Here is a 60,211-nt window from a genome sequence, read left to right as displayed (position 1 = left end):
ATCAACTGAATCTGTAACACAATATTTGATAGTCTCAAAACAATGCTACTAACTATCAACATAAAACTAGTCTAATAGAGTTCGACCATGATAGCAACAATGTAACTAGAAAAAAAATGTAAACGAGGGTAGGCACTACACCTATCCAGGTTTACTTAAACTCAACCAAACACACATGATAACAATGAGAGGGGAAAATGGCATCCTAAATTCACTCTACAATACTAGAAGACAACAATTGTGTTCATTTTATGTTCCAAACAAATGTTGCTATGACATTTATCAAGTTATGACTTGAGCTCATTATGAAAAAATGTATAACAAGTGTGCCTAGTAGCAAAACTAGTGCACATAAACTACTAGTAATATATCTCATGATTATAAAGATTATATTAATTTCCAAATGTATAGGATCAAGACTATGGCTAAGAAAAATCAATTAATGAAATGCAAGTGTAAAAGTTGTAGAAGGAGCTCTCCATGCCAATCATGTACCATCTTCATCAGTCCCTAATGGTCGTTTGAAATTCCACCCAAACATGTAAGCCTACCCTGCCATGCCCTTGGAGATTGTCACATGGCCCATGCAATTATATAGAATACACAAGAGGGCTAGATGACTAACACTCATGCAAGACACAAAGCATACGCCTCAAGAATGATCACATCACAAACAAGGGGAGCAATTGCAAACCAAATCATATTGAATCATTACTCAAATCTAGAAAATACATTAGACCTTAGAGAGCGATGTAGGTAGTGTGTTTGTATGCACTCAATAAAATGCACCATACAAAACTGCGCATTCTCTCATATAAACAAGATTTACAATCTTGCAAGAACCAACACCACATGAGTGGACATGCCTCTCTAGAAAAGTATATTGCTCTATGTGTGAGCATGCCTGCCCAAATCACCCATTGCCTCATGATAGTGTTCATGGCGTGCTTGAGGAATCTATTTATCTTATTATGTGTGTAACCCAAATTTCATATTATCACTTGATCGATATTTTCCAACATAATTGCCCTTGTGTCACTTAAGGGTTGAACACCCATTAAATGCTAGTCCTTAGATTCGCTCTAGGACCTAACCTTAGGCTTATTCAAAAATTGAATGCTAAACATCTCAATAACATCAATGATCTTATTTATATATTGTCATTTTCATCCACATACAAGATATATTCAATTGGTCTTAGTACTAAGAAAATGCATTCTATTTGATCCCATAATAAAAATTCTATATATAAAGTCCTTATTTCATACAAGAATATCATATTAGAATAATCAAAATCTACTTTTCTCAAATTGTCAATTTGGACTCAAAATCAATTTGAGGCCATCCACCATTGATAGACCTCTAAAATTTGAAAAAAAAAAATTTAAAAATCAAAATTTGATTAAACCATTTGATCCCTTACTACACAATATTGCAAAAATACATTGAGAATGTCTATCCAATCAATAAAAGATTGATATCATTTTCCCATATGATTCCAAATTTTCAAAATTTTGAAACTTATAAAATCTTTTGGAATAGAGAAATTTGAATTCAAGGAATATCATTCACATTACAAATCAAATCATTTGGACTTTCAAAAATCAAATGAACAAAGAAAAATGAGAGAGATTAAATATCCTACCTCAAAACTTGATGAAGGCTTGAAATATGGAATGGAATACACACCAAAAGAGAGACAATTTCAAAAAACAGAATCAAAATCTTCCAAACCAATACCCATGAAACTCTGCTTAAGAAATCTTTGAAACTCTCCAATTCAATTAACATATAGGATCTTGATATTAGAATGAAGAAAATTAACCTAGTAATAAGCCCTATTTCAAATTATTAATCACTTTTTGAATGAGAAATATTATAGCAATAAATTCAACTTCTAAAAATCCCCCAAGCTAAAACTACTTAGTTCTCATTAAAGCAAAGAAGTGATTGATAAGGTTTGTTGCCTTTGCACACACAGATTAGTTGAAATAGAACACAATATATTAATGGTGTATGACATGCAAGAACAAGGGAATCAATTATACTAGTAGTCTAAAATTAAAATCTTTAACAGTTTAATTTGAAGATAAATTATAACGAAAACAATAGCTCTAGGAGAGCTTAAGTCCTTGCCTTATGTTATAGGTGAAACATATTACAAATGTTTAATAGTGTAAAGTATTAAATGTATGTGCAAGAAGGAGATTTTTTTACATAAATGATGGGATATTAAGTAATTTTGACGAAATTAACGTAACAATAACAAATTAATCTAATCCATTAATGTTAAAAATGTAATGTGAATTAATTAATAAGTGTATTGATTATTTGATTTTGATAATGTAATGATGAAAAATTCAAGAGATTAATAATAAATATAAATAATTTATGAAGAAAATAAATTAATATTTGCATTTACATGTTATATTGAATTTTGAATTAAAAATAAAATTATAAAAGCAATTAAGTTGTAAGTTTTAAAAACTTTCTCTAATTTTGACTCCATTTTTACAATTAATTTAATCACTAAATTTTGAAAGTTAATATAGAACTATTTCTGTAATTATATTTATTTTTAACTTTCTTAAATCTGAAATTTAAATTTAATTTTAATAGAAAATTAAATTTCTTGATAATTACAATTAATTAATTCAAATTTAAGTCTAGAAAATGTTAAAAATTAAAAAGCAACACCCAAAATGTTAAAAATTATACGTTAACAATTACATTTAAAACTAAGCATAAACGAAGACATAAAAAATATTAATTTAATACCGTTGGAAACAAGCTTAGAGAATGCACTTGCTGATGAGTTTTAGGAGATATTTATTTTAATGTATTCATCAAAATCAGAAACAAACTAATTTAATGTGTTTACGGCTGGCACTGAAAATAATGTGGCATCGCTGTCAAATCAGGTATGACCTAAGCATCTCACTATCAGTTCTTAATATTTTTCTGATTATTCAAATTATTAATATACCTATAAACCTCAGCAAATTGGATGTTGACCAATTTAAAATTAGGAAATAGTAGAAAATAATTGATTTATAAAATTTGACATTTTAAACTTTAGACTAACTTTGGACTATTGGACTTGTCTGGAAAAAAAAATTAATAGAAAGTTAAAAAAAACAATAGTTCCCTGCCTTTCAGACAAACAAACAACAGATTCCTTAAACAAAACTCTTGACAAATCCATAATCAGAAATAAAAATTATTGAGAAATATTTAAAACTTCCATTTCCTTGAAAACAATGGACTGAAATTTCGTGAACCTCATACCTGTTCTTTACATACTGTATTTTTCTTATTACTTTCGCGAGCCTCTTATTACATTTTCTTTCTGTACAATTTTATCTTGCTGTGTTTACTCATTGTAACTATTCACTCTAAATCTGATTTCCTCCCAAAAGTAAACACAATACATAAAAACGTTTTAAGCTTATTGCCCATTTTTAAAAGACGATTTTGTACCTTTCTCCATTCACTCAAAAGATGGGGGTGAACTCAAAAGACAACGAATTCATTACTCTCTTTATCTGTAGCATATAGTCCTCTCAGGGAAGACAAAGACGTTAGCAATGTCATGATCAGCTATCTCATTGCTTATAATTCTAAAGATGAAAATTCAGTTAAATTTTCAACCCCTGGTTACCGCCGTTACTTATTAATGAGAATAGGCTCTCTCTTGAAGAAAGAGCATCTGCAGTGTCTATATATTGCGCCATCACAATATTGATCTTGTTGAATGAAACCCTTGAGTCGGAGATGATTTTCTGCAGCATCCCAAAAAGGGCTCTCCAGCCCAATTTTTAATGGGGAAATGATGTTTAGATCTTCTTCCTGTTCGATGGATCATCCCGGCTTTCTTTCAGAGCCTTGTAATTTTAGCAGACTTAACTACAAACTATCTAGGTGTGCAAGTCTTAAGAGGTGCTCTGGCCAGAAAGGTAGGAGTCCCTCTAAAGTTGAGATATCTGGTAAACTTAGAAGGGCTCTTTCAGAAGGTAATCTGATGCACCCTCTCATCAGGAATGAAGAAAACAATCAGAGAACTCCAGCATGTCATTGTTGCAGAGTATTTCGGTCAAGGAAGAATGGGCTATTAGTTGCTGCAAATAGCAGAGCTGAACTCAATAGGATGGGTATGATGGATTCTCTCTATCAGGAAAACCATCACAAGAATTCGTCCCCATGTAGAGAAGTTCAATCCGGGAGGGATATGATCTCATATCCTCAGTGTCCTCTACAAGAACATAGAAACCAAATGACCCACAATTTTTTTGTCTCTGTAAATGGTGAAAGTATGTCTGAGAATTCTGTGATGGCAGAGAAATTGTTGGGTTTAAAGGCTGGACTGAATGGAATGGATTTGCTGTGCACTGAAAGAGGATGTGCTCCTGCCCATGTAGATGAAAGAGAGCATATACAGGAAGGCTCTGGCATTCAAGATGGTGTAACAGGGGAAGAGAAAAGCTCTGGAAGAGAAACCAGCAGCACAGATTTGTACTATCAGAAGATGTTGGAAGCAAACCCTCACAATCCTCTTCTGCTCAGGAACTATGCCAAGTTTTTGCATGAGGTGGATGTTGAATCTGTTTCATTTTAGGTTAAACAACGTGGTAGATTATGTCAAGTAGGGATTTGTATGTTACTGATATCAATCAAATGGCTTTCCAATGACAATCAGAGGACTAAAGTGTAATACATGTTCCAGAAACTGGTTATCTACCAGATGACCAGATAAAAGAGTTATTGGTGGGGTTTTCTTTTTTGTTCCTTTCAATTTCCTTTTGAGTGGCCCATGGTAGGGATCCTGATCTTACCAGGACGCCGATTTTCATTGCTAAGCTTTCCAATGCCTAAAAGTACCTTTAAGCTTTCCAGAATAAAAAATCACGCAATGGTGGTTTCAGATTTACCCTCTTTATGACATGATTTACAAAAGTTTAAAACAATCATCCCACTCTACTAAACCCAGCACTGAACAGCAAGTCCTTCCTTCTAACTGCAAGGGGCTTAGAACATAAAGGCTGTCTATCATTCTTTACTCATCTGGGTAGTCATGGATTACTGTGTCTATTGGTTTTGGTATTGCTGAATTTATTTTCTTAGATGTTAGAGAATATAATTGAAAGATGGATTAAGGAGTTTGATATATATTCTTGAGAAAGTAAATCTATATGCTTATACTAAAAGATAAGCACAGTAAGCTTATGAATTGTAGAAATCATATGACTAGAAGCGTACAGTTGCTGATCACTAGTGAATTTCGATAAGCTATGTATTTGTCCAACTGTGAGCCACTGTTATTAGCCATGTAGTAACCTTGAGTTTCTGACACTTGTATCAATATTTAGTCATCTGGGTAGTAATTTATCACTGTTATTAGAACTTGTTGATCTCGAAAGACTTTTAATATGATATACCATTGATATGAAGTTGTTTTATGTCTTGTTTGGATTGATGTCCTCAGGAAAAGCATGATACGAAGAGAGCAGAGGTATACTATTCCAGGGCCATATTGGCAAGCCCAAAGGATGGAGAGATTCTGTCACTGTATGCCAAATTCATATGGGAAACACACAAGGATTTGTCTCGTGCCCAAAATTACTTTGAAAGAGCAGTCGAAGCTGCCCCTCAAGACTGGTAAGCATCTGTTACCATGTACTTGTCACTCTCTTCTCAGGTCCTGCTGTGTCTCTTATTTATTTTTAGCATCAAACCCTAAAAATCTATCTAATAAAAACCCACCATGTTGGGCTTGATGTTGCAGCTATGTTAATGCATCTTATGCTCATTTCCTCTGGACCTGCGAAGATGATGAAGAGGAGAATGACCTTAATATACAGTAAAATGCAAATGGGATCGGCCTATTTGGGCTTTGCAATTACTGCTGTTGCTGCTTAATATTTCATCTCGGCTTTTAAGTAGTTCTGTCCCGAACATAGTGTGTTCTTGACAAGATTGGTTTCCAAATTTTTCCTGGCATTTATCTTTGTCTATTTTATAATTTCTTCTCAAGTCAATTCCAAGACACTAGTGTGGAGATAACTAAAAGTTAAGTTAGTGGAATGGAGTTTGATGAGCTACTAAAGGACAGCCTTCGCCTATGATGAGACTGGATATATGTTATCCTCAGGGGTAAGATTTGTCTTCACTTCCGATCTCAGCAATAAGATCAGTAGTAAACCATTGATGAACTGACACAGAATATGTGCATTTGTAGCTAAAGTTGTGATAAATATTAATCAAAGATTGGTTATACATAATCTTGTCTGCAACCAAACTTCTAAAAGAAAAATAATCAGTTGGCTGTGAACCATGAGAGAAATTGTTGGAATAAAGATTCCTCTTCCTTCAAACATTAAACGTCATTGATAAGAAAACAAAGAGGAAAAATGGATCTTATCAGTTAAAGGTTATAAATACGAATTTGAATGTTGGTATGGCTTATATCATAGCAGCATTCCATCTCCATGATAAGTTAGCAGCTTAAATTAAATTGTTTGAGCTTCTAGCAGCATTCCGTAGAACACATTTAATATAACAACTTCTCTCCTTTCTTTTGTTGAGAAAGGGGCATTGGGGTCAGTGTTGGGACATATCATTTAATTACTGGCATACTAATCTTGATTCAAGTAAGAGCACCATTATTCTAGAGAAATAATACAGGTCAGTTGGGCGCAGATTGTGGATAATGCTTCTGGAGTATGATTTGATGTTAATTATTGTTTGTTTAGCTAATTAAGATTAAATGAACATTTACAGTTTTGGATGGATAGTAGTTCTTTTTACATGTTTACACTAAACTTAAAATTTCCATAGTATTAAAATTGATGTTATTTCTCATTTTCTCTAATATTTTAAAAACTTTTTATTTATGAGAAGAATAAATAATATTTATTTTATTAATATAACTAAAAAGATTATTTTTTCTAATTATATAATAAGAGTTGAGAATTTAAAACAATAAAATTATAATCATATTATTAAAAATATTATTACTAAGTAAAATTATACTAAAAATAAAAATATTATTACTAATATAAGTTATTTACACTATTACCACTTTGAAACAAGTACAGTACTACTCTGCCAAGTGTCCACTATCAACTTATTTCAGAGTGATAATAGTGTAAGTAACTTATATTAGTAGTAATATTTTTATTTTTAGTATAACTTTACTTAGTAATAATTTCTTTAATAATATGATTATAATTTATCTTTTTAGTTATATTAATAAAATAAATATTATTTATTCTTTTTATAAATAAAAAGTTTTTAAATAAATTCAAAGTTACAAATATTAGAAAAAATGAGAAATAACATTAATTTTATTGAATTATTTCATTTATATCTATAAATCTAATCAACAATTTTGCACTTTATTTATTAAATTCATAATATAATATAATACATTTTAACACATTTAAGTTTTCTAATTATTATGATAAGAGATTTCAAGATAATACAAATTAAGGAATATATATATATATATATATATATATATATATATATATATATATATATAATTTAGTTTCTTTTATATAATATAATGAAAACTTGTGTGTCATTCCAATTTATTTTCTTATGTTGTGTATTTGAGTGTTGTAGTACCTTTTATCTTGTTGATTTATTCATGTTATATATTCTACATAACATACAACAAATTTCTATAATCAATGAGTTTGTACAATTTGTTTCTCTATTTGATTTATTTGATTGCACGTTTGAATTTTTTTATGAACATTTTAGATCACACCATGGAGAGACCTAAATGATCGAACCATAGAAATTTGCATTTTATCTTTCAATTCCACAAGAGATTTAAAAATAGATAATAATTTTTAAAAACAAAAGATATTAAGATTCGAAGATATATATACATTCTTCTCCTTCATATTATAAATGATTTTATTTGAAAGTTTATGAAATTAACTTTGCTCATTTAAAATTAAAATTTCATTATCATAGATTATTAAATGATATTTTCTTCATAATTATTAACTTTATAAATCAATTGACTTAATTAAACAAAATTTATTTTATTACTATACTAATTTTTTCTATAACAATATGAGTAACATAAATATTTGAAAATACAATATAAACATATTAGGTAATATAGTAAAAAAGTTTGCATGAATGAGATGACAGATGTATTGTGGGGATAGTAAAGTGACTAGCATATTAACTGACATAGCAGAATGTGTTAGAAATGCATGGGGGCATGGGAAACAGATAGAAGGCCCACTGACAGAAAGGCTAAATGGCACGGTGCAAATAAGTTGCACCATAGCCAGTGCCCTAAAGAAAAAGGGAGCAAATTTATAGAAATATGAGAATAGCTATAATTATTTTGAAATAGAAAATGGGGGTACATATTCCTATTCACGGTTTGGTTCAGCGATAATTTGATGGGGAATTCACAAATTCAAAAATTTATTTTTTCTAAAATAAATAAAATAGGAATAGGAATACGTATTCCAGTTCCACCTATTTAGGTGGAATTGCAAAAGCTCATTTTTGGGCCAAAATTAGAATACATATTCCTATTTCATTTCCTATTCTAATGCTAATTTGGTGCATCCAAATGAAGAATTCAAAATTTTAAGAATTTACATATGCCTATTCCACTCGTATTCAACTAAAAGAGGGGTAAATTTTTTATTGAATACCAAAAAGAATAGAACAACAGAAGAAACAAAGAGAATTATAGAGGTTTATCCCGGTCCACAAGTTGATCCAGCTTCTGAGATAAATCAAGGGGAAGCATCCTATGATTAGTAATGTTCCAATCTGGCACATGCTCAGAGGCCCATTTAGCCAAACAATTAGCCCCACCATTCCACTCATGAGGGATGTGCACAAAAGACACAAAATCCAAAGAATTGCATAATTAAGTGATCTGTTGAATAACTAGAGCCAAATGCCAATTCACATCCACAAGGTTCCGTTTATTCAATAAATTCACAACCACTTGCCAGTCTGTCTCACAGATAATTTTTCTTCAACCATTTTGACAACATTGTTCCAGTGCAACCAAGATAGGAAGGGCTTCCATGAGGTTATTTGTATGGTAACCCTTGTATATAGAAAACAAAAACTGAATATCACCAAAGTTGGCACGCCCAACTCCCCCATACTAGCTAGTCCAGGATTTCCCCGAGAAGAACCATTAGTGTTGATTTTAAGAATTCCAACCTCAGGAGGAGTCCAATGCCCCTCACAATTAACACGCTAAGAGCATTGCCTAACTCTATTCCTCTAGGTTAGTGCAAGAAGTTGGGTCTCACTTTTGGCCAAAAAGTGGAACTGTTTTTCCTATTTTTGAAATATTTTGTCAATTGATGCCAAAATTTGAGCCATTTAGAGATTAAATATAAAAAAGCTTCAGAAATAAAATTTGTAGTGCCTGGAATCTTCTTTTTGAATATGTAATTTATTTGTATACCCATATGATATATTATTTTTTTGGTATGGATCTTTAAAAATCACTTTTTCAAAATGCCTATTTCAAGACCATACCACGCTCGTGTACGGACACCATAATTTGACACAAATGAATGAATTTTTGCAAATCCTTTTAAATAGAGTTACCTAACACACCAAAGATTGATGAGAATATTTTTCTTGAATTTTTTAATGAATATTTTTTTATTATTAATTTTTAATTGGATATAAAAGAAAATTTTAAAACCTCTCGTGTATGGACACCATAATTTGATCAAAATTTTACTTTTTTCAATTTTTTTTTTTAACTTCAAAAGAATTGAATGTAGATTGATGACATATAAATTAATTTAAGAAAAAATATATAATAAAAAAGTTATTAAAGTTTTAGTGAACATTGCTATTTTACATTTAGGTACCGCCTTTGATTAAAAAAAAAAAGTAAATAAAATCATAACTCTATAAAATTTATATTTCTGAAATCAGGAAAGTGAGCGCTGTAATGGGTTTTTTTTTCATAAAAAAATTTGATCGGGAAGACCCTCTAAAAATTATGGCAAGGCATGAATTTGTCAGTTTAATGCCTTAGCCAAATCTTGAGAGGCCAAGGCATAGGCTTGGTCTCACCAAGCCTGTCCCAAACCAAAATCCGAGGCAGGAAAAAAAAATCCTGCCTCATGTTGTAAGAAACGGGCACCTGTTATTTGAATTTCAAAAAATGGGTACTCGTTTTGAAAAGCTAAAAGCGGCATGTAAAATCTACTGAAAACTTAAAATTTTGAATTTTTAAGAAACGGTTACCCGTTTTTTACTTTTAAAAAATGGGTACCCGATTTTTAAAAAACGGGTGCCCATTTCTTAAAAATTTAAATTTTTAATTTTTTGAGAAACGGGTACCCAATTTTAAAAAATAACGGGTGCCCATTTTTTAAATTTAGGGTTGGGCACTCAAGCCAAAAACGGGTGACCGTTTTTTAAAATCAGGTGCCCGTTTCTAAGAGGTCTCACTTCGCGGATTTGACTTCTGCGAAATTGCGACCCAACTTTGTGCATTCACCCCAGAGCATTTGTGGGGGAACAAGGGAGTGCCACCATGAAGAGGAAATGAAAGGCGTGAGTAAATACCAGCATCGCTAGGATCCAAACCTCCACTAATGTCACATTTAGCCAGGAGTGTTTCATGAAGAGAATTAGCAATTTCCCCCCATAAGTGTTTGATCTCAAACTACACATCATGAAAGATCCTCCTATTTCTCTCAAGCCAAACATGCCATAAAATAAGGAAAGGGCCAATAGTCCAAGCAACTTGAAGAAAAGAGGTCTTGGAAGGGGGATGGCCTAGACAGTCCCAGAACATAGACAAGGAGGAGACATGCCAGCATGTGCACCCCCACACACTCCACCAGAAGTGCCAAATCTGTTGGACAAAGGGGCACTGAAAAAATAGGTGAGAAACAGTCTCTTCACTATTGCGGCATAAGATACAGATGGAAGGCCCCTGAAAGCCTCTCTTGCAAAGATTCCCCCAATTAAGACAACAATTGTAAACTAGAATCCAAAGGAAAAAATTATACTCAGGCCAAGAAAAGCTGTTCCAAACTTTCTTCTACCAAGAGACCTCCACCTCACCAAAAAGTTGCCTAGTCAGCACAAGGTACCCTGAAGAAATAGAATACTTGCCAGAAGAAGCTCCTCCCCAAGCCAAAACATTGGGTTCCTGCAGAGAGTTGCACTCCCTAGAAGCCAATATTTAAGAAAGTTCTAACCGATCCCCTAGAGAACCACCCAATGACCAATCAGAATAATTCTTCCATCTATAACCAACAACAAGGCCTAGGTTATAAGCCTCCTTATAATGAGCCACCTTATTCCATCTAGCAAAAAGGAAAAAATCACAAAGAGGCTGCAAGTGCAGATGAGAGGACAAGAGAGGAGGATGCCCATTCTAGGAATCGCTCCAAAATAGGGCCTTAGTGCCTTTGTTACATTTCCCAAAAAGACTTCTCTTCACTAGGTGAGCACCAATCTTCAGGGTATTCCACACCATAGAGCCTCTTCCCTCAAGAGAAAACCTAGAAATATTTGAAGGTTCAACACCAGGTAAATACTTGTGTGGTAGGATACGGGCCCAAAACTGAGACTGACTAGAACACTAGCACCAATAGAGCTTGGTAGCAAGAGCTTGACTACACAAGATAGCAAAACAAAGGCCAAGGCCTCCTTCCTTTTTATGCCTACAAACAATATCCCAATTGATGAGGCTCCATTGGTTCTAACAAGCAACCAAAAAGTATCTCAAAGTAATATTGATCGAAGACTCCAAAATGGTTGAGTCAAAACATGTCACAACATGACATCATCAAGATCAGATAAACAATTGAATCCCATCAAGGTGACTGGAAAGTAATCCAAATACAATTGATCGATACTCATAAATGGTTACATATGTCACAACTTACACAAGAAGACCGGAAACAATATCAATCAGTAAACCACACACACACCATAGAGCATGCCATCACTTAACCATGGTTGGGTTTTATAAAGGTCGAGGTCAAAAGACATCATCATGACATCACAATCATAACCCCCAAACCTTTGGTAAACGTCCTATAACTGGTCAACAATCTAGTCAACCCAAAAACACAAAACAAGAAGCATAGAGAAAACACAATGCCAGCACATATTTTGGTTTGCTAAAATTACATAGTTGAATTAAGTGTGGAGGTCTCAGTTTTCGTTTTCAAATTTAGATCTCGAGTGGAGAAATTTGTACATTTTACCTAACCCATGTATTTGTTTGATAGATAAAAGTACTTTCCCTATAACCCATTAAATCAATATTTTAAGATGTTTCAATAGTATATTATACAATATTTAAAAAGGACCCCCATCATGTTCCAATAAAACACATAGAAAATTCAATGTCAACAAATATAATTCATCCTCATTTATCCATCCTTCATTTAAATTTGATTAAATTAGATTTATAACATTAGACTAAAATATTATAAAATGATTAATTCAAAAGAAATATTCTATTACTATAATTTTATTTATAATAAATATATTAATATTATTAATATTTAATAATATACATATTAATTAATATTTAAAAATTAATAATATTTATTAATATCTAAATAACATTATAATTAACAAAATTCTTTAAAAATAATTTAAAATAACACACACATCAATTCGTTCACAAGGCCGATGGCTTTTCTTATATTAATGGTCGTGCGGCCTGCCTCTGTCGTAGAGCCTGCGACAACAGTCGTAGTACCTGTGACAACAGGCACAGACTATCGGCGGTCTCATAAAGAGGGAACGGGGTGGGGTAAAACCCCCCCTTCCACCATATTTATATGATTTTTTTTAATAATATAACATCTTTCAAAATGGTTTTTTTGTCATGTGCAATACGAATTATAATGATTCTCCACTGCGATTTAATGAGCAAATATGTATATGTATATGTATGTGTGTGTGTGTGTGTGTGTGTGTGTGTGTGTCTGTGTCTGTGTCTGTGTCTGTGTGTATATATATATATATATATATATATATATACATACACACAGATTATTACTAAGCATTACAACATTGTTTTTTTAATAATAATAAACATATATATGTGTGTGTGTGTGTGTGTGTGTGTGTCTATATATATATATATATGCAAATTTGTATACTTTAAAAAAAAAAGAGAACATAGACATAGTTTTTAAACAAAAAGGGTTTTTCCAATTCTATAAGTTAAGAAATTCCCTTTAGAATAATTGTTCTCTAAATTTACCCATTAATTTCTTTAAATAGGTTTGTCCATAAGCATCTGAAAACCCTAGCCCCATAGTTTCCTCAGATCTACGCATATGAGAATTTCTTATATAGAATTTAACTACCCATGACAAAAATGCATACAGCCAAGATATTCAACATATGAAAAATCTTCAGAAAGCATTCAGAAGACACGAAGAAGACAGGAAGTGCAAAAAGTGAAAATAACATATGCAAAATCCACAAGTGTCTAACTGGACACTGATGCTAAATCACTTCTCCTTAGAATCTATAGAGCAATCTCCTTCCTTCTACAACGTTCTTGGGTCCTTCGAACACCCTCCCTGAGCTTCTAGGAGTGCCTGAATATAAAGAACTCTCAAGAAGCACCTAGAATGTCTCTAGAAACAACCAGAAGATGAGTTAAGCGTTAACAACTAAGCACGAGCTTTTTCCAACCTTCTAGATGAGTCACAAGGTTGTAGACACAATGTGCTTAATTTGTGCGCTAACTCATGTGTTGTAGACATATGTGCATTCAAGAGGTTCACTTACTCCTAGATAGACTTATAACTTTTATTTTAATTCTTTTATTATTTCTATTATTATTATTTAATTATTATTTTAGTATTATTTTTATTATTATTAATTTTTAAATTCTAATTTCTTTCATTTAATTCTTCTCTCAATTAATTTTCATTTAATTAATTAAAATCAAGATATCTAAAGATCATGACATTATATTAATTTTTCCCAAAATAATTAAATCTTTTAATTTAATGACTTAATTAATAGAAAATTCACCATAGACCTCCAAGATAAAATATGAAAACCCTTCATAGAACAATCAATACAAAATCAGTCCAAAGGGTTAAAATCACAAATTATGTCATCCGACACATTCAGAAGGTAAAATATCTCGGATACGTGTCCTACCTTCTAGGACAATCGGTTTAAGGGTTTAGGATTTGGACTTGAGAATTTATCTCCCCTCTCTTACCATTGAGATAGTGCGATAGGGTATGCTCATCCTGGCAATTCAGGGAAGTCAATACGCAGTACCTACAACCTGCATAAAATCCATGCACGTACATACAATATATATGCTAAGCTAAATAGGCAATGGCAGGAAGTGGTGCATCATGTAGATCTCGACCAGCAGGTGACTACGACTCCCTTCCTTAACCACATCAGAAATGCCATACATAAGAAACAAACATGCACATCATACACATGCAAGTATGGGGTAAGTATCCATAAGAAAACACATGTGATAATAAACCATCTAACTAATCATCATTAATACTAAGAATAATGTAATAATCATCATGCATACATGAAATGTAAAGTCTAAATAATCACGACATATATCAACTGAATCTGTAACACAATATTTGATAGTCTCAAAACAATGCTACTAACTATTAACATAAAACTCGTCTAATAGAGTTCGACCATGATAGCAACAATGTAACTAGAAAAAAAAATGTAAATGAGGGCAGGCACTACACCTACCCAGGTTTACTTAAACTCAACCAAACACACATGATAACAATGAGAGGGGAAGATGGCATCCTAAATACACTCTACAATACTAGAAGACAACAATTGTGTTCATTTTATGTTCCAAACAAATTGTTGCTATGACATTTATCAAGTTATGACTTGAGCTCATTATGAAAGAATGTATAACAAGTGTGCCTAGTAGCAAAACTAGTGCACATAAACTACTACTAATATATCTCATTATTATAAAGATTATATTAATTTCCAAATTTATAGGATCAAGACTATGGCTAAGAAAAATCAATTAAAGAAATGCAAGTGTAGAAGTTGTAGAAGGAGCTCTCCATGCCAATCATGTACCATCTTCATCAGTCCCTAATGGTCGTTTGAAATTCCACCCAAACATGTAAGCCTACCCTGCCATGCCCTTGGAGATTGTCACATGGCCCATGCAATTATATAGAATACACAAGAGGGCTAGATGACTAACACTCATGCAAGACACAAAGCATACACCTCAAGAATGATCACATCAAAAACAAGGGGAGCAATTGTAAACCAAATCATATTGAATCATTACTCAAATCTAGAAAATACATTAGACCTTAGAGAGTGATGTAGGTAGTGTGTTTGTATGCACTCAATAAAATGCACCATACAAAATTGTGCATTCTCTCATATAGACAAGATTGAAAATCTTGCAAGAACCAACACCACATGAGTGGACATGCCTCTCTAGAAAAGTATATTGCTCTATGTGTGAGCATGCCTGCCCAAATCACCCATTGCCTCATGATAGTGTTCATGGCGTGCTTGAGGAATCTATTTATCTTATTATGTGTGTAACCCAAATTTCATATTATCACTTGATCGATACTTTCCAACATAATTGCCCTTGTGTCACTTAAGGGTTGAACACCCATTAAATGCTAGTCCTTAGATTCGCTCTAGGACCTAACCTTAGGCTTATGCAAAAATTGAATGCTAAACATCTCAATAACATCAATGATCTTATTTATATATTGCCATTTTCATCCACATACAAGATATATTCAATTGGTCTTAGTACTAAGAAAATGCATTCTATTTGATCCCATAATAAAAATTCTATATATAAAGTCCTTATTTCATACAAGAATATCATATCAGAATAATCAAAATCTACTTTTCTCAAATTGTCAATTTGGACTCAAAATCAATTTGAGGCCATCCACCATTGATAGACCTCTAAAAAAATTTTAAAAATTTTTAAAAAATCAAAATTTGATTAAACCATTTGATCCCTTACTACACAATATTGCAAAAATACATTGAAAATGTCTATCCAATCAATAAAAGATTGATATCATTTTCCCATATGATTCCAAATTTTCAAAATTTTGAAAGTTATAAAATCTTTTGGAATAGAGAAATTTGAACTCAAGGAATATCATTCACATTACAAATCAAATCATTTGGACTTTCAAAAATCAAATGAACAAAGAAAAATGAGAGAGATTAAATATTCTACCTCAAAACTTGATGAAGGCTTGAAATATGGAATGGAATACACACCAAAAGAGAGACAATTTCAGAAAACAGATAGAAAGTACTGATCAAAATCTTCCAAATCAATACCCATGAAACTTTGCTTAAGAAATCTTCGAAACTCTCCAATTCAATTAACATATAGGATCTTGATATCGGAATGAAGAAAATTAACCTACTAATAAGCCCTATTTCAAATTATTAATCACTTTTTGAATGAGAAATATTATAGCAATAAATTCAACTTCTAAAAATCCCCCAAGCTAAAACTACTCAGTTCAAATTAAAACAAAGAAGTGATTGATAAGGATTGTTGCCTTTGCACACACCGATTAGTTGAAATAGAACACAATATATTAATGGTGTATGACATGCAAGAACAAGGGAATCAATTATACTAGTAGTCTAAAATTAAAATTTTGAATAGTTTAATTTGAAGATAAATTATAACGAAAACAATAGCTCTCGAAGAGCTTAAGTCCGTGCCGTATGTTATAGGTGAAACATATTACAAATGTTTAATAGCGTAACGTATTAAATGTATGTGCAAGAAGGAGATTTTTTTACATAAATGATCGGATATTAAGTAATTTTGAGGAAATTAACGTAACAATGATGACGTAATCTAATCGATCAATGTTAAAAATGTAATATGAATTAATTAATAAGTGTATTGATTATTTGATTTTGATAATATAAGGATGAAAAATTCAAGAGATTATATATATATATATATATATATATATACATATATATATATATATATACATATATATATATACATATACATATATATATATAGATATACATATATATATATACATATACATATATATATATACATATACATATATATATATAGATATATATATATGTATACACATATATATATATATATATATATATATATATATATATATATATATATATATATATGTATATATATATATATATATATATATGTATATATATATATATATATATATATAATTTAGTTTCTTTTATATAATATAATGAAAACTTGTGTGTCATTCCAATTTATTTTCTTATGTTGTGTATTTGAGTGTTGTAGTACCTTTTATCTTGTTGATTTATTCATGTTATATATTCTACATAACATACAATAAATTTCTATAATCTATGAGTTTGTATAATTTGTTTCTCTATTTGATTGCATGTTTGAAAATTTTTATCAACATTTTAGATCACACCATGGAGAGACCTAAATGATTGAACCATAGAAATTTGCATTTTATCTATCAATTCCACAAGAAATTTAAAAATAGATAATAATTTTAAAAAATAAAAGATATTAAGATTTGAAGATATATATACATTCTTCTCCTTCAGATTATAAATGATTTTATTTGAAAGTTTATAAGATTAACTTTTCTCATTTAAAATTAAAATTTCATTATCATAGATTATTAAATGATATTTTCTTCATAATTATTAACTTTATAAATCAATTGACTTAATTAAACAAAATTTATTTTATTACTATACTAAAAATTTGTATAACAATATGAGTAACATAAATATTTGAAAATACAATATAAACATATTAAGTAATACAGTAAAAAAGATTACATGAATGAGATGACAGATGTATTGTGGGGAAAGTAAAGTGACTAACATATTAACTGACATGGTAGAATGTGTCAAAAATGCATGGGGGAATGGGAAACAGACAGAAGGCCCACTGACAAAAAGGCTAAATGGCACGGTGCAAATAAGTTGCACCATAGCCGGTGCCCTAAAGAAACAGGGAGCAAATTTATAAAAATATGGGAATAGGTATAGTTATTCTGAAATAAAAAATGGGGGTACATATTCCTATTCACGGTTTGGTTCAGCCATAATTTGATGGGAAATTCACAAATCCAAAAATTTATTTTTTCTAAAATAAATAAAACTGGAATAGGAATACAAAGGTTTATCCCGATCCACAAGTTGATCTAGCATCTGAGATAAATCAAGGGGAAGCATCCTATGATCAGTAATGTTCCAATCTAACACATGCTTAGAGGCCCATTTAGCCAAACAGTCAGCCACACCATTCCACTCATGAGGGATATGCACAAAAGAGAAGAATCCAAAGAATTTCATAATTGAGTGATTTGTTGAATAACTAGAGCCAAATGCCAATTCACATCCACAAGGTTCTGTCTATTCAATAAATTCACAACCACCTGCCAGTCCATCTCACAGATAATTCTTCTCCAACCATTTTGACAACATTTTTCCAGTGCAACCAAGATAACAAGGGCTTCTATGAGGTTATTTGTATGGTAACCCTTGTATATAGAAAACAAAAACTGAATATCTCCAAAGTTGGCATGCCCAACTCCCTGAATACTAACTAGTCCATGATCTTCTCGAGAAGAACCATTAGTGTTGATTTTAAGAACTCAAACCTCAGGAGGAGTCCAATGCCCCTCACGATTAACACGCTAAGAGCATTGCCTAGCTCTATTCCCAGAGCATTTATGGGGGAACAAGGGAGTGCCTCCATGAAGAGGAAATGAAAGGCATGAGTAAATACCAGCATCACTAGGATCCAAACCTCCACAAATGCCACATTTAGCTAGGAGTGTTTCATGAAGAGAATTAGCAATTTTCCCCCATACGTGTATGATCTCAAACTGCACATCATGAAAGATCCTCCTATTTCTCTCAAGCCAAATATGCCATAAAATAAGGGAAGGGCCAATAGTCCAAGAAACCTAAAGAAAAGAGGTTTATGAAGGGGGATGGCCTAAACGGTCCCAGAACATAGACAAGGAGGAGACATGCCAGTCTGTGCACCCCCACACACTCCACCAGAAGTGTCAAATCTGTTGGACAAAGGGGCACTAGAAAAAAAGGTGAGAAACAGTCTCTTCACTATTGCGGCATAAGATATAGATGGAAGGCCCCTGAAAGCCTCTCTTGTAGAGATTCCCCCAAGTAAGACAACAATTGTAAACTAGAATCTAGAGGAAAAAATTACACTTAGGCCAAGAAAAGCTAGTCCAAACTTTCTTCCACCAAGAGACCTCCACCCCATCAAAAAGTTGCCTAGTCAACACAAGGTACCTTGAAGAAATAGAATACTTGCCAGAAGAGGCACCTCCCCGAGCCAAAACATTAGGTTCCTGCAGAGATTTGCACTCCCTAGAAGCCAATATTTAAGAAAGTTCTAACCAATCCCCTAGAGAACCACCCAACGACCAATTAGAATAATTCTTCCATCTCTAACCAACAACAAGGCCTAGGTTATAAGCCTCCTTATAATGAGCCACCTTATTCCATCTAGCAAAAAGGAAAAAATCACAAAGAGGCTGCAAGTGCAGATGAGAGGATAAGAGAGAAGGATGCCCATTCCAGGAATCACTCCAAAATAGGGCCTCATCACCTCTGTTACATATCCCAAAAAGTCTTCTCTTCACTAGGTGAGCACCAATCTTTAGGGTATTCCACACCATAGAGCCTCTTCCCTCAAGAGAAAACTTGGAAATATTTGAAGGTTCAGCACCAGGTAAATACTTGTGTGGTAGGATACAGGCCCAAAGCTGAGACTGGCTGTAACACTAGCACCAATAGAGCTTGGTAGCAAGAGCTTGACTACACAAGATAGCAAAACAAAGGCCAAGGCCTCCTTCCTTTTTAGGCCTACAAAAAATATCCAAATTGATGTGGCTCCAATTGGTATTTTGCAAATTGTCACTCCAAATAAATTAGTGAGAGAGCATCAAATTCCTTAAGAAAATATGTCGGGGCAGCTTGAATCATGCTTTTGTATATGGGAAGGGCCTGAATCACAGATTGCAGGAGAGTCACCCTGCTAGCAGTAGAGAGCCACCTATGAGTCCAATGATTGAATTTTTGTTGAAGCTTGTTGAGAAAGCTCTACCAAAAGGGCCTAGGCTACCTTCCCACCACAATAGGAGCCCCCAAGTAAGTCAGAGGGAGAGACTCAATATGAAATCTCAAGATATTAGCAATCGTTCGCTAGATAGGTTCAGGAGTGCTGAACAAAAAAATAGAGGACTTGTGGTTGTTATTTTTTTCCTAGAGGCAACCAAATAAGTATCCAAGGTGAGTCGAAAGGCTTTAACTTACTGAATTCGAGCTCTCCTAACAAGGGTCGTATCATCAACAAACTGGAGGTGGGAAAGATTGGGCAAACCATTTCCCCATTGCCATCCTTGAATCAGATTTTGAGGAACACGAGACTTGATAAGTCTACCAAGTCCCTCAACCATAATGATAAACAAATAAGGAGAGAGGGGTTCTCCCTAGAGAAGACCCCTAGATGACCCAAAAAACTTTGATGGTTCACCATTAAGAAGGACCGAGATGGAAGGAGTAGTAACATAGCTCAAAACCCATCTAACCCATTCCTAACTAAAGCCAAAAGCCAAAGGAACTTTTTGTAAGGAACTTGAGTTGACTCTGTCATAAGCCTTAGACATATCAAGCTTGATGAGCATGGTGCATTCCTTGGTAGAACACATAGAGTGAATGGCTTCGAAAGCAATAACCACCCATCCAAAATTTGTTTTCCTGCCACAAAACCCCCTTGTTCCTTAGAGATAACCATGGGAAGCCAAAATTTAAGCCTTTCCACTAGGAGCTTAGTAATTATTTTACAAACCACATTACAAAGAGCAATGGGCCTAAAGAAGTCGAGCTGATTAGTCTCTTCCTTCTTCAGAATCAGGACTAAGAAAGTAGCATTCAAGGCCCAAAGCATATCTTTGTTGGAATAGGACTCCTTAACCACATCTAGAAGGTCATGCTTGATAATATCCCAAAATACTTGAAAGAATTCAACATGGAATCCATCAGGCCACAAAGCTTTTCCTCTATGCAATTTGATGGCCACCCCCTCTAGGTTAGACATACAAATTGGCCTCATAAGAGAGTCATTCATCTCCTTGGTCACAACAATAGGAATACAGGACAAGATTGTATTCTCCTCAATCTCTACTATAGGCAAGTCATCTAAAAATAGAGTAGAGTAAAACTAAATAGGTTCCCCGAACATAGCTTTAGAGGAGGCTAGATGCGTCTCATCAAAAGTAACAAGAGAAGAAATGTAACTCTTGTTACATTGAGCCTACACAGATTTATGCAAAAATGTGGTGTTTTTTTCCCCTTCCTAAAGCCAATCAACTCGAGCTTTTTGTTTCCAAGAAAAATTCTTCTCTAAGATCCCACTCAGCTAAATCACTAGAAGCTTGGGATTCTACAATGCTAAGAGCTTCAGAAAAACCCAAATCTTGAATCTGCCTCATAATAACATCAAGACGATTTTGAGCCCTCTTCTTCATAATGTGGAGATTACCAAAACAATTCCTGTTCCAATGCTTCAACTTACTTTTAACATATTATAGTTTTTAAGAGAAGGAGAACATAGCAGTGCCATAGGCAAGGCCTCCTTGTCTCCACCAATGAGTGATTAAATCATGGAGAGAAGAGTCTCAAAGCCACATCAGTTGGAACTTAAAGTGAGGCTTCTTTGGGACAGCAACATAACTACTCATGAGCTTGATAAGTTAGTGGTCAAAACCTCTTCAATTAGGAATTTCAGAAGAGAGAGAAAGAGCGACATAATTCCAAAAGCAAGAAACCAGGAACTTGTCTAGGCATTCTGAGATGGTATCATTTCCAACCCTTCGATTGTTCCAAGTAAAGAGCCCATTAAGAGGTTTGACATCAAAGAGATGTAAAAGATCTATATTTTCCTAAAGAAGCTCAGAAGAAGGACCCAAGCAAGCCAACCCACCCATTTTCTCTTCCAGATTGAGAACAAAGTTGAAATCTCTAGCCACGATCCAAGGCAAGAAAGGGTGACAACTTCTGACATGCCTAATATGTGTCTATAGCTTGAGCTTGCGACAGAGATCAATAGGGGCATACACATTAGTAACAAGAATCATCTCTCTAGTTTCTAGAGAGGATGCCACCATTGAGAGAGTTAAGAGACAAGAGACCCAGTAAAGTGGCTTATCTTTCCTAGGATCCCAACAAATGGCAAGACCACTAGAGCTCCCCAAAGCACAACCACATTGGAATTTCCCCAGAAACCAAATTTTAGGAGCACATCTAAACATGGAGTCCACCAAAAGCTTGGTCTCCTAGATACAAAGGATATCTGGAGAATGATCATCCACTAGCTTGTGAATAGCTTTTTGTGTAGGGATGCTATTCACCCCCCTCACATTCCAAGAGAGAACATTCATTGAGTAGAGTGGGGAAAATGTTCATCCATGGTCCTTACAATCCCAAACTCTACCAGTAAATCTCCTGTAAGTTTAATTCTTTGCTTATCTTGCTTTCACCCAACTCCTGAGGGAGTAGGAAAAGAGACTTTTTAAAATGGTCTTTGCATCAAGCCCAAAGCAAGAGAAGATCCCTTCCCTTTACCAGAGGCAAACACATCTTTAGCCAAATCTGCTAGAAGAATATCCTTTTTAGGTGTGGAGTAGGAGAAACCACAAGGGAACCAGACTTAGGGCCAATAGAGGTCTCTAGTTTCTGTTGAACTACAACATCCTAATTGCCACTAAGAATAGAACTCCTCCCCTCTAAGCCAGTAGCCCCACACTAAGCCTCTATAGGAATGCCTTCTTCTGTGACCATGTTGTCGATCACCTCAAAACAATTGAACCTTGAGTCCACTTGTTGATCTAGATGAGATCACTTCTGACCCCACCCCTTAGCACAGTTTTGAGCCAAGATAAAACCATCCTTATCAGGACTGGTAGTATTGGATGACCCTTGCCCCTAACTTGAAGTGTTCCTTTGAGATTTCCCTTTACCACTACTATCATTCTAAGCATTCCCTTTTCCAGTACTAACAGTTTGACCTTTCCCTTTACCATCATTGACCATCCTTCGGCTAGTGAGCTCGCCAAGGGTACCATTGCCTTTAGAGGCTTGAGGGCATTGGCGCTATAAATGACCATACGCATGACAAATGAGGCAACAAAAGGGAATAGATTCATAGTCTAGCTATTGAATCCAAGAAGAAGAGCCTAGGAAAATTTCCAAAGAATTTGGCAAAGGATTATTCAAATCAATTTCAACACAAATATGGGCATAAGAAATAACCTTTTTATCCAGTGATTGATGTGCTATAGCAATCGGCTTCTCAAGCACAACACCAATCTGTTGAAGGATATCCATGTACCAGAACTCCAAAGGAAACCATGGTAGGTAGACCCAAATAGGAACCCTTGAAGGTAGATCCTCAGTAGAATTGAACCCTGTATGCCAGGCTTTGACAAAAAGACCCACACAGTCATAAAAATATGGGCCTCCCTCAAAGACCCAGTTCTGATTTGACATGCAAGAGAAAGCTACCAAAATGTAGCTATTACATCTAACATAATATCCATATTACCTTCCACCTATCACGAATGGTGAATCCAAGCTTCTAGAGCTGACAGGGAAATCTAGATACCAAGAAACTTGCATATCAACGCATGTGAGGCCAAATAGTCCACATCTTCCATTGCTACTTTCCGAGTGATAACCAACATAGGTCGATACTGACTACATGGAAGGCATCCATTAACTTTATTTAACTTCAAGCGCTCGCTAACATAAAATAGCTCCTTCTCCTGTGAACTCACCCTAGGAGAAGATCCATCACAAACAAAGGCTCCAACAAGAATGAGATTCTTGGAGACCCTGCTCATAGCCATGAGAGCCTAGCAAACAAATTTTGGACCAGATACCAAGATCAAAGTAATCTATAGGTGCCAAATTCTAAAATAGAAGCCCCAAATCCCCCACCTCATTCAAAACCTAGGTCAAGCGTACGTCACCTTTATTGGTTATTGTGCAAAGAAAATGTCCATGCTACAAAATGGAACTGCCATTCACCTCCTAACAGAATTCAAATCTCCAAGGAATTGATTGCAAGCCACAAGAAGGTTGATCAATGAATTAGGAAAACCCTTAAAATGGTCATTCCACTTGTATTCATGCTACCAAACAGACCCTTAGTTAATGGAGAAAGCAACCTTAGTTAATGGAGAAAGCAATGCACATAAGGGAAGTTTGATAATTTGATTAAAATATGATGAAATAGATCAGAGCTCTAGGAGTGGAGATGATGGGTGATGTGTTTGAAAAAGGAAAACAAATTTTTTATAATGGGATGTTTGAGGCTTGAGGTTTGAGTGAGGGTTGAGAATGGTATTGAAGGATGTGAAATTTTGATATATAAATAAAATTAAGGGTTTAAGTAGGTTGTTGGGATTAGTAGGAGAGGTATATATGTATGGATAATTTAAAATGTTTGAAATATTATGAACATATGAATTATTGAGTAAAAATATTATATAGAATCTAAATTTAGAATTTTGTGGATCTTTTAACTTTTTGAAACTTCAGGGATTCATTTATGATTTTTCTTGTGATTATCAAAAGAAGTAGGATAAGGTATGTGTGTAGAATAAGATATGGATGAGGTGTTCTAACATATAAGAAAAATGATAAGACCAATAGGGGATAAGGGAACATAAAGTAAAATAAGAAAGGGTATGATGGGATGGTAGTAGAAGAGGCTAATGGAACATAAAATGGACTAGTATTTATTACTAAGATGGTTTGAGAGGGGATCACAAGTAATAGAATTGACTATTAATAGTAAATGTATGGGGTTAAGTGGGAATCAATGAATATAGGGTGAATTTTATGAGCTTATAATGGGACAAGCCCAAGATGATATAATAGAACCAAGGATCGATTAATTGAGATTAATGAGACGAGCTAAGATGGGATAGTGGAACATTGGATGTTGTATTAGAGTTTAACAGAATGGGATTAGGAGGGCATAAAGGAATGCAAGGCAAACTAGGAGGCGTGTAGGGTTGACTTTATGAAATGAATGGGATTTTGAGGGATTTGGCAATGGAGAAAAGAGTTGAAAATGAGTGTATAATACCTTACTTGGGAACTCTCAAGGATATGAGAAAAAAATTCATAAGAACTCGTGATTTTTTTTAATTTTAAAATACCTACATTTAATATGTGTTGTAAAGATATTGAGTTCAAACCTCAAGATTAAGTCGAACAACCATTACACAACATTACACAAGCAAAATTCTAAAAGCCATGAAACTCAAACAAACAAATGGAAATATATTATATTTCCTTAGAAAAGATACATGAGGTATCTAGACTCATCCAAGCCCCTTCCCAAAGTTTCAAAACTTGACTATGAAAACTTAAACAAGGTCACATAAATGCTTTGATCTCTTGGAAATTCAAATGGACACAATTGTTGAATTAAGGTGTCTACAAAGGACATTGACACATAGAAAGGACTACAAAACAAAATTTGTACATTAGTCCTATTTCTGTGCACACGTCAAACTTTCGTGCAAGTGTCCTATTTTCACACTACCATCCTCAAGATTAATAGACTCACACAATCATTAAATTTTTGTCCATGTGTCCAAACTTGTGAGATTCTACACTTATCTGTAGTACCTCTAGAACACTCTAAAATTATTTAAAAAAAGGTTAAAATACAAATATAATACTTAGATTGAGATAATTAATTGAAAATGTTGGGGAATAAACTGTGCAAAGTGCTCTCAAGGTCACTAGGTGACTTTTACAACCATGCACAAATTTGGGTTGACCTTGAAAATGCATATTAGGATGATTTTCAATATATGTTAGGATGTCCAAAAAAGACTTAGAAGCACTCTTAAGAGTTGCAAATCCTATGCAGATTTACTTAAACTCAACCAAATTCACATAATAACAATGAGAGGGGAAGATGGCATCCTAAATACACTCTACAATACTAGAAGACAACAATTGTGTTTGTTTTATGTTCCAAACAAATTGTTGCTATGACAATTATCAAGTTATGACATGAGCTCATTATGAAGGAATGTATAACAAGTGTGCCTAGTAGAAAAACTAGTGCACATATAAATTACTACTAATATATCTCATGATTATAAAGATTATATTAATATCCAAATGTATAGGATCAAGACTATGGATAAGAAAAATTAATTAATGAAACATAATTGTAGAAGTTGTAGAAGGAGCTCTCCATGCCAATCATGTAACATCTTCATCAGTCCCCAATGGTGGTTTGAAATTCCACCCAAACATGTAAGTCGACCTTGCTATGCCCTTGGAGATTGTCACATGGTCCATGCAATTATATAGAATACACAAGAGGGGTAGATGACTAACACTCATGCAAGACACAAAGCATACACATCAAGAATGATCAACATCATAAACAAGAGGAGTAATTGCAAACCAAATCATATTGAATCATTACTCAAATCTAGAAAATACATTAGACCCTAGAGCGCGATGTAGGTAGTGTGTTTGTATGCACTCAATAAAATGTACCATACAAAATTGAGGATTCTCTCATATAGACAAGATTGACAATCATGCAAGAACCAACACACATGAGTGGACATGGCTCTCTATAAATGTCTCATTGCTCTACGTGTGGGCATGCCTTCCCAAATCACCCATTGCCTCATGATAGTGTTAATGGTGTGCTTGAGGAATCTATTTATCTTATTATTTGTGTAACCCAAATTTCATATTATCACTTGATTGATACTTTCCAACATAATTTCCCTCATTTCACTTAAAGGGTTGAACACCCATTAAATGTCATTCCTTAGACTCGCTCTAGGACCTAACCTTAGGCTTATGCAAAAATTGAATGCTAAACATCTCAATAACATCAATGATCTTATTTATATATTACCATTTTCATCCACATACAAGATATATTCAATTGGTCTTAGTACTAAGTAAATGCATTCTATTTGATCCCATAATAAAAATTCTATATATAAAGTCCTTATTTCATACAAGAATATCATATCAGAATAATCAAAATCCACTTTTCTCAAATTGTCAATTTGGACTCAATCAATTTGAAGCCATTCACCATTGATAGACCTCTATTTTTTTTTTTGAAAAAACATAATTTGATTAAACCATTTGATCCCGTACTACACAGTATCATAAAAATACATTGAAAATGTCTATCCAATCAATAAAAGATTGATATCATTTTCCAAAAAAATTGTAATTCGAGAAATATCATTCACATTACAAATCAAATCATTTGGACTTTCAAAAATCAAATGAACAAAGAAAAATAAGAGAGATTAAATATCCTACCTCAAAACTTGATGAAGGCTTGAAATATGGAATGGAATACACACCAAAAGAGAGAAAATTTTAGAAAACAGATAGAAAGTCGAAACCTTCCAAACCAATACCCATGAAACTTTGCTTAAGAAATCTCCAAAACTCTCCAATTCAATTAACATATAGGATCTTGATATCAGAATGAAGAAAATTAACCAAGTAATGAGCTCTATTTCAAATTATTAATCACTTTTTGAATGAGAAATATTATAGCAATAAATTCAACTTCTAAAACCCCCCCAGCTAAAACTACTCAGTTCTCATTAAAGCAAAGAAGTGATTGATAACATTTGTTTTCTTTGCACACAAGGATCAGTTGAAATAGAACACAATTTTTATGAGTTTGATGAGTTTGGAAAAGGAAAATGAAATTTTTATAATGGGATGTTTGAGGCTTGAGGTTTGAGTGAGGGTTGAGAATGGTATTGAAGGATGTGAAACTTTGATATATAAATAAAATAAAGTAAGGGTTTAAGTAGGTTGTTGGGATTAGTAGGAGAGGTATATATGTATGGATAATTTAAAAAGTTTGAAATATTATGAACATATGAATTATTGAGTAAAAATATTATATAGAATCTAAATCTAGAATTTTGTGGATCTTTTAGCATTTTGAAACTTTGGGGATTCATTTATGATTTTTCTTGTGATTATCAAAAGAAGTAGGATAAAGTATGTGTGTAGAATGAAATATGGATGAGGTGTTCTAGCATATATAAGAGAAATGATAAGACCAATAGGGGATAAGGGAACATAAAGTAAAATAAGAAAGGCTATAATGGGATGGTAGTAAAAGATGCTAATGGAGCATAAGATGGACTAGTATAAATTACTGAGATGGTTTGAGAAGGGATCACAAGTAATAGGATTGACTATTAATAGTTAATGTATGAGGCTAAGAGGGAATCAATGAATATAGGGTGAAATTTAGGAGGTTATAATGGGACAAGCCCAAGATGATATAATAGAAAAAAGGATTGATTAATTGAGATTAATGAATGGGCTAAGATGGGATAGTGGAACATTGGATGTTGTATTACAGTTTAATGGAATGGAATTAGGAGGACATAATGGAATGCAAGGGAAACTAGGAGGTGTCTAGGGTTGACTTTATGAAATGAATGGGATTTTGAGGGATGTGGTAATGGAGAAAAGAGTTGGCAATGAGTGTATAATACTTGACTTGGGAACTCTCAAGGATATGAGAAAAACATGCATAAGAACTCATGATTTTTTTATAATAAATATCTAGATTTAATATGTGTTGTAAAGATATTGAGCTCAAGCGTCAAGATTAAGTTGAACAACCATTACACAACATTGCACAAGCAAAATTCTAAAAGTCATGAAACTCAAACAAACAAATGGAAATATCTTATATTTCCTTTGAAAAGATACATGAGGTATCTAGACTCACCCAAGACCCTTCCCAAAGTTTCAAAACTTGACTATGAAAACTTAAACAAGGTCAAATAAATGCTTTGATCTCTTGGAAATTCAATTGGACATAATTGTGGAACTAACGCATCAACAAAGGACATTGACACGTAGAAAGGACTACAAAATAAATTTTGTACATTAGTCCTATTTTTGTGCACACGTCAAACTTTCATGCAAGTGTCCTTTTTTCACACTATCATCCTCAAGATTAATAGACTCACACAATCATTACATTTTTGTCCATGTATAAAAATTTGTGAGATTCTACACTTCATTGTTGTACCTCTAGAACACTCTAAAATTATTTTTATATTGAGATAATTAATTGAAAATGTTGGGGAATAAACTATGCAAAGTGCTCTCAAGGTCACTAGGTGACTTTTACAACCATGCACAGATTTGGGTTGACCTTGAAAATGCCAAGTTTTTACTAAAATCCCTTCACACTCAAATACATATCAATTATTTAAGAAGCATATTAGGACAATTTGCAATATATGTTAGGATGTTTGAAAAAGACTTAGAAGCACTCTTAATAGTTGCAAATTCCACCCAAGTTTACTTAAACTCAACCAATCTCACATGATAACAATGAGAGGGCAAGATGGCGTCCTAAATACACTCTACAATACTAGAAGACAACAATTGTGTTCATTTTATGTTCCAAACAAATTATTGCTATGACAATTATCAAGTTATGCTATGAGCTCATTATGAAAGAATGTGTAACAAGTGTGCCTAGTAGCAAAACTAGTGCACATAAATTACTACTAATATATCTCGTGATTATAAAGATTATATTAATTTCCAAATGTATAGGATCAAGACTATGGCTAAGAAAAATCAATGAATGAAACACAAGTGTAGAAGTTGTAGAAGGAGCTCTCCATGCCAGTCATGTACCATCTTCATCGGTCCCCAATGGTCGTTTGAAATTCCACCCAAACATGTAAGTCTACCCTATCATGCCCTTGGAGATTGTCACATGGTCCATGCAATTATATAGAATACACAAGAGGGGTAGATGACTAACACTCATACAAGACACAAAGCATACACATCAAGAATGATCAACATCACAAACAAGAGGAGCAATTGCAATCCAAATCATATTGAATAATTACTTAAATCTAGAAAATACATTAGACCCTAGAGAGTAATGTAGGTAGTGTGTTTGTATGCGCTCAATAAAATGCACCATACAAAATTGAGCATTCTCTCATATAGACAAGATTCACAATCATGCAATTACCAACACCACATGAGTGGACATGCCTCTCTAGAAAAGTATCATTGCTCTATGTGTGGGCATGCCTTCCCAAATCACCCATCACCTCATGATAGTGTTCATGGTGTGCTTGAGGAATCTATTTATCTTATTATGTGTGTAACACAAATTTCATATTATCACTTGATTGATACTTTCCAACATAATTGCCCTCGTGTCACTTAAGGGTTGAACACCCATTAAATGCCAGCCCTTAGACTCACTCTAGGACCTAATCTTAGGCTTATGCATAAATTGAATGCTAAACATCTCAATAACATCAATGATCCTATTTATATATTGCCATTTTCATCCACATACAAGATATACTCAATTGGTCTTAGTACTAAGAAAATGCATTCTATTTGATCCCATAATAAAAATTCTATATATAAAGTCCTTATTTCATACAAGAATATCATATTAGAATAATCAAAATCCACTATTCTCAAATTGTCAATTTGGACTCAAAATCAATTTGAGGCCATCCACCATTGATAGACCTCTAAAAGTTAAAAAAAAAAAACATAAATCAAAATTTGATTAAACCATTTGATCCCTTACTACACAATATCATAAAAATACATTGAAAAAATGTCTATCCAATCAATAAAAGATTGATATCATTTTCCCATATGATTCCAAATTTTCAAAAATTTTAAACATATAAAATCTTTTGGAATAGAGAAATTTGAATTCAAGGAATATCATTCACATTACAAATCAAATCATTTGGACTTTCAAAAATCAAATGAACAAAGGAAAATAAGAGAGATTAAATATCCTACCTCAAAACTTGATGAAGGCTTGAAATATGGAATGGAATACACACCAAAAGAGAGAAAATTTCAGAAACTGGATAGAAAGTACTGATCGAAATCTTCCAAACCAATACCCATGAAACTCTGCTTAAGAAATCTTTAAAACTCTCCAATTCAATTAACATATAGGATCTTGATATCAACACGAAGAAAATTAACCAAGTAATAATTATTAATCACTTTTTAAATGAGAAATATTATAGCAATAAATTCAACTTCTAAAAATCCCCCAAGCTAAAACTATTCAGTTCTCATTAAAGCAAAGAAGTGATTGATAAGGTTTGTTGCCCATGCACACAAGGATCAGTTGAAATAGAACGCAATATATTAATGGTGTATGACGTGCAAGAACAGGGGAATCAATTATACTAGGAGTCTAAAATTAAAATCTTTAACAGTTTAATTTGAAGATAAATTATAACGAAAACAACAGATTCCTTAAACAAAACCCTTGACATATCCATGATCAGAAATAAAAATTATAGAAAAGTGTTTAAAACTTTCATTTCCTCGGAAAAAATGGACTCTGAAATTTCGCGAACCTCATACCTGTTCTTTACATACTGTATTTTTCTTATTACTTTCGCGAGCCTCTTATTACTTTTCCTTTCTGTACAATTTTATCTTGCTGTATTTACTCATTGTAACTATTCACTTTAAATCTGATTTCCTCCCAAAAGTAAACACAATACATAAAAATGTTTTAAGCTCATAGCCCATTTTTAAAAGACGTTTTTGTATCTTTCTCTATTCGCTCAAGCCAAAGCACACATTCCAGAATGACTGATGGGGGTGAACTCAAAAGACAACAAATTCAAATTCAGGGAAGACAAAGACGTTAGCAATGTCATGATCAGCTATCTCATTGCGTATAATTCTAAAGATGAAAATTCAGTTAAATTTTCAACCCATGGTTACTTCCCATTACTTACAAATGAAAATAGGCTCTCTCTTGAAGAAAGAGCACCTGCAGTGTCTATATATTCCGCCGTCACAATATTTATCTTGTTCAATGAAACCCTTGAGTCGGAGATAATTTTCTGTAGTATCCCAAAAAGGGCTCTCCAGCCCAATTTTTAAGGGGGAAATGATGTTTAGATCTTCTTCCTGTTCGATGGATCATCCCGGCTTTCTTTCAGAGCCTTGTAATTTTAGCAGACTTAACTACAAACTATCTAGGTGTGCAAGTCTTAAGAGGTGCTCTGGCCAGAAAGGTAGGAGTCCCTCTAAAGTTGAGATATCTGTTAAACTTAAAAGGGCTCTTTCAGAAGGTATTCTGATGCACCCTCTCATCAGGAATGAAGAAAACAGTCAGAGAACCCCAGCATGTCATTGTTACAGAGTATTTCGGTCAAGGAAGAATGGGCTATTAGTTGCTGCAAATAGCAGAGCTAAACTCAATAGGATGGGTATGATGGATTCTCTCTATCAGGAAAACCATCACAAGAATTCGTCCCCATGTAGAGAAGTTCAATCCGGGAGGGATATGATCTCATATCCTCAGTGTCCGCTACAAGAACATAAAAACCAAATGACCCACAATTTTTTTGTCTCTGTAAATGGTGAAAGTATGTCTGAGAATTCTGCGATGGCAGAGAAATTGTTGGGTTTAAAGGCTGGACTGAATGGAATGGATTTGGTGTGCACTGAAAGAGGATGTGCTCCTGCCCATGTAGATGAAAGAGAGCATATACAGGAAGGCTCTGGCATTCAAGATGGTGTAACAGGGGAAGAGAAAAGCTCTGGAAGAGAAACCAGCAGCACAGATTTGTACTATCAGAAGATGTTGGAAGCAAACCCTCACAATCCTCTTCTGCTCAGGAACTATGCCAAGTTTTTGCATGAGGTGGATGTTGAATCTGTTTCATTTTAGGTTAAACAACGTGGTAGATTATGTCAAGTAGGGATTTGTATGTTACTGATATCAATCAAATGGCTTTCCAATGACAATCAGAGGACTAAAGTGTAATACATGTTCCAGAAACTGGTTATCTACCACATGACCGCATAAAAGAGTTATTGGTGGGGTTTTCTTTTTTGTTCCTTTCAATTTCCTTTTGAGTGGCCCATGGTAGGGATCCTGATCTTACCAGGACGTCGATTTTCATTGCTAAGCTTTCCAATGCCTAAAAGTACCTTTAAGCTTTCCAGAATAAAAAATCACGTAATGGTGGTTTAAGATTTACCCTCTCTATGACATGATTTACAAAAGTTTAAAACAATCATCCCACTCTACCAAACCCAGCACTGAACAGCAAGCCCTTCCTTCTAACTGCAAGGGGCTTAGAACATAAAGGCTGTCTATCTTTCTTTACTCATCTGGGTAGTCATGGATTACTGTGTCTATTGGTTTTGGTATTGCTGAATTTATTTTCTTAGATGTTAGAGAATATAATTGAAAGATGGATTAAGGAGTTTGATAGATATTCTTGAGAAAGTAAATCTATATGCTTATACTAAAAGATAAGCACAGTAAGCTTATGAATTGTAGAAATCATATGACTAGAACCGTACAGTTGCTGATCACTAGTGAATTTCGATAAACTATGTATTTGTCCAACTGTGAGCCACTGTTATTAGCCATGTAGTAACCTTGAGTTTATGACACTTGTATCAATATTTAGTCATCTGGGTAGTAATTTATCACTGTTATTAGAACTAGTTGATCTCGAAAGACTTTTAATAAGATATACCATTGATATGAAGTTGTTTTATGTCTTGTTTGGATTGATGTCCTCAGGAAAAGCATGATACGAAGAGAGCAGAGGTATACTATTGCAGGGCCATATTGGCAAGCCCAAAGGATGGAGAGATTCTGTCACTGTATGCCAAATTCATATGGGAAACACACAAGGATTTGTCTCGTGCCCAAAATTACTTTGAAAGAGCAGTCGAAGCTGCCCCTCAAGACTGGTAAGCATCTGTTACCATGTACTTGTCACTCTCTTCTCAGGTCCTGCTGTGTCTCTTATTTATTTTTAGCATCAAACCCTAAAAATCTATCTATAAAAACCCACCATGTTGGGCTTGATGTTGCAGCTATGTTACTGCATCTTATGCTCATTTCCTCTGGACCTGCGAAGATGATGAAGAGGAGAATGACCTTAATATACAGTAAAATGCAAATGGGATCGGCCTATTTGGGCTTTGTAATTACTGCTGTTGCTGCTTTATATTTCATCTCGGCTTTTAAGTAGTTCTGTCCCGAACATAGTGTGTTCTTGACAAGATTGGTTTACAAAATTTTCCAGGCATTTATCTTTGTCTATTTTATAATTTCTTCTCAAGTCAATTCCAAGACACTAGTGTGTAGATAACTAAAAGTTAAGTTAGTGGAATGGAGTTTGATGAGCTACTAAAGGACAGCCTTCGCCTCTGATGAGACTGGATATATATTATCCTCAGGGGTAAGATTTGTCTTCACTTCCGATTTCAGCAATAAGATCAGTAGTAAACCATTGATGAACTGACACAGAATATGTGCATTTGTAGCTAAAGTTGTGATAAATATTAATCAAAGATTGGTTATACAGAATCTTGTCTGCAACCAAACTTCTAAAGGAAAAATAATCAGTTGGCTGTGAACCATGAGAGAAATTGTTGGAACAAAGATTCCTCTTCCTTCAAACATTAAACGTCATTGATAAGAAAGCAAAGAGCAAAAATGGATCTTATCAGTTAAAGGTTATAAATACGAATTTGAATGTTGGTATGGCTTATATCATAGCAGCATTCCATCTCCATGATAAGTTAGCAGCTTAAATTAAATTGTTTGAGCTCCTAGCAGCATTCCGTAGAACATATTTAATATAACAACTTCTCTCCGTTCTTTTGTTGAGAAAGGGGCTCAAGGTTGACAAAGAAAAATTCTAGGCGAGGTCGGAGATGGGGAAGTACAAGGGAGTGGATTTTAGATTATTGGGATTGGTAGTTGGTATGAGGCACAAGTGCATTTCGAGAGACGAGAATTGCTGAAATTTCACTACTATAGAAATGGCACCGGCTACTGCCATTTAGCCTTTCCGTCAATGGACTTTCCGTCTGTTTCCCATGTCCCCAAGAATTGCTGAAATTTCACTACTATAGAAATGGCACCGGCTACTGCCATTTAGCCTTTCCATCAATGGACCTTCCGTTTGTTTCCCATGTCCCCATGCATTTCTGACACATTCTGCCATGTCAGTTTATATGCCAGTCACTTCACTGTCCCCGCAATATGTCTGCCATCTCATTCACCGTAAACTTTTTAACTGTATTACCTAATATGTTTATATTGTATTTTCAAATATTTATGTTACTCATATTGTTATAATTTTTTAGTATTACTATAATAAATTTTGTTTAATCAAGTCAATTGGTTTTTAAAGTTAATAATTATGAAAAAATATCATTTAATAATCTATGATAATGAAATTTTAATTTTATGGCACCTCTGGTGGAGTGTGTGGGGATGCACGTGCTAGCATGTGTCCTCTTTGTCTGAATTCTAGGACCGTTTTGGCCATTCCCCTTCGAAGACTTCTTTTCTTCAAGTTGCTTGGACTATCGGCCCTTCCCTTATTTTATGGCATGTTTGGCTTGAGAGGAATAGAAGGATCTTTCATGATTTGCAGTTTGAGATCAGCCACCTGTGGGGGAGAATTGTTACTTCTCTTCAGGAAACACTCCTTGCTAAATGTGACATCGGTGGGGGTTTGGATCCTATTGATGCTGGTATTTACTCTCGCCTCTCCTTTCCTCTTCAGGGTTTCTCTCCCTCGATCCCCCACACCCGCTCTGGGAATAGAGCTAAGCAACCCCCTCAGTGTGTTAATTGTCAGGGACGTTGGTGTCCTCCTGAGGCAAGCACTCTTAAAATCAACACTGATGGTTCTTCTTGGGGAAATCCTGGTCCGGATGGTATTGGGGGAGTTGGGCGTGATAGTCCTGGTGATATCCAGTTTCTGTTTTCTATATATAAGGGTTACCATACTAATAACCTCATGGAAGCCTTGGCTATCTTGGTTGTAGTGGAACAGTGTTGTCTACGTGGCTAGAAAAGAATCATCTGTGAGACTGACTTGCAGGTGGTTGTGAACTTATTGCATAATAGGAACCTTGTGCATGTGGACCGGCATTTGGCTCTGGTTATTCAACAGATCATTTAGTTATGCAATTCTCTGGATTTTGTGTCCTTTATGCATATCCCTCGTGAGTGGAACGGTGTGGCTGATTGTCTGGCTAATTGGGCCTCTGAGCAGGGGCCGGCTTGGAACATTCTTGATCCTAGGATGCTTCCCCTTGATTTACCTCAGATGCTGGATCAACTTGTGGACCAGGATAAAGCTATGTAGTTCTCTTTGTTTCTTGTGTTGTCAACTCTCTTTGCTATTCAATAAAATTTTTACCCCTCTTTTAGTTTAAAAAAAATGAGATGGGACCGAGAGAGAATCAAGGAATATAGGGTGAACTTTATGAGCTTATAATGGGACAAGACCATATAATCGAACAAAGGATGGACTAATTGAGATTAATGAGATGGGCTAAGATGAGATAGTGGAACATTGGATGATGTATCATAGTTTAATGGTATGCGATTAGGAGGGCATAATGGAACACATGGTGAATTATGAGGTGTCTAAGGTTGACTATATGAAATGACATGAGATCTTGAGGGATGTAGTAATGGAGAAAAGAGTTGTTCAATAATGAGTGTATAATACCTCATTTAGGAATTATAAGGATATGATATAAACAAGCATAAGAACTCATGGAATGATTTTTTCTTAAATATCTACATTAAACATGCATTATAAAAATATTGAGTTCAAGCCTCAAGATTAAGTCAAAAAGACGTTACACAACATTGCATAATAAAAAACATGAAACTCAAACAAAAAATGGGAAACGTCTTCTAGTTCCTTAGGAAAGATACATGAGGTATCTAGACTCACCCAAGACCCTCACCAAATTTTCAAAACTTGACTATGTAAAATTAAACAAGGTCAAATAAATGCTTTGATCTCTTGGAAATTTTGCTAGACTAGATTGTTGGACTAAGGTGTCAACAAAGGACATTAGCACATAGAAAGGACTATGAAGGAAACTCTATACATTATCAAATTAGTCTTATTTTTGTGCACACATTGAACTTTTATGCAAGTGTCCCATTTTCACATTGTAGTTTTCTAGATTGATATACTCACACTATCATTCCATTTTTTCCATATATCCTAACTTGTGAGTTTCTACACTTCACTGCAACACCTAGAACACTCTAAAACTATAGAAAAGGTTAAAATACAAGTACAATACTTAGATTGAGATAATTAATTAAAAATCTCTTGGAATAAACTGTGTAAAGTTCTCTCAAGCTCACTAGGTGACCTTCACAACCATGGACAAATTTGAGTTGATCTTGAAAATGCCAAGTTTTCCCTTTAAACTCCCTTCACACTCAAATACATATCAATTCTTTAAGAAGTGCATTATGATAATTTACAAGATATGTTAGGATGTACAAAAAGGACTTAGAAGAACTCTTAACACTTGCAAATCCTACCTAGGTTTACTTAAACTCAACCAAACTCACATGATAACAATGAGAAACGAAGATGGCAACCTAAATATCCTCTACAATACTAGAAGACAACAATTGTGTTCATTTTACATTCCAATTTCTTTTTTCCTATGATAATTATCAAGTTATAACATGAGCTCATTATGAAAGAATATATAACAAGCATTTCTCGTACCAATACTGGTGCACACAAACTACTACTAACATATCTCATGATTATAGAGATTATATTAATTTCCAAATACATAGAATCAAGACTATAGCTAAGAAAAATCAAGAAATGAAATGCAAGTCTAGAAGTTGTAGAAAGAGCTCTCCATTCCAATCATGTACCATCTTCATCTGTCCCCGATGGTCATTTGAAATCCACCCAAACGTGTAGGTCTACCCTACCATGCCCTTGGAGATTGTCACATGGCCCATAAAATTATATAGAATACACGAGGGGGGTGGATGACTAACACTCATGCAAGACACAAAGCATACACATCAAGCATGATCAACATTAGAAACAAGAGTTGCAATTGCAATCCAAATCATATTGGATCATTACTCAAATCTAAACAAGACATTAAACCCTAGAGAGTAGTGTAGGTAGTTTGTTTTCATGTGCTCAAGAAGACACACCAAAAAAAAAGGGCATTCTATCATATAGGCAAGAATGACAATCATGCGAGAACCAACACCACATGAGTGGACATTGCTCTCTAGAAAAGTCTTAGTGCTTTATGTGTGGGCATGCCTTCCCAAATCACCCATAGCCCCGTGATAGTGTTCATGGTGTGCTTGAGGAATCTATTTATTCTTATTATGTGTCTAGCCAAAATTTCATATTAAGTTATCACTTGATTGATACTTTCCAACATAATTGTCTGCATGTCACTTAGGGGTTGAACACCAATACAATGCCACTCCTTAGACTCACTTTGAGACCTGAACTTAGGATTATGAAAACATTGATTGTTAAACATCCCAGTAAAATCAATGATCTCATTTATATATTGTCATTTTCATTCACATGCAAGATATACTCAATTGGTCTCAATACTAAGAGAATGCATCCAATTTGATTCCATAATATAGAAATTCTATATATGAAGTCCTTATTTCATATAAGAATATCATATCAAAACAATTAAATTCCAGTTTTCTCAAAATGCCAATTTTGACTAGAAATCAATCTAGAGGCCATCCACTATTGATAGACCTCTAAAAGGTCAAAACAATAAAATTTCATAAATTAAAATTTGATTAAACCATTTGATCCCTTATCACACAATATCATAAAATACATTGAAAATGTTATTTTATCCAATCAATAAAATTTTGACATCATTTTCCCATATGATTCCATATTTTCAAATTTTGGAAACATATAAAAAAAATTCAAATAGAAAAATTTGAATTGAATGAATGATTACATTAACATTACAAATCATTTGTAACTATCAAAAATCAAATGAACAAAGAAAAAATAAATTAAATCTCCTACCTCAAACCTTGATGAAGGCTTGAAATATGAAGTGCAATGAACACATCAGAAGGAAGAAAATTTCAGACAACCGATCTAGAATCTACCAATCCAAATATTCCAAATCCAAATCTTCCAAACCAATACCCATGGAACTCTACTTAAGAAATCTCCAAATCTCTCTAGTTCAATTAACATATAGGATTTTGATATTCGAAGGAAGAAACTTAACCAAGCAATGAGCCCCATTTCAAAATATTAATCAATTTTTGAATGGGAAATATAATGGTTATAAAATCAACTTCTAAAAGTCCTCCAAACTAAAACTATTCAATTCTTATTAAAGCAAAGAACTCATTGATAAGGTTTCTTGCCTCTCCATACAAGGATTAGTTGAAATAGAACGTAATAAATTAATGGTATATAACATGCAAGAATATGGGATTCAATTATCCTAGTAGTCTAAAATTAAAATCTTGAACATTTTTATTTGAAGATAAATTATAACAAAAACAATAGATCCCTTAAATAAAACTCTTGATCATAAATAAAAATTATAGAAAAATACTTAAAACTTTTGTTTCCTTAAAAAAATAAACTGTGAAATTTGGTGAGTCTCATACCTATTCTTTACATACTGTGTTTTTCTTATTAGTTTTCCTTTACACTTTTATCTTAGAATTATTGTATTTATTCATTGTAACTCTTCACTTAAATCTGATTTCATCCCAATAGTAAACACAATACATACAAATGTTCCAAGCTCACTACCCATTTTTAAAATATGTTTTTGACCTTTCGAGCCATTCATGCAATCCAAAACACTCATTTGAGCCTAACTAATGGGGGTTAACTCAAAAGACAACAAATTCATTGCTCTCTTTAATAGTAGCATATGATCCTCTTAGGGAAGACAAAGACATTAGTGTTGTCCTAATCAGCTAGCTTGTTGCTTATAATTCTAAAGATGAAAAGTTAGTTAAATTTTCAACCCATGGTTACCTCCCAATACTTACTAATAAAAATAGGTTCTCTCTTAAATAAAGAGCATTTGCATTGTCTATATATTTTGGTGTCACAATATTAATATTGTTGAAAGAAACTCTTGAGTCATCAGAGATACATTTTTGAAGTATCCAAAAAGGGCTCTCCAACCCAAATTATAAAGGGGGAATGATGTTTAGATCTTCTTCCTATTTGGTGGATCATCATGGCTTTCTTTTAGAGCCTTATAATGTTAGTAGATGTAGGTAGTGCGTTTGTATGTGCTCAAGAAGATGCACCATACAAAATCGAGCATTCTGCCATACTAGTGAGAATGTCAATCATGCAAGAGCCAACACCACATGAGTGAATATGTCTCTCTAGAAAAGTCTTTGTGCTCTATTTGTGGGAATGCCTTCTTAAGTCCCCCATAGCCTCATGATAGTGTCCATGACATGCTTGAGGAATCTCTATTATGTGTCTAGCCAAAATTTCATGTTAAGTTACCCCTTGATTAATACTTCTAACATGCTTGCTTGCACGTCACTAAAGGGTTGAACACCTACTAGATGACACTCCTTGTACTCACTCTAGGACCTAAACCTAGGCTCATGCCAATATCAAATGCAAAACATTTCAATAACATTATTTATCTCATTTATATATTGATATTTCCATTCATATGCAAGACATAGTTGATTGGTCTCAATACTAAGAGAATGCATCCAATTTGATCCTACACTAAAAATTCTATACATAAAGTCCTTATTCCATACAATAATATTATATTAGAATAATCAAAATCCACTTTTCTCATAATGTCAATTCAGATTAAAAACATATTTAGAGGCCATCTACCAGTGATAGACCTCCAAAAACTGAAAAATTAAAATTTAAGAAATCAAAATTTGATTAAACCATTTCACCCCCTACTACACAACATCACAAAAATACATTGAAAATGTCATTTTATACAACCAATAAAATTTTGATATCATTTTGCATATGATCTCATACCTCAAATTTTGGAAACATATAAAATTGTTCAAATAGAAAAAATCAAATTGAAAGTAAGCTTACACTCATATTACAAAGGAAAAAATTAAATATTCTACCTTAAAAGTTTTTGAAGGTTTGAAATGGGAAGTACAATCCCCACACCAATAGAGGAAGAAAGTTCCACACAACCAATAGAATCCATCAATCCAAATCTTTCAAACCAAGATCCATAAAACTCTGCTTAAGAAATCTCGTCTCTTCAATTCAATTAACAATTAGGCTTTTGAGATCAAAAGGAGAAAATTAACCAGGTAATGAACCCCATTTCAATATGTAAATCATTTTTTGAGGTGAGAAATACAACTATAAAATCAACTTCTGAAGACCTCTAGCTAAAACTATTCAATTCTCAACTACAACGGTTGTTTCTAGAATTTGAGTCTCAAGCTGCTGTCCAAGTCATTGTATGACTGTTTTTTTTGTTATTGTATCTATTTTGATGTAATCTCTATATGCTTTTATTTAATTTAAAAAAAAAAGAGACTATGAAATTCTCATTCAATCAACGAACTGATTGATAAGGTTTTTTTTGCCTTATATATTAATGGTGTATGACAGGTAAGAAGAGGGGAATCAATTATACTAATAGTCTAAAAATAAAATCCTTAATAGTTTTATTTGAAGATAAATTATAACAAAAACTATAGATTACTCATTCAAAATTCTTAACAAATACATGATCAGAAACATAAACTCTAGAAAATTACTTAAAACTTTCATTTCCTTCTAAGAAAAATAGAATTTGAAATATACTGTATTTTTCTTATTACTTTTCCTTTCTGTACAGTCATTATCTTTCAATCTGATTTCCTTCCAATAGTTAACACAGTACATACAAATGTTCCAAGCCCATTGCCCATTTTTAAAAGATGTTTTCAACTTTCTCCATTCACACTAATTCCAGATTGACTGATGGGGATGAATTCAAAAGACAACAAATTCATTACTTTTCTGAACTGCAGCATATTCCTGTGAGGGAAGAGAAAGACGCTAGTGTTGCTGTCCTGAGAAAGCTAGCTCATTGCTTATAATTCTGAAGATGAAAGCTCAGTAAAAATTCCAACCCATGGTTATCTCCCATAGGATCCCTCTAGAAGAAAGAGCATCTGTAGAGTCCATATATTCCGGTGTCACATTATTTATCTTGTTGAGTCGGAGATACTTTCCTGTAGTATCCAAAGAGGGCTCTCCAGCCCAAATTTTAAAGGGGGAATCATGTTAAGACCTCCTTCCTGTTTGATGGATCATCCTGGCCTTCTTTCAGAGCCTTCTAATCTTAGCAGATGTAAGTACAAATTTTCTAAGTGTGCTAGCCTTAAGAAGTGCTCTATTCTGAAAGATAGGAATGCCTCTGCAGTTAAGCTATCTGCTACACTTAATCTGATGCACCCTCTCATCGGGAATGAAGAAAACAATCATAGAATTGCAGCATGTCATTTTTGCAGAGTAATGCGGTCAAGGAAGAATGGGCTATTAGTTGCTCCAAATGACATAGTTGAATTCAATAGGATGTGTATGGTGAATTCTCTCAATCAGGAAAGCCATAATGAGAATTCGTCCCCTTGTAGAGAAGTTCAATCCGAGAGGGATATGATCTTATATCCTCAGTGTCCTCTACAAGAACATAAAAACCAAATGACCCACAATTTTTTTGTCTCTATGAATGGTGAAAGTATGTCTGTGAATTCTGTGATGGCAGAGAAATTGCGAAGCTTAATGGTTGGATGGAATGGAATGGCTTTGGTGTGCACTGAAAGAGGATGTGCTCCTGCCCGTGTATATGAAATAAAGGAAGACTATGACGTTCAAGATGGTGGTACAGGGGAAGACAAAAGCTCTGGAACGGAAATCAGCACTACAGATTTGTATTATGAAAATATGTTAGAAGCAAACCCTCACAATTCTCTGCTGCTGAGGAACTATGCCAAGTTTTTGCACGAGGTGGATGTTGAATCTGTTCTTTTTAAGTTAAACAACTTGGTAGATTATGTCAAGAGGGAAATTGTATGTTTACTGATATCTTTCAAATGGGCTTCCAATGACAATCAGAGGACTACAGTGTAATACATGTTTTCTACCACATGAGGATGTGGCTGGTTTGAATAAAAGAAAATCCGTTAATACCCAGAGCCACATAATAGTTTCTGGCGGGATTTCCTTGTTTTTGTTTCCATTTCCTTTTGAGTAGCCTCTAGGAAGGGTTCCGGCTCTTACTAGGACACCAATATTCGTCTGGGTGGTCATGCATCACTGTTATTAAAACTTGTTGATCTTGAGAGAATTTTGATATTGTATTGGTATTGATATGAAGTTGTTTTATGCCCTGTTTGGATTGATGTTCTCAGGTTCAACATGACATGAAGAGAGCAGAAGAGTACTATACCAGGGCCATATTGGAAAGTCCTAAGGATGGAGAGATCCTGTCACTGTATGCCAAATTCATATGGGACACACAAAAGGATCTAACTCGGGCCCAAACTTACTTTGAAAGAGCAGTGGAAGATGCCCCTCAAGACTGGTAAGAAGCTCTTGCCATGTCCTTTTCACTCTCTTCTTAGGCCCTTCCACGCCTCTCATATATTTTTAGTAATGAACCCTGAAATTCTATCTAATAATAGTCCACCATATGTGTTGCAGCTATGTGATTGCATCTTATGCTCATTTCCTCTGGACCTGCGAAGAGGGTGAAGAGGAGAATGACCTTACCATACAATAAAATGCAATGGGTCCGGCCAATCTGAGCTTTCGTAATTATTGCTGCTATTTAATATATCAACTAGGCTTTTAAATACTTCTGTCCATATCCTAGTATTTTCTTGAAAAGATTGGTTTACAAAATTTTCATGACATTCATCTTTCTGTTTTTTAATTTCTCGAGTGAATCCCAAGATGCTACCGTATAAATAACTAAAAGAATGGTGTTTGATGAGCTCCTAAAGGCTAGCATTAACTTATGATGAGACTGGATATATATGTTCTCCTCACAAAAATGAGACTGGATATTTGTTCTCCTCACAAAACTGCAGGGGTAAGCTTTAAGTCTTCACTTCTGATCTCAACAGAAAGATTGGCGCTAAAACATTGTTGAACTGATACGGAACATATAAATTTGTAGCTAAAACTGTGATAAATATTAATCAAAGATTACTTATAAAGACGACGAGGGAAAAAGTTTGCGGGGATGACCAGGATCTCATCTGCAACTGAACTTCTTAAAGAGAAGTAATTAAGTTGGTTGTAATCCTTGAGAGAATATGTTGGAAATAAAGATCCCTCTTGCTTCAGATCTTAAATCTTATTTGTAAGAAAGCAAACAGCAAAAGTGATTATTATCCAGCAAACGACATAAATTTAAGGGTATGAATAGAAGTTTGAATGTTATGGTTTATGTTACAATAGTCTTCCATCTACATGATAAGCTTAATGTTGAAATGTAATTGTTTGAAATTATGACAACCATTTTTTTTAGGAATACATTTAGAATACCTAAAACAAAACTGTTATATTAGGTTAAATAGACGGAGAATTTTTTTAATATAAATATAATTAAAAGATTATAATATAATTAATTAAATATATTTAGTGAAAACTAAAATTTAAAGAATATGATGTAAGGAATGAGGTTGGAGTCATATGCTCAAACCAAATTGAGTTCTGCTAGTCTTTTTGAGGCATCAATATAAGCTCATGTTATCATATTATATTAGATATCAAAATGGACTATTGTGATGTAAAATTATCTATTAAAAAATGCATAAAAATAAATTTTAACTAATTATTATCAACAATATCAATACATGTTTGGCTCTTAAAAAAATAAAAAAATTGACGAATCCATTGCTTATATGCATTTACATACATGGTAATTAGGTGATGATTTTATTGAAGGATGTTGAAGCACATATTGATATTAATGAGTATAAACCTCACAGTTTTATATTGGAGAGGTCCATCTGATAAGGTTTCCCACTAGCCCTCTCCCTTTGTGTTTGCTTTAAATGTGTTGCATTATTGTGTTGGAGAAGAAAACGCATCTCCAAGAGTCCAAGGCATCACTCTCCCTAACAATTATGACCTCATGTCAGAACAAATATTAGTAAAATTAGCTTCTTAATTTAAATGTAATTATTTTAATAATATGGGTTGAGACACCTCATCAAAACAATTAAATTTTATGGCCATCAAATGCTGAGTTGGCCTCAACTGAGTCCATTGAGTCCATTATGTTAAGTTAGCAAAATAATCCTCCTCCTTGGATCTCTCAATATGATTTTGTCTAGGGAGGACCTTCTAATCTTGTTAGATATCTAGGCGTCACCATTAACCCATGTCTTAAGTTTACCTATATGTAGGAACAAGTTAAAGGCAAGATTAAGAATAAGATCAATAAATGGAATAAGTAACAATCATCTTTTTTTGGTAAGATCCAAGTGAGAGATTGATCCTAAATTACACTGTGTAGTTTTTTGAATCAAACTCATTGACTCATGTTTCATCAGTAGTAGCTCACATGAACTTGTCTCCCATGAGAATGAATAGAATACATGACACTAATTGCATATAGGTGATGATCATAGAGGTACTCTGACTTCCTACGAGGCCACCTATCTTAGTATTATTGCAGTTTAAGTGCACAAGTTGCAAAGTTTCATCTATGGTTAAACCAATTTTCTTGCAAATCCATTGCAAACAAAGTGAGATCTGCAAGAAGGGTGGGTTTATCCATGGAGGAAAATATGAAGTTAAGAATTCTCAAGGTGGAGTAGTATTGAGATGGGTGACCTTACAAGAAGTCTTGGTGCTTCACCTTTGCAAGTATCACCTAGATTGTATTGAGTGTCAAGTATTGCATTCATTATTATGAGAGACGGGTTCATAAATAACACTACTCATAAAACATGGGACAATGATTTTGTCTTTAAAAACTACATAATTGATTCTTAATAGCTATATTACAATTTGATTTGTTATGTAAAATATCTCCTACATATCAAGATCCAAGGTGTCAAAAAATAATCTCTTTCCACAATATCTATTACTCTTTATGTGGCTCTTTAGTGGGGTACCAAATTATGAGATTCAAAAAAATTAGGAAATACTTGTGGTCAGATGGGATAGGCAATCAAAAAGAACATTTGGTGAGATGGAACTGATGTACCATGGATAAGAAATAAGGTGGTTTGGGGTTGAAGGAGTTAGGAGTTGAGGTCTTTGTTAGCACTTGGGCGAGTCACTAAGATGTTGTATTGATGACTAGTTTTGTCATTGATGACAACATATGCTTGTATGATCAGGAAGGACACATATTAAGTATGTTGTAGGTTGATTATCAATACAAAAAAGTTAGTTAGTGATAGTATTATATATACAAGATTAGATTTGTATGGAAAGACGAGTATAAACATCATGACTATGTTTGATGAGTCTTATGTTGAGTTTTAGATAAGTTACAACTTATTTGGTGAAAACTGGTAGCAAACCAATGTCCAGGGAATGATGACAATGATAGTTGGTAGTATCTTTTCTATATCTTATCGATGAGAATGAATCAATGTTAGTGAGCTTGGGATACATGGAAGACTTATTTGTGTGCATATGTTTGAGAGTGATAAGCATTTGGGTAATTTTGGAAAGGTCATTCTCATGTAACATGTGGTATATTTTACTATAAGCCAACTATGTCGATGAAGGGTGTTCTTTTTCATTGTAAAATGTTATATTAATGTTTTAATTTGTGGAAACTTTATTTTAATAATTGTAATGATGGTTATGAAGGAAAGCATACCTTAGCATGAACCTATATAATTTAATGTACATTGGGGAAGTTCTACCAGGTTGAGCTAATTAGTCATATGTAAAGCCTATAAAGGAAATATGTTTTCCTTAGTTGGGTATCATATTAGGTAATGCATGAATCATATTAGTTGATGTGGATGTGATATTTTGTGCTAGATGATCAAATAAGAGTAGTGGTAATGTTGGATGATTGAAGTGAGCTTCAAGGAATTATTTTGATAAGTAACTATAGATTAGTAAATTCATAATTATGGATATGTTATCCTAAAAGATTTTCTTCACACTTGCTAGAGCATTTAGGTGGTAGGTCTACTTGTTTCCTTTCAGCCTTTAATAGGTTTGGAACCTTCTAGTAAGGGTTCAAAGGACTTCTAAGAGGGATATGTCCTCTGGTATGGACTTGTGTACTAAATGCATTGTATTTGACTCCTAACAAGGTCACATCCTTTCACAAGGAACATATATACTAGTACATTATTTTTTGGGTGTCATCCCCACCATGGTTTTCCCTCTTATAAAATGTTTCCCTAGTCAACAAATCATTTTTTTATGGTGTATGTTTTCTTGTTATTGTTCATCATTATTTTAGTTATTGAAGACCAGATTTATAAGTTTGGTTTTAATTATATTTGGTCACAACTAGTTCACCCCCCACCTCGTCTGTTGTGTGTGGAATTTACTGCTTAGCAATCGGTATCTTAGAATCAGATCCTCTTTGAGGAGGAAGCTTAACAACTTGAGGAAATCAATAGCCTACAAGAAGGAGAGTCCTAAGTTTGATGGTGATAACTATGAAAGTTGTAAGAACAAAATGAAGACATATATGATCTAAATGGGAATTAACTACTAATTAATCAAAAGGGATCAAGTTGTTGTAAAGATTGAGAGATATCTATCTTCTTGTGTTGATGAGGAGAAGAAGATATTCCAACATGACATGATTGCAAGGGATGCACATATCAACACCCTATCTAAATCAAAATTTATGGAGGTTAAGGAACTTGACCTTGCTGGATACAATTGATTAATTGTGTGTTGTCTTTGATGTTACACAAATGTCATATCACTATATGTCAGAATATTATGAGCTCACTTGGGTAGTGAAGACAGTTCTTAGTGTCTACCGAGTGTTCCTGTGTTCTCCTAGTTCAAAAGGCAATGTCTACCGAGTTCACTCAGGTGTTGAAGGAAAAGTTGCAAAAAGTGAGTGTTAACCGAGCTCACTCGAGTAACAAAGGAAAGTTGGATGGAACCAGTGATAACCAAGCTCACTCGATTGCCAAAGGATTTTCATAAGTTTTTAGTGTTAACTGAGCTTCTGTTGGTTAACAAAGGAAATCATTTCTGAGTTAGTTTCTATCGAGCTGGGTCGCCTAACGAAATATTTTCTTATTTTTTTGTATTAAGCTTAATTGATTTACTTATTGATTCCAGCCAACTAAGGTGATGAATATTGATTATTCTAAAGTTGTATTTGAGTCGACTTGACAAAGTGGAAGATATAAGGTCAACTTGTGATTTAAAAAGTGTGTAAGTGTGAAAATAATGAAGATTTTATTGAAGATCTAATGATGAGCAGAGGAAGCGAATTTGAAGGATAAGCATAATATCCTTGTGGAGCAGCAAAGCTATATTCAATTAGGAAGGGTCAAATACAAGCCATAATAGAGATCTAAAATCAGCAATTTAGTTTCATTCAAACCGGGTCATCTCATTGTTACTCTCTAACCATTGTACCAGTGATCTAAATCTCCTAATAGAGTTGGCTTAACAACTAATTGAAAATCTTGTGACAAGGTGACAATTCCATTGAATTGTTCTCAAGACCTCTAACAAGGACACTCCTAACAAGGTGATTAAATCCTTTAATAGGATCACACCTAACAGTGTGTTTTGTAACCTTTAACAGGGTTGGCTCCTAACAGGGCTCACTTCAGAAGAGTGAAAATTAGTAACTAGTTGCTATTGGCGGTTTTTCCCAAATTGGGTTTCCACATTAAATCCTAGTGTCAAATGTGTTCATGCTATTTTCTTTTATGTGTTTGCAACTAAGTTAAAGTAATGGCAATCAGAGATAACATCTAAAGGTTTATATGTCAATCATTTATCGAGCTAATCTGTTATTATCAAGTTACAACATCCTGTGTGTTTACCAAGCTTCAATAGTATTTAGTTATTTATTTGCATTTTGTACTGATATCTAAGGGACCTGGGATTTATTTTGTAGTAACTAATTCACCCCTCCCCTCTGAATTACTCCTCTTATATTTCCAACAGACCTAGCACATGATATTTGAGTTAAGTTAGAGAATTTATGTGAAGGTGATGATTTTACAAAGAAAGAGAATTCGTAGAATTGGAAAACAAAGTTAGAAACCTTACAATCATTATAGTCCCTAAGACCTTGATTCTTTTAGGGGTATTTTCATGTCTAGTCTATGCTTCAACACTTTTCCTATATGACTATGATGATTCCTAAAACTACAACATTTTTTAAAAATTTGACTATCCTGTATGCTTTCTTGGAAGCCCATACACTATTAAAACCTCCTACTTTTGTGCACACAAGAAGGATTATGGTAAAAAGTTTGGTTGAATTTTCTTGAAACTTTCTAAATTATTTTCAAAAAACCCATTTCTGGTTACACTATGGCCAACATATTGGGCATTCTATCAATAAGTTCACATAAATTGTCTATGCTATTTCATGCATCCATACCCTATTCAAAATATTCCATTTTGGAAAATTCATAGAGGACACTAGAAGAGAATACAACTATTCTCTATCTTCTACAATTGTATGGGATTGTGCAATCCTTCCAATACATTCTTTGTGAATCCTGTACATTAATTGAATATATCAAAGCACTTTTCCAAAGTCTATTGAAAATATTATCCAAAAATGGAAATTAAACAATAACATGGAAAAGTGGATGAAAAGCATGGAGGAAGAAGGGAGATTGAAAAATTCAAGTCAACCAAGACTATGAGGAAGGTATATTTGAAGTATGAACTAGATGATTCTCATCTTGTTCACTAATATGACTAATTTTTGTATATATCTAGAATGGTAATTTTAGCTAGAAATATATTCCACATTCTAAAATATTTAGGCAATATAATAGATTCTTGCATGATAGGCATTTGGTTCCCTTCAATAAATCTTGATATTTTTAATTGATTCATATAAAATCCTTATTCTATTTGATCTTATTATGACACTGGACAAGAATCTCATTTTGCAATATGGTGATGTTAATATAGCAATGAGATCATGTTGTATTATAATAATTATAAGTATCATTTACAAGATATGTGACCACATTTTAACTTATAATAAAAATAGAGTCTTTCTCTACTTGGGGAAAATAAAAATGTTATTATATCACTAGTGCTAAAAGACATATGACTATCCCAGGTTACCACTTATAAAAGCTACATGTATTTTAATGAAGGGGCATTAGATATTGTTTATTATTTATTTTTTTGTTACATATTGATAAATAGATTATTAGTTCTAAGCAAAAACTAATTATGTTTTGTACTTCTTAGCATATCATACATGAGCATTGAAGTTTCTATGATATATTCAGTCTTGTTGTCTGATTATGTCTATAAATTATATGAGAATACCTAAATGTGAAAATATAAACTACATATGGGAGAAACTTGTTATTACATGTTGTAGGGTGAGACGTGTGAGTTTATGCCATATAAGGTAAAAATGAATCGATGAATTAAAAAGGTGGGATGATCATGAGTAAAAATTTAAAGGTATTGCCCTTAAGATATAGATTTAGAGTAGACATAATTGTAAGCCTTAATATGATTTTGAACATATCATAATCTAAATCTTCATGGTACCAGTTACACAATATCAATGTATTGTTATATAGATGTAATCTATTGTTGGCAGATTGGCTAATATAGATGCAAGGATGTTTTAATTTATGGAAAAATTATTATTAAATAAGGTTCCATGGAGTAAAGATAAATTTTTGGTTTATTTTGATGAAGAAATTGTCTATCATAGGGAATGTCTATCTACAGAGCAATAATTTAGTCAAGGTGTTTAATTGGAAGCACATGTATGGCCATAGTGTTTGTATGGTATAACTAAGAGTATATATGATATATCTATGTTTGATCATATTAGTATGACAATTGGAGTAAGTTTTGAATGAAAAGCATGACTTGAAAATTTGATATAACAAAGTTAAAATATAAGGTAAAGAATGGATAATTGTGCTAAGGAATTTCATTATCTTGGCAATTAAAGAACTTAGTAATGTAGGAATGACATCCTAGATGTTTACTCTCACTTAGAAAATTATGATAAAAATATTTGATAAGTCTTACATGTGAAGTTATTTAGTCCAACTGGATACAGTAAAATGAAAAAAAGGTATATAATAAGACTTTTTTGTTATGCAAATACACCCATTATATGCTATGTTATGATTATGTTATGTAAGATTTTTATATGTTGGTATGTGTATGATTTGATGGTCATATTTAATCATAGGTTATATGGGAATGATCAGATGCAAGGAACCCACAAGGACTAATTAGATAATGAAGATATCCATATAGTCATTTTTGGTATATTATCTATATCTCTCTTTTATATATATTACAATTTATTATATGAGAAGCGGGCTCCTTTTACAATACAACTCCTAGTGGGGTTGAGGCCTTTAATAGGGTCTAATCCTCTAATAAGTAAAAATGTAATAATTGTATGAAATAGACTCCTAATAGGGTTGACACTCTTTACATGGTATATTTGATTAGTACATCATTTTGTGGGTACCATCCACACCAGGGTTTTCGTAGTTAAAAAAAATGGTACTATGAGTTTATTTGTATTATGCACTTTACTTTTTACTTTTTAAATTTATGTAAGTATATGGTTAATTGATGAAATCCAAATTTGGACAAAAAGTGTTGGAGATCAAAATGGATTCAACATATTTTTGAAGGAACTATGAAACTGCACTTAAGGAATTAGATTAGGCAAATGATGCGAAGGAAATATTGAAAATTAAGCTCAAGGATGGAAAAGATTATATCAAGAAGCTTATAGATCAAATGGATGCTTCTAGATCCAAAAGAAAAGAGATAGCCAAGTAGATCAAGGACTTAGATTTGGTTACAAAATTGAAGAAGGCGAATCAAGCACTTAAACATGAACTTGAAACCAAATCACTCAAGTTCATCAAAAATTGAACTAAGAACAAATTAGAGAAAAAAAAAAGATTGAAGAATCTTTGAAAGGTAACACTATTCAATGTAATAATTTGAGCACTCAATGAAGGTAAAATTAGAACTCGATGATTCAAATATTAAGCACAAGGAACTTGAGAAGTATAACAACATTGTGAAAGGTGAAATTGTTCAAACTAAGTTGCATCTTTATCAGTTATATACAAAAATTAAAAAACTTGATGATCAACTAATGATACATAATCCTAAAGGAGACATGAAATGTATTGGGTATGTAGAAAGAGAGTGTTCTAAGGATTCTGATATATTGATTGAGCAAGAACCTGAATAGGAACCTAATAAAAAATTAGATAATATTGAACAAACTAGAAAGGAAATCATTCAAGGGAAAATGTTATCCATACAAAAAATATGGGTACATGAAGAAAGATTGCAAAGGTAACATGGATAGAAAACCTTTTACTAAATATTGTTTCAATTGTTGTCTTAATGGAAATAAATCCCATGAATGTGTGAAATCTAAATAGAGATCAAACGTAAGAACAAATGAAATACCTAACATGAAAACAAGAAGACCTTTTTGGATGAACAATGTTATCAACCGTGGTCTCACATGCTACAAATGTAACAATTTTGGACACATAGTCAAAGATTATAGAATGCAACTAAATCAATAGGGACCAAGGTGCGGAAATTGAGTTGTTACATGTTATAATTGAAATATTTTGGGGAATACATCTAGATTTTGCAGATTTAATGTTTTTGTGAACTACATTAAAACAACTAATGTTTAATGCGCACCCGTGTGTTTCTTTTTTGTTCAATTTATCAAACTCTTTTGGGCCTAATTCATGTATTTTTTAGTTTTAGAGAGATATGATTTATAATTATATGATTTATAGTTATATGATTTACAGTTTTAGAGATCCGGTGCATGTCATTTTCTATCACATCCAAAATAAGATTCTGCCACTCTGAATCAAGAATGCATGTGCAACTACATTCTATATGCATGGACAATAGGTGAAGATGGCAGAACACATCACAATTATATTTATTTAATAGGTCTATTAAGTTTTTAAAATTATAGACCATCATGAACATTAGAACTCTAGCTGCTATGGCCAAGAGAATGTCCTCAACAAGACATCACATAGAAAGTCTTGATCTACTTGCATGTTGAGGACTTAACCTTTCCTATAAGAGTCAAAATTACAATTTTCATGATTGTCTATAACTTAAAATAGCTAATTAAAGACCTCTAACAAAAATGAAAACTTGTTGCATTTTTTAGCTCCACCTGATGTCATATGCATATGAATTGAGATTACATATTAAACTATGGCATCCTACTGCACTGCCTGAAACCAATAGATTCATGCAGTTAGTTGTCATGCAATCATAGAATAAGGTTGAGCTTCATTTGATTTCAAGAATATTTTAGTATTCTCTACTATTTAGGGCCAACCATGTGAAGGTGGAAGCTCATTTGGCCCCATCCCCCACCCCCTCAACATTTAATTCCTCGTTAACATCTAAAATATTTAAGAAATGATCAATATTTAAAGTACTTGGAATGTCCCCATCACCTCCTGCTACTCTTAGGGGAAGTCCATCTTCATTGCTCACAAGAAATTCTTTAGTGATTTTCGTACATCTAACACAAGTACATCCAAGAATGTCCTCATCGTATCCTACATTAAATGAATCCAATATTACAAAATATCCCCAAAGAAATAATAGTTCAAATGAAATGGACACATGAAAAATGAGAAAGAAAAAGAGGAATCGACTTACACAGAAGGTTTCAAGGACCTAAGCTAAGATTTAGTGGGAGTCTACAATAAAAGAAGAAATAGTCTCTTTGCTGAAAAAATAAGACATGAGATTTATGCAAGTTGCCTGCAAGTAAAAGGGTTTTATAGAATAAATGGGTTTACAAGTTAAAAGAAGAAAATGGAGGTAAGAAAAGATTTAAAGCCAGGTTATTTGTAAAAGGATTTGTATAGGAAAAATGAATTGATTTTGATGAGATATTCTCTCTTGTTGTTAAAATGACTTCTATTCACACAGTTTTAAGTATTGTGGCTACTAAAGATTTGCATTTGGAGTAGCTTGATGTTAAAACAACCTTCCTTCATGGTGATTTGGATGAAGAGATATATATGAAACAACCATAGGGATTTGAGGTCAAAGGTAAGGAGAACGTAGTGTGCAAATTGAAGAAAAGTATATATGGCTTGAAGCAAGCATCTCGGCAATAGTATCTGAAATTTGACAGGTTTATGCATGAGCATGGATATAGTAGTTGTCATCAGATTATTGTGTATATTTTAAGAGGTTGGATGATGACAGCTACATTATTTTATGTTTATAAGTTGATGATATGCTAGTAGCTAGGTCTAACATGGATCACATTAAGGGGTTAAGGGAATGGTTAACGCATTCATTTGCTATGAAGGATTTGGGGGCAGAAAAAAAAATCCTTGGTATGAAGATTTGTAGAGATAAGAAGAACATGAAATTGACATTATCTCAGGTTGATTATATTGTGAAGGTGTTGCAATGTTTCTCTATGGAGAATGCTAAAGCTATCAACACACCTTTACCTAGTCATTTGAAGTTGACTAAGGAGATGGTCCCAAGCCATAAGAAGAGGAGGATAAGATGTCTAAGGTACCTTATGCTTTAGTTTTAGGAAGCTTGATGTATGCTATGGTATGTACAATGCCAGATATTGTAGATGGTGTGGGAGTTGTTAGCAGGTATATGAGTCATCCATGAATTGAGCATTGAAATGCAGTTAAATGGATTCTCAAATATTTGAGAGGAACATATAGTAAGTGTTTACATTTTGGGGTCTCTACTATTGATTTATAGATATTTCTTGACTTAGATTTGGTGGGGGATATTGATACTAGGCAGAGTACTATAGGTTATGTATTTACTATTGGTGGGCAATCATGAGCTAGGTTTCTAGGTTACAAAAGGTTAATGCTTTATCCACTACAAAGGTAGAGCATGTTGCTACTACAACAGTAGCCAAGGAGATGATATGGCTTTAGTTCTTCATGGAAGAGTTGGGACATCCACAAAGGGATAACTATTTGTTCACAAATAGCTAGAGTTCCATTCATCTTGTAAAGAATTCAGCTCTACATTCAAAGACTATATATATATATATATATATATATATATATATATATATATATATATATATAGTTGTGGTACCATTTCATTCGATCAATTTTGGATGATAGTAAAATTAAAGCTCGAGAATATACATACAGATGACAATCCAACATATATGTTTACAAAGGTAGTAACAAGGGAGAAGTTAAACTCCTCTTCAGCTTCAGTTGGTCTTCTAGATTGAATAGAACAAAAGAATAGTAGAGTCTTGGGTGGTTTGATATTCCAATGGGAACTACATGTTTAGCAGTGCTATGATTAGTCTCTAAGTGGGAGGTTATCTTTGTTGTTACATTGTGGTGACTAATCAGGAAAGTACTATACATACTTCATAAATTCTTTGGGGTTCAGGCCGTGGCCAATGTTGTAGCTGACATATGGCCAACATGTTGTAACCCTAAAATGACATAAAATACTTGTATAAAAGGGCTTATGGTTAGGTATTTTCATTAAATTGTGATGTGAAATTAGTTCTTGTTGCGGTACTGAGTTGTAAGGGATTATGGATTGTAATCAGGCTATAATCATTGGATAATAATAATATTCGACTTGTTGTTTGGTGGATGTAGCCTAGGGGATTGCATGAACCACGTTAAATCTTAGTGTCTTGTGTTCTTTTCTATGTGATCTATTATTTTCTGTTATTGGTTATATTTGCATGTAATTGTTATTTTTTTTTGTGGTTTAATCTTAACAAGTGGTATCAGAGCGAGGTTGTTTTTTCAGTTATCCTCTACAGGAAAGTCTCACGGTTGAGTGGGAGCAATGGTAGACGAGGGTAAGCTGAGGGTTGACAGGTTTAATGGGTAGAACTTCTAGTTATGGAAGATGCAAATGGAAGACTATCTTTATTAGAAGGATTTATGGAAGCCATTGGAAGGGAAAGCCAAGAATAAGGGATCTATGTCAAATGATGAATGGGATCTTTTGGACACAAAAGTAATTGGAAGCATTCAATTATGCTTGGCACCATCAGTGGCATTTAATATTTCAAAAGTGAAGACGATAGAAGAATTGATGCAAACCCTAGCAAAACTTTTTGAAAAGCCCTCTGCTTCAAATAAGGTATTTCTCATGAAGTGTTTATTTAATATGAAAATGGAAAAAGGTGGATCTATTGTAGATCATTCAAATGAGTTTAATACTATTACTAGTTAGTTATCTTCTATGGGTATCAATTTTGATGAAGAAATTAGGGCTTTCTTGATTTTGTGTTCTTTGCGTGAAAGCTGTAATGGCTTGGTAATGGCTGTGAGTAATTCTATTCCTGGATCTAGTACCCTGAAATGTAAAGATGTGATCGGTGTTGTTTTGAGTGAGGAAACTCGTAGGAAATCCTTAGGTGGATCTACATTAGGAAGTGCTTTGAATGCACAAAGTAGGGGCAGAACGACTGAGAAAGGAAGCAATTCTAGAAATCATGGGAAATCAAGAGGAAAGTAAAAGGGGAGGAGGTCTCAATCAAGAGGACCAAACGATTGCTAGTACTGTGGGAAACTAGGTCATAAAAAGAAAAATTGCTGGAATCAAAAGAAAAATGAAAGAGATAAATTAGATGGAGACAAGGAGGCAAATGTGGTAAGTGACAAATCCAAAGAGGATGCTTTGCTTCTATCTTTAGAAAGTGTTGATGATTCATGGGTTTTAGATTCTGGTGCTTCATTTCATGCTACAACTCATAGAGATTATTTCATTGATTATGTCCAAGGGGATTTCTGGCTTGTTTATTTGGGGGATAATGAACCCTGTTAGATTGTTGGAAAGGGAAAAATTAAGATTAAGTTGCAAAATGGGAATCATTGGCTACTACGTGAGGTAAGACATGTTCCAAGGCTAAGTAGGAATTTAATTTCAACAGGGCAGCTCGGTGATGAGGGTTGTTTAGTTACTTTTAATGATAAAAATTGGAAGGTTTCAAAAGGTTCTGTTGTAGTAGCAATAGGTGTGAAAGTAGGCACCTTATATCTTTGTGTAGGTCATATTGTTCCTTCTACTTTAATTTTTTTAGAGAAAAATGAATGTTCAGGAACAATTGTTGTAGTTGAGCATGGAGAACAAATAGCTGTTGTAGATTCTAATACAATGCTATGGCACAATAGACTTGGGCATATGAGTGAGAAAGGTATGAAAGTACTTCATTCAAAGAAAGTTTTACTAGGTCTGAAATGTGTTAATATGGATTTCTGTGAAAGTTGTGTGTTTGGAAAACAAAAGAGAGTGAATTTTGTGAAGACTGGGAAGGAAAACAAAAAGGAGAAATTAGAGCTTGTGCATACCAATGTATGGGGACCAGCTTAGGTATCTTCCCTTGGAGGCTCTCATTATTATGTTACCTTTATTGATGATGCAACTAGAAAAGTATGGGTTTATTTCCTTAGGCAGAAATCTGATGTATTTCAAACTTTTAAGAAATGGAAATGCTTGGTTGAAAATGAGACTGGTAAGAAATTAAAATGTCTCAGATTTGATAATGGCGGTGAGTATTGCAGTCATGAATTTGAAGATTATTGCTCCACTAATGGCATTCATAGATAGAAAACCGTTCCAAGGATTCCACAGGAAAATGGAGTGGCTAAACGCATGAAAAGGACTATAATGGAGCGTGCAAAAAGCATGAGGTTGCATGTTGGGTTGCCCTTACACATGTGGGTAGAGGTTGTCAATACTATTGTATATTTGATTAATAGAGGTCCCTCTACTCCTTTGGGCTGTTGTATTCTAGAGGAAGCATGGACTGGTACGAAGGTGAGTTATTCTTTTCTCAAAACCTTCGGCTATTTAGCATTTGCTCACATAGACTTTGAAAATAGAACCAAGTTGGAAGCTAAGTCAAAGAAATGTGTATTTTTTGGATATGGCATTAATTAATTTGGTTATAGGCTTTGGGATTTTGAAAATCATAAAATTTTAACAGGCAAGGATGTCATATTCAATGAGAAAGTTGTCATGCCCAAACTACGAGGGCAAAAACACACAATAATAAATTAATAATAAGAATGCACAAGTTCGATATGTTTTGATCACAGTGCATGAAAAGATTCTCTTCATTACATCTTAAGTTACATATCTTGTAAAGGCATAAATCATTAAAATTTTGATGCTCTCATCATTAAAATAATATCGACGTTTATTTCGTTTCATATTAATCTTAAAACAATAGTTATATTTCCTCTATAACAATACATGAAAATTATTTAAATAACAATTTAAATGAGTTCGTTCGAAGTTATTTGAAAATATTTAATCAAAAACAACTATAAATCTCTTAGACAATTATCGGTTGACAATCTAACCGATATTGTAAAGTCACTTTTAAGAAAAACAATTAACTAAAATTAAAAATTGAATTTATATGTCTAAAATTTATTAACTTAAAGCATTTCGACTATCTTAACATAAAAAAATTAACTATCTAATCTTACTAAATATTAATTAACAACTAACTAAATTCTAACTAATTTAAAGCTTTTTAGTAACTAAAATAACTAACTCTAATTTAAATATCATCTTCAAAGCTAAACTAAGTTACGTATATTAAAATACTTAACTAAATTAAATCTAAATTACACTAAATTTAAGATCTATATTCTAAAACAACCATACCTAAACAATTTCAATTAAAACTACAACTAATATGCAAATTTATTAACACTACTATAATATTTAATGCCAACTTACTTTTAACATTACTTTATAAAACTAACACAATTCTAAATTTAATATTAAACTAATCATACTTAATTTATAATAAACAAATTTACTAACCTAACCTAACATCTATCTACTCAACAACCTACTCTACACTACTCTATGCTAACATCACTCTTCAAACATGGGCAACGCTTCCCAAGGAGCGCTTCCCAAGCGCTGTCCTTGGGACAACACTCTGCCCAATCATCATGAGCATTGACCAAGCCTTAGTCATGCGCAGGCCAACCTTTTTAAGGGAAAAGGTAGCCAATAAAAATGGCAATGAAAACAAAGGGTTACATCAAACCATACCAAAAGCAATCTAGCCAAGACAAGACAAGGCTAGCGCAAACCAAGAACAGGGTGGAGGTACGGTGATGTCACCAAGTGGTAGTAAAATTTGACTTTGCAAGATTTAACACATTTTAAAAACCTCCTTCCAAAGTGACGTCCACCAAGGTGAGGGAAAACATTAATGACATAAAGTTTATATGGTAGGAAAAGATATTAGTAGCTAGGATATTTAGATTTTTATAAAGTATTGGTTTTAAATCATTGAGCGTCTATTATTTTATTAGTTTGTAATAGTATCAACTATATTTGTGTTTTCCATACAATTTCCAGAATGATATATGTGCTACTACAGGCCTTTTTACATGCATTATGAAACTCTCTTGTTGGTTTAAGTCTTACTATGGAGTCTTATAGGATTGATGTTTTAATTTTTTTAATGATATTAACTTATAATCTTATTAAACATCATGCTCAACAAAACAACTATTGCAAGATCATCAAAATCTATGTAAATCTCTTATGAATCCCTGGTTAATAATTTCCCATGAAACCCAAATTATATGCATTTCAATGATGCCCACATTTCATGGAATAATCATCTAAATATTCATTTAACTATCTATTATAACTGATGGAGCACAATTTGAATAACATAGTGACTAACTAATCTTAGGGAAATTGAGAAAATAAAGAGATCAAAATGATAATGCTCTATTCATTTTGAAGGGAGTATCAAAACACACTGAGTTCTTTCCTCTATCGTGTTTCAAATTTAAGTTTGGATATCTTGACATAATTCTTTCCTACATGTTCTTGCTAATTTACTTTCAACACAATCAACCATGAACTAAATCATATCAAACTCAAAGGAGATACCATACGTTTACAAATTGAATCTTGCAGAATTGAACATCATCATTTCATATTATCTT

At 33.4% G+C, this 60,211-nt stretch overlaps 3 protein-coding genes across 3 annotated transcripts; all 3 read left to right on the top strand.

Moving 5' to 3' along the window:
* The first annotated feature begins 3,522 nt into the window (after window positions 1-3,522).
* Window positions 3,523-6,278, top strand: LOC149534553 (uncharacterized). The gene is made up of 3 exons (XM_089806493.1): window positions 3,523-4,588; window positions 5,483-5,655; window positions 5,783-6,278. The coding sequence occupies exons 1-3, from the start codon at window positions 3,830-3,832 to the stop codon at window positions 5,859-5,861; spliced, it is 1,011 nt and encodes a 336-aa protein (XP_089662619.1). The 5' UTR covers window positions 3,523-3,829; the 3' UTR covers window positions 5,862-6,278.
* A 25,694-nt stretch (window positions 6,279-31,972) lies between these two features.
* Window positions 31,973-34,204, top strand: LOC149534552 (uncharacterized). The gene is made up of 3 exons (XM_089804954.1): window positions 31,973-32,854; window positions 33,749-33,921; window positions 34,048-34,204. The coding sequence occupies exons 1-3, from the start codon at window positions 32,096-32,098 to the stop codon at window positions 34,124-34,126; spliced, it is 1,011 nt and encodes a 336-aa protein (XP_089661080.1). The 5' UTR covers window positions 31,973-32,095; the 3' UTR covers window positions 34,127-34,204.
* A 7,961-nt stretch (window positions 34,205-42,165) lies between these two features.
* LOC149534551 (uncharacterized) lies at window positions 42,166-44,365 on the top strand. Its single transcript, XM_089804956.1, has 3 exons — window positions 42,166-43,022; window positions 43,427-43,599; window positions 43,719-44,365. Exons 1-3 carry the CDS (start codon window positions 42,297-42,299, stop codon window positions 43,795-43,797), a joined length of 978 nt encoding a protein of 325 aa, XP_089661082.1. The 5' UTR covers window positions 42,166-42,296; the 3' UTR covers window positions 43,798-44,365.
* The last annotated feature ends 15,846 nt before the right edge of the window (window positions 44,366-60,211 follow it).

Source organism: Cupressus sempervirens, chromosome 10 (genome assembly GCF_028749045.1).
Source record: "Cupressus sempervirens isolate cs-2001-9-10 chromosome 10, ASM2874904v1, whole genome shotgun sequence".
Lineage (NCBI taxonomy): Eukaryota > Viridiplantae > Streptophyta > Pinopsida > Cupressales > Cupressaceae > Cupressus > Cupressus sempervirens.
The sequence above is the reverse complement of the archived record's forward strand: the minus strand, read 5'-3'. Positions and strand labels throughout refer to the sequence as shown.

What these genes read in the sequence shown, in the direction of transcription:
- LOC149534552 (XM_089804954.1), top strand. Translation starts at nt 32,096, where the DNA reads ATGATGTTTAGATCTTCTTCCTGTTCGATGGATCATCCCGGCTTTCTT. An exon ending in ATGCCAAGTTTTTGCATGAG is followed by an intron (nt 32,855 to 33,748) that starts GTGGATGTTGAA and finishes TGATGTCCTCAG; the next exon opens with GAAAAGCATGATACGAAGAG. An exon ending in GAAGCTGCCCCTCAAGACTG is followed by an intron (nt 33,922 to 34,047) that starts GTAAGCATCTGT and finishes TTGATGTTGCAG; the next exon opens with CTATGTTACTGCATCTTATG.
- LOC149534551 (XM_089804956.1), top strand. Translation starts at nt 42,297, where the DNA reads ATGTTAAGACCTCCTTCCTGTTTGATGGATCATCCTGGCCTTCTTTCA. An exon ending in ATGCCAAGTTTTTGCACGAG is followed by an intron (nt 43,023 to 43,426) that starts GTGGATGTTGAA and finishes TGATGTTCTCAG; the next exon opens with GTTCAACATGACATGAAGAG. An exon ending in GAAGATGCCCCTCAAGACTG is followed by an intron (nt 43,600 to 43,718) that starts GTAAGAAGCTCT and finishes TATGTGTTGCAG; the next exon opens with CTATGTGATTGCATCTTATG.
- LOC149534553 (XM_089806493.1), top strand. Translation starts at nt 3,830, where the DNA reads ATGATGTTTAGATCTTCTTCCTGTTCGATGGATCATCCCGGCTTTCTT. An exon ending in ATGCCAAGTTTTTGCATGAG is followed by an intron (nt 4,589 to 5,482) that starts GTGGATGTTGAA and finishes TGATGTCCTCAG; the next exon opens with GAAAAGCATGATACGAAGAG. An exon ending in GAAGCTGCCCCTCAAGACTG is followed by an intron (nt 5,656 to 5,782) that starts GTAAGCATCTGT and finishes TTGATGTTGCAG; the next exon opens with CTATGTTAATGCATCTTATG.